General features: G+C 38.0%; 5 protein-coding genes and 1 long non-coding RNA gene across 19 annotated transcripts; 3 read left to right on the forward strand and 3 right to left on the reverse strand.

The window, feature by feature from the left end:
* Positions 1-26819: 26819 nt before the first annotated feature.
* On the forward strand, positions 26820-27962 carry LOC122031568 (probable 2-oxoglutarate-dependent dioxygenase AOP1). Its single transcript, XM_042590666.1, has 3 exons — positions 26820-27202; positions 27282-27603; positions 27687-27962. Exons 1-3 carry the CDS (start codon positions 26820-26822, stop codon positions 27960-27962), a joined length of 981 nt encoding a protein of 326 aa, XP_042446600.1.
* Positions 27963-30128: 2166 nt separating this feature from the next.
* LOC122032405 lies at positions 30129-30741 on the reverse strand. The gene is made up of 2 exons (XR_006126064.1): positions 30659-30741; positions 30129-30547 (listed from the first exon to the last, which is right to left on the reverse strand). It is a non-coding gene; the product is annotated as an uncharacterized LOC122032405 (long non-coding RNA).
* An 827-nt stretch (positions 30742-31568) lies between these two features.
* LOC122031740 (RNA-binding protein 25-like) lies at positions 31569-40750 on the forward strand. Of its 12 annotated transcripts, XM_042590844.1 has the most exons (10): positions 31600-32147; positions 32559-32636; positions 32834-32879; positions 33035-33215; positions 33380-33633; positions 33757-33909; positions 38193-38598; positions 38684-39376; positions 39465-40063; positions 40307-40750. In XM_042590844.1, exons 4-10 carry the CDS (start codon positions 33167-33169, stop codon positions 40556-40558), a joined length of 2406 nt encoding a protein of 801 aa, XP_042446778.1. In that variant the 5' UTR covers positions 31600-32147; positions 32559-32636; positions 32834-32879; positions 33035-33166; the 3' UTR covers positions 40559-40750. The 12 variants fall into 12 exon arrangements, with proteins under 12 accessions (XP_042446772.1, XP_042446773.1, XP_042446778.1 ...); XM_042590847.1 differs by lacking the exon at positions 31600-32147 and having other exon boundaries at positions 32172-32879; positions 33017-33113; positions 33179-33215; XM_042590846.1 differs by lacking the exon at positions 31600-32147 and having other exon boundaries at positions 32172-32879; positions 33035-33113; positions 33179-33215.
* Positions 40751-43054: 2304 nt separating this feature from the next.
* Positions 43055-46071, forward strand: LOC122031012 (homeobox-leucine zipper protein HOX16-like). Its single transcript, XM_042590057.1, has 4 exons — positions 43055-43659; positions 43756-43877; positions 44271-44510; positions 45466-46071. Exons 1-4 carry the CDS (start codon positions 43548-43550, stop codon positions 45871-45873), a joined length of 882 nt encoding a protein of 293 aa, XP_042445991.1. The 5' UTR covers positions 43055-43547; the 3' UTR covers positions 45874-46071.
* A 22-nt stretch (positions 46072-46093) lies between these two features.
* Positions 46094-48582, reverse strand: LOC122031013. Of its 3 annotated transcripts, XM_042590058.1 has the most exons (4): positions 48398-48582; positions 48221-48305; positions 47505-48139; positions 46094-46726 (listed from the first exon to the last, which is right to left on the reverse strand). In XM_042590058.1, the coding sequence occupies exons 3-4, from the start codon at positions 47944-47946 to the stop codon at positions 46650-46652; spliced, it is 519 nt and encodes a 172-aa protein (XP_042445992.1). In that variant the 5' UTR covers positions 47947-48139; positions 48221-48305; positions 48398-48582; the 3' UTR covers positions 46094-46649. The 3 variants fall into 3 exon arrangements, with proteins under 3 accessions (XP_042445992.1, XP_042445993.1, XP_042445994.1); XM_042590059.1 differs by lacking the exon at positions 48398-48582 and having other exon boundaries at positions 48221-48318; XM_042590060.1 differs by lacking the exon at positions 48398-48582 and having other exon boundaries at positions 46094-46712; positions 48221-48311.
* Positions 48583-49536: 954 nt separating this feature from the next.
* Positions 49537-50977, reverse strand: LOC122031569 (protein ALTERED XYLOGLUCAN 4-like). The gene is made up of 3 exons (XM_042590668.1): positions 50767-50977; positions 50411-50688; positions 49537-50301 (listed from the first exon to the last, which is right to left on the reverse strand). The coding sequence occupies exons 1-3, from the start codon at positions 50975-50977 to the stop codon at positions 49537-49539; spliced, it is 1254 nt and encodes a 417-aa protein (XP_042446602.1).
* Between the last annotated feature and the right edge of the window lie 10519 nt (positions 50978-61496).

Consider the following 61496-nt stretch of genomic DNA (forward strand, 5'->3'; position numbering starts at 1 on the left):
GGAATGTGGCCTAATTCAAATAAAGAAAGTTTTTAAATTTAAAATCTTTCTTTTAAAACTTGTAGTTTTCTACAAAGAGAAGATTTTAAAAATTCAAAAACACCCCTCCTTGTTTGTATTATTATGGTCGGCCCTTCCTATGCTTGGACACCAAGCATAGGGTCGGCCCTCTTAAGAGGAGATGTGGCCGGCCATTGCTTGGTCACCAAGCAATGGACCGGCCCCCTTCTTGGACACCAAGATGGGCCTTTCTTTGGATGGACTTGAGGGTTTAATGAGGCTACGACAGGGACCTAGAGGAGAAATTGGTTTTGGCCTTTCGATGAGCTTGAGTATCCCGCGTTCTCCCCGAACACACAACTCAAGTTCATCGATAATAACTCATTCCACTAGAGAGTTATTATCACACTACCACACCAATCCCAAATTACATTATGGGCTCCTTCTTATCATGAGTGTGTTAGTCTCCCTGTGTTTAAGATAACGAATGTCCACTAATTAAGTAAGTTACTGACAACTCACTTAATTAATATCTAGCTCCAAGAGTAGTACCACTCAACTTCATTGTCATGTCAGACTAAGTCCACCTGCAGAGTTTAACATGACAATCCTTATGAGCTCCTCTTGGGGGCATTCTCAACCTAGATAACTAGGACACAGATTTCTTCTATAATCAACAACACGCACTATAAGTAATATCATTTATCAACTTATCGGGCTTATTGACTTATCGAGTTAAATCTCACCCATTGATAAGTCAAAGAAATAAATACTAAATATATGTGTTTGTTATTATATTAGGATTAAGAGCACACACTTCCATAATAACTAAGGTATAGTTCTATTATAAAGTCAGTACAAAAAGAACTTACCTAAAATGGTCCTACTCAATACACTTTGAGTGTATCAGTGTAATTTATTAGTTAAGATAAACTAATATTTAATTACACTACGACTACTTCAACGGTTTGTTCCTTTCCATCTTAGTCGCAAGCAACTGTTTATAATTTATAAAGAACCGACAACATGATCTTCTGTGTGTGACATCACACACCATGTCGTCTACTATATAAATTAATTGAACAAATTATATTTAACAAATAAATGTAGATATTTGACCATTGTGATTCTTTATTTCTAAATAAATGTTTATACAAAAGCTAGGCTTTTAGTATACACTCTAACAATCTCCCACTTATACTAAAAGACTATGCTGCCATAAATGTTGTCATACATCTGATTCCCAACCCTTCAACATGCCCATCAAAAGCTCTTTCCTTAAGGACCTAAGTGAAAGGATCTATAGGTCATCACCTGATGCAATCTAGGCGGCAACAACTTCTCCTCGTTTATACGATTTCTCGTATTGGGTGGTACTTGCGCTCTATTGTGTTTACTTGCCTTATAGACTTATGGTTTCTTTGAGTTTGCTACTGCACCACTATTATTACAATAAATTGTAATAATTTTTGGGCAAACCAGAAAACATGTCTAAGTCCATCATGAAGTATCTGAGCCATACAGCTTCTATGACTGCCTCAGAGGCTGCCACTTACTAAATTTCTATGGTGGAGTCTAAAAAAGTACATTTGCTTATCACTCTTCCATAGTTATGACTTCACCTCCTAAAGTAAACACAAAACCCCGAGGTCGACTTACTATTGTCCCTATCCGATTGGAAGTCAAAATCCGTACAACCCACAGGGACCAAATTATCTACCTTGTAAGCTAGCATATAATCTCAAGTGCCTCTAAGGTACTTCAATATATACTTTACCGCAGTCCAATATCCTTGTCTAGGGTTACTTTGATATCTGCTAACTATGTCCTTGGCGAAACATATTTCTAATCTCGTGCATAGCATACATTAGGCTTCCGACAGCCGAAGCATAAAGAACTGCCTTCATTTCCTCTATCTCCTTTGATATATTCGGAGACATCTCTTTAGATAAAGCTACTCCATGCTAAAAAGGTAAGAAACCTTTCTTGTAGTTTTGCATGCTTAAAACGAGCAAGAATTGTTTCGATATATGAAGCTTCAGATATATTCTTTTCTTGCGATCCCTTTGATCCCAAGAATATATGCATTCTCCCAAGTCCTTCATATCGAATTGTTTAGACAACCATACCCTTACTTCTGACAACACTTTGATATTGTTTCTAACTACCAAAAATGTTATCTACATATAGTACAAAAAATACCACCATGTTTCCATCACACTTCTTGTATACACAAAACTCATTCGGTTATAAAATAAATCCATAGGTCTGGATTACTTTATTAAATCGGATGTACCAAGACCTTGAAGCTTTACTTCAGTCCATAGACTGATTGAGCTTACACACAAGATGCTCTTTGCAATAAACCCTTCTGGTTGTTTTATTTGAATGTTTTCTTCAAGACTTCCATTAAGGAAAGCTGTCTTGACATCCACTTGCTAAATCTCATAGATAAAAGAATCCAGATAGACTTAAGCATGGCTACCAGTAAAAAGTTTCTTTTTTCAACAAGCCTTGCTTTGAAAGTTTCTACCTTCCTGTCTATCCCTCTTTTCCTATTGTAGACTTATTTTCACCCAATGACTTTTACACCATTTGGTGATTTTATAAGCTCTTAGACTCTATTAGAATATATATATTCTAATTCTGTATTCTTTGCAAAGATGTTGCATCTTTATCTTGGAGTGCTTCGTCATATGTCCAGAGATCAGGTTTATGTCCACCAGGGATTGAGTCTAAAGACTCTCCCAAAACATGAATCTTTTAGATTGCCTAACAACCCTCCCACTACGACAAGGCACTTTTTACAATTGTGTATCATTTATGATACGTGTTGCAGTTTCTTGTGATATTTCATCTTGTACGGTTGGTACTAGGTTAGACATGTCCTTTAATTTCCTTAAGAACAATTTTTATTTATGGGCTTGTGGTTCATAGTATAGTCATTTTTAAAATCGGGCATTGGTGCCAACAATGACCTTCCGATTTTAAGGACTATAAATCTCTAGGATAACTCACAAACAAGTGAACTCATGTCCAACTTATCAGTGTCTCTCATGTGCTAGACCACCCAAATCCGAATATGCTTCAGACTAGGCTTATGCCCATTCTATAATTCTATGGGAGTAGAGAGTTTTGACTTAGAATGTACTATGTTTACTTCTGTTTCCAATGTATATCCTTAAAATGAATTTGGTAATTTTCTGAATAACTCATTATCGATCTAATTATTCCATAAGAGCCTTATACCTTCTTTCTACTACACCATTCTGTTGGGGTGTACCAGGTGCAGTTAGTTGGGATTGAATCTCGACTTCTGATAAGTGGCTCCTAAACTCTCCTAAGAGGTACTTGTTACTACGATTTCACCATAGTGTCTTGATACTTTTACTTTGACGTTACTCCACATCAGCCTAGTACTCTCTGAACTAATCAAAGCACTTAGACTTGTGGTACGTCAAGTAAATGTATCCTTATCTTGAATAGTTGTCTATAAAAGAGACGAAATATTCGAAACAACCTCTTGCCTGGATAGTCAAAGGTCTACACAAATCAGAATGAACCAATTCCAACATATCTTTGGCTCTATACCCCTTAGACTTAAAAGCTTCTTGGTTATTTTTCCTTCCAAGTAAGACTCGCAGGTTGGAAAGATTTCCACTACCAATGAACCCAAGAGTTCATTGGTTATTATCCTTTGAATCCTACTCAAGTTAATATAACCTAGCCTTAGATGCCAAAAATATGATTGGTTCATTTCCGAAGGTTGCTTTCTCTTATTAAAGTTAGAAGATATGTTATTAATTTCCATTTATTGCATCGTGGGAGTTATTGGATTATAAATTGTCAACCAATATATCAGAACAGATAACAAGTTTATTATAGACAGATATCTATTCTTTGATAGTTTAGAAACCGAAATCAAGTTCTTTCTAAACTTGGTATGTAAAGATAATTTTATCAAAATCCACTTTTTATTCCTATCAGAGGATAAACATCTCCCACTGTAATAACTGCTACTTTTGCAGTAATGCCCATGTAGACGGTGATTTTTCTTTCATATAGTTGTTGGGTTTCCTGGAACCCTGCAATGAATTGCAGACATGATTAGTGGCATCTGTATCTACACTCCAGGTACTGGTAGATAACACCACTAAACATGTTTCAACAACTAATGAATTAAATACACCTATATTGTTCTCAGTTCTAAGAAGACAGTCTACCTTAATGTCCAAGTCCTATTTCTAATCATTATAATTGGGACTACTAAGTCTTTTCTATAGTATAACAACTAGGGGATTGACTAACATTTAAAATCCTAAGAATCACAAAAATATTTGGTCAAGACCAACTCCTTAAAATCCTCGTGAATTTTGTATGTCACGATAGTGTGGACGTATACAAAATCAAAGAGGAGATTTTATACATTAATTTTATTATCTCGTCAACCTTACTTTATGACAAATAAAATTAATAGTTGGTCTGTCTTTGATCAAATATTTGGTCAAAACTTTGAATTTAAAATAACATTGATTCCTCAAACAATATTATTTAAATTCACCAACACCTCAAACACCGGGAATTTTGCATGCCACGATAGTGTGGACGTATACAAATTCGAACATTTGTAAGAGGAGGGTTTTACCCATTAATTATCTTGTCAATAAATCTTTATGACAAATAAAATTACCTCAAACACCATGAATTTTGTATGCCACGATAGTGTGGAGGTATACAAAACCAAACATTTGTAAGAGGAGTTTTTCCCATTAATTTTATTTTTATTGTCATCCTGACAAATAAAATTACCTCATACACCGTGAATTTTGTATGCCATGATAGTGTGGACGTATAAAAAACTCGTCATTTGTAAGAGGGGGGTTTAATTTTATTATCTTGTCAACTTATATTTTTGACAAATTAATAGTTGGTTTTCCTTTGGTCACACAAATAATAGCAATGACTCCGATGGGGAGGATACTATTAGACGTGTCTAGGTGTATACCATTACTTGACACTAAGTCTATTAATAAGATTGTGCCCCTTCTGATGGGGAAGATCACACGCTCTTAATTAATTTCCTATAGTCATCCTAAATGGAAGTTTAATCTAGTGATCCGCAAACAAACTCATCATATATGGAGGAAGGCACTCAGAGCCAACGCGCATGTTTGTTTGCATCACTTACAAACCAGTAATGGAGACCATGGAATTTATTAAAATAAATCCCTCTCCAACTTAGTTATTTAAAGTGAGGAATTTTAAACTATCCTAACATACATCACATGCATACATACACATCACAGTAAATAAAAGCAATAAATATGGAAATTATTTTTCCAACTATTATGGCATTTTCCATCACTGTCCTCCGTGTGCTCCAACCCTAGCTGCTGCCATCTTTAGCCACCGCCATTGGGTCGAGATGTTGCATCCATCTTGCTTCTTATTCCGCTGCGCCTCTGGTGCTTCAAAAGTACCACGCTTCGCAAGCATCCGATCGGCGACAAAAATAGAATTTTACATGTGTCGATCCTATATTCCACGAGGGAATATACATGAAATCTAGATCAAAAATAAAATTCTAAAATCCTAGGCCTAATACAGCTCCTGCTGTATTAGTTACATACAATCATGCACACACACAATAATGCCCTTGACATGTTCAAGGGTCCAATCACACACAACATCTATAAGCCATAATAGTTGGAGCTTACAACCAAAAAGTTATCACATCCTACTATTATACTGCCTAAATTATGTATGACATGTGCATAACCTATTTGAATTATAAACACACAAAGGCAAACCCTAGCTCTGATACCAATTGTTGGTTAGTCCTAGGAAAATCGTACCGGCTCTACTGTACAAAAATTTTGTACAAGTGTCGAACATTTCCTTAAATAACCTATTGTGTTCTTTAGAAGTTAAATTAGGAATCGCAGACGGAACTTAACATCATTGATTCCAAATTTAACTTATCTGTTCTTAATGGTTTAGATTTGAATCGCAAGCGGAACTTAACACTATTGATTCAAATCCACCTATGTTATTAATCCCATTAAATATTAATTTTCAAAATTGGCTTCCAAGACTGCATGGCGAGGCACATAGCCTTCTTGGATATGGGAGCAACCATCACCGCCTAGACAAAGCCTTTTAAGGAAAGCTAATATTTAATTTCCTTAAATAACTCTAGGTTAACCAAAAAGAACAATCAAATCACAAATTTGAAAAAGAAGAAAACACAAACTCGAAAAACTAATTCGAAAAACTAGATCTAATGCCTCTTGTGTTTGAAATTCTTACAAAAAGAAATAACTATCATGATGCGGAAAATAATTGCTAATTATACCTTCTCTTTGTATGCTAATGACCTTGAGATCTTCTATCGTATTCCTCGTCTCGCCTTGGACGTCGTGTGGGTGACGATCCTCCAAAATGAACACCACCCAAAGAGCTTTGTTCTTCCTCCTCTAAAATCTGGCCACCACCACCAATTTAGGAACCAAAGAGAGCAAGGGAAAGGGAAGGGGAGAGATCCGGCCATTATGAGAGAGCACAAGCAAGAGGCTAGAATTAGATGCCTTCTTCTTCTTCTTCTTCTTCTTCTTCTTCTTCTTCTCCTCCTTCTTGTATCCGGCCACTTAAAGGAACCACAAGCAATATGTGGCCGGCCCTAGCATGATAAAGAGCTAGGGGTCGACCCTAAGGAGGAGACTAGAGAAAAGAGAGAAAAAGAATTCATTAATCAATGAAGTCTCTCCTCCCCTTCTTTTATAATACTTGCCCAAGGCAAATAAGGAAAAACTTTTTACAAAAATTAAAATCTTCCTCATGTTTTTCCTTTTTCCTTTTTATTTTTCCTTTTTATTTTTCCTTTTCTTTCCTCTTGATTGAATCAATCACCAATCATAGATTAGATTGGATGATGATTTAATCCTATTGGTCGGCCCCTTGCATGGGCACCAAGCAAGGGTGGTCGGCCCCTATAAGGAAATATATTTTTTTTATATAAAATTTTACAAGAAGAAATCCTCTTATAAAATTTTACAAGCTCTTTTTCAATTTCCTAAAGTAGGAGTTAAAAAAGGAAAGTTTTAAAAATTAAAACCATGTTTTAAAATTTAAAACTTCTCTTATAAAATTTCCTTTTTTAACATGGTGATAGAAAATTTAAATTTTAAAACTTCTCTTCTTTTTTATTAAATCATGAGGATGGTTAAAAAAGGAAAGTTTTAAAACTTTTAAACTTTCTTTTAAAACATGTGGCCTAATTCAAATAAGAAAAGTTTTTAAATTTAAAATCTCTCTTTTAAAACTTGTAGTTTTCTACAAAGAGAATATTTTAAAAATTCAAAAACACCCCTCCTTGTTTGTATTATTGTGGCTGGCCCTTCCTATGCTTGGACACCAAGCATAGGGTCGGCCCTCTTGAGAGGAGATGTGGTCGGCCATTGCTTGGTCACCAAGCAATGGACCGGCCCCCTTCTTGGACACCAAGATGGGTCTTTCTTTGGATGGACTTGAGGGTTTAATGAGGCTACGACAAGGGACCTAGAGGAGAAATTGGTTTTGGCCTTTTGATGAGCTTGAGTATCCCGCATTCGTCTCGAGCACACAACTTAAGTTCATCGATAATAACTCATTCCACTAGAGAGTTATTATTGCACTACCGCACCAACCCCAAATTACATTATGGGCTCCTTCTTATCATGAGTGTGTTAGTCTCCCTATGTTTAAGATAACGAATGTCCACTAATTAAGTAAGTTACTGACAACTCACTTAATTAATATCTAGCTTCAAGAGTAGTACCACTCAACTTCATTGTCATGTCGGACTAAGTCCACCTGCAGAGTTTAACATGACAATCCTTATAAGCTCCTCTTGGGGACATTCTCAACCTAGATAACTAGGACACAAATTCCTTCTATACTCAACAACACACACTATAAGTAATATCATTTCCCAACTTATCGGGCTTATTGACTTATCGAGTTAAATCTCACCCATTGATAAGTCAAAGAAATAAATACTAAATATATGTATTTGTTATTATATTAGGATTAAGAGCACACACTTCCATAATAACTAAGGTCTAGTTCTTTTATAAAGTCAGTATAAAAAGAACTTACCTAAAATGGTCCTACTCAATACACTTGGAGTGTATTATTGTAATTTATTAGTTAAGATAAACTAATACTTAATTACACTACGACTACTTCAACGGTTTGTTCCTTTCCATCTTAGTCGCAAGCAACTGTTTATAATTTATAAAGAACCGACAACATGATCTTCTGTGTGTGACACCACACACCATGTCATCTACTATATAAATAAATTGAACAAATTACATTTAACAAATAAATGTAGATATTTGACCATTGTGATTCTTTATTTCTAAATAAATGTTTATACAAAAGTTAGGCTTTTAGTATACACTCTAACATGAGTCCGCCTGCCGAACCATTTTCTTTTGTCCCTTTCTGGCCATTTGCCATTTTCGACTTGTATTTATGTCAATTGTTTGTAGCGCGCAAGTGTGTTTTTGTGCTCATTCGATCGGTAATGGCTTATCTATATTCTTAGCCGATCAATCTGTCAAAGTTATCGCTCGACCATTTAATAGCGTAGATGGGTTTTAAGGTCACCGTTGATGTCGACAGGGGTTTAAGGTTGCCGCTCGACCGTTGATGATGACAGGGGTTTAAGGTTGCTGCTCGACCATCGATGAATATAGGGGTTTAAGGTTGCTGCTCGACCATCGATGAATATAGGAGTTTAAGGTCGTCGCTCGATCGTCTATGGAGACAGGGGTTTAAGGTCGCCGCTCGACCGTCGGTGGAGACAGGGGTTTAATGTCGCCACTCGACCGTCGGTGGAGACAGGGGTTTAAGGTCGCTGCTTGACCGTCGATGAAAACAGGGGTTTGAGGACACCGCTCGATCGTCGGTGAAGATAGGGGTTTAAGGTCATCGCTCGACTGTCGGTGAAGACAGGGGTTTAAGGTCGTCGCTCGACCTTCGGTGAAGATAGGAGTTTAAGGTCACCGCTCGACCATCGATGAAGATAGGGGCTTAAGGTCACCGCTCGATCGTCGGTGAAGACAGGAGTTTAAGGTCACCATTCAACCGTCGGTGAAGACAGGATTTTAAGGTTATCGCTTGACCATCGGTGAAGACAGGGGTTTAAGGTCGCCGCTCGACCATTGAAATACGTAGATAAGAGTTTATAGTCACTGCTCAACTTTTAACTTAGACGACCAGCTCAAGAGTCTGGAGTACTTCATTTTTATTCATATCCTTCCTGCATCCAAAAGGCATACATGCGCTTATACAGATATATATCTGCTCATGCACTTCACTACGGCTCCTTACGTGGTCCCCGAGTTGTTGAGCGTGCGGCTTCATCGGTTTGGAATCACCACCGGCTGACCCTCCGACGATCATGCTATTTCTCCCCTAGCAACGTTGCTCCTGTTCTCATCTTGAGCCGAAGTTCTACCCTGTTCGCAAAGTCTCGGTCGGGGCCTCGATTCCTTGGCAGTCGATGGTGTGGCTCAGTCATCCTTCCTTCCTCCTTCCTTCGCCCTGCAGATCGTCTTCAATGTCGTCGGTCGGAATGTGGTAATCGGCGGTGGTACTCACGCGATCTACTTGCCGCTAAATCATAGCAGTCCCGGGTACTGTATGTTGGCAACTAGTGGAAGGAGTAATACATCGGCCTACCTCTTGGACGAGCGGCCTCCACATGCTGTACGACCTGTGTCCTGGCCTCCTGGTGTGGCAGAGCTCCTAATCGCGGTCCCTTGGAAGGTTGATGATAGCTCGGCTGACGTCGTTCAACTTTGTTTGTTTGCTCGGTGGGTGTCTCCTTCTTTCTTGCCACCTGAGTTTCTTCCACATTGATATATTCGTTGACCTTCTTTTGTAGGTGGCTGAAGTCCCTTGGTGGTTTCCGAATGAGCGACCAGAAGAACTCTCCCTTAGTGAGCCCTTGTGTGAAGGCATTCACCAGCACATCCGAGGAGATGGCCGAGATGTCCATTGCCACCTGATTAAAGCGCTGGATATAAGCCTTCAATGCCTCCCTGGGCCCTTGCTTGAGCGAGAACAAGTTTATGCTCATCTTCTGGTAGCGACGACTGCTGGCAAAGTGATGTAGGAAGGTCACTCGAAAGTCCTTGAAACTATGGATTGAGCCGCTCGACAATCGTTTGAACCATCCTTGCGTCGATCCAGCCAACGTAGTGAGGAAGACTCGACACTTCACCCAATTAGTGTATTGGTGAAGTGTGGCCGCGTTATCAAACTTGGCCAAATGGTCATCGGGGTCTGTCGTTCCATTATATTCCTCGATCATCAGCGGGTTGTAATATTTCGGCAGAGGCTCGTCCAGAATCCCCTACGAGAACTATTGATTGACCCGTTCGGGCGATTCTCTTTTCCTTGGCACTTTCCCCTTACGTGCATTCTGAATGGTGTTGGGAATTTCGGGCCGTAAAAATCACTTTTTCGCGTTGCAGAAACCTCGATTCCCATGCCACCGAATCCGTGCGAAGTAAAATAATTTCGTAAAATTTCGAGTACGAGTTTCTAACCCCTAGATCTACACTAGATTTACATGTTAAGAAATTTACCCTCGATGTGATGCCCTTCGCAATCCCGCTCGTCCAACGGTTCGCCGGATCTTGAGATCGTCAAGTGTACGATCCTCTAGAAGTATCCACACGAACAAACTAAGTGGAGAAGACCAAACAAAGGTGTGCTAGCACCTTAGATGGTTCGGCCAAGGAGGAGGAGAGGGAGAGCAAGAAGAGAGGAAGAAGGAGGAATGATTGCCTTGAATAAAAAATCAACTCCATTCCACACCATAAGTGGTGGGCCACTATTGGAGTTGTAACCTCCATTCTCATTTAATGTGGCCATTAAAGAGGAGATTTGTAACCTCCATGAGGTGGCACACACATGTGCTAAACATGATGATGTGGCATATCATCATTAGGCCACTTAATGCCAACTCACAAATGAGGTGGCATGTAGTCAAGTCAAACTTGACTTTTCTTCTTCCTCTCAAGTCAAGTCAAACTTGACATTATAACTCCCATGGTTGATTAAATCCAACCATTTGATTCAAGCCAATTTAATATAATGGATCTAATTCATTTAATTAAATTGATTCAATGAGTCATAATCTAAATTAGACTCATTGAACACATGAATCAAATTGAGTCCAACTCAATTAGTTCAATTAGGATTACTCTTAATCCAATTTGATTCATCACATGAATCTAATCCTCTTGGTTCATCATATGAACCTAATCTCCATCTAATTGTCCTTTGTGTGTGACCCTATAGGTTCTTGTAACGTTGGCAATGCTTCTAAACCCATTTAGAAGCATAAGTAATGAGCGGTATCTAGCAACACATCATTACTACCCAAGTTACAAGAATGTTGAGATCCAACATCACCTTGTGACTACTAATTGTGACTCCTCACAAAATATGACAAGTGTCCTTCTATCCTTGACATCTAGATTGATCAATGTGAGGCATAGATCGTGTCATCCTCTAATCAATCTAAATCTTGAACTCCAAGTAGACTCACTCAATCAAATGAGCTCAACATCTCATATTGACTCATTTGGGCATGGCCATGCACTTAGTGGTCTCACTCTATCAAGAATATTGATGTCACTCCCGTCATATAGGAGGGATAGATCCCATCTACATCACTCACATCCCTCCGCATAATTTGTTATATACCCAGTAATCGCCTTTATAGTCCACCTAGTTACGGGTGACGTTTGACGAAACCAAAGTACATAACTCCTTATGTAGGGAACCATGGTGACTTCAGGTCCAAGGACTAGTAGTCATACTAATAGCCACATGAGAAAGTATATGACACTCATATAACGATCCATGATACTTTCTCATGGCGGGTCATTCAGTATACATTCTCCAATGTATACCCATGTGTCAACTTGATATCTCTATATCCATGACTTGTGAGAGCAAGCCATTGAGTTGACCTACATGCTAGCTAGTCTATTGCATTAACATTGTCCCTGAATGTTAATACTCGACTAGGAATGATTAAGAGTAGTGTTCTCTATATCATCTCACTATCGATTCAACCAATCGATTGATATAGGTAAGAACCTTCTACTCAAGGACGCTATTATACTTAGTTTATTTGGCACCAATACAAGTAAGCATAATAACCAAAACCAAATGTCTTCATATATAAGAATATGATACAATGAGTCCATACAACAATCATCAAATGATTATCTCTAGGGCTCTAACTAACAATCTCCCACTAGCACTAGTGTCAATCAGTGTAGGCTCTAAGGCCTAATGACCTAGTGTGACTATTATGCTTTCTCTGTACCAAAGCCTTGGTCAAGGGATCTGCGATGTTAGCCTCTGTGGGTACTCTGCAAATCTTCACATCTCCTCTATCAATGATCTCTTGAATGATATGGAAGCGCTGTAGTATGTGTTTGGTAAGCTGGTGTGAGAGAGGTTCCTTAGCCTATGCTATAGCTCTATTGTTGTCACAATAGAGTTCAATAGGGTCAGCGATACTAGGAACCACCCCAAGTTCAGTGATGAACTTGCGGATCCAAACTGCCTCCTTTGCTGCCTCTGATGCAGCAATGTACTCGGCCTCTGTTGTAGAATTAGCGACTGTGTCCTGCTTCGAACTCTTCCAGCTCACAGCACCACCATTTATGCAAAACACGAACCCTGACTGCGATCAATAATCATCCTGGTCGATCTGAAAGCTAGCATCACTGTAACCCTTTACAGCTAGCTCGTCATCGCCTCCATATATCAAGAAATATTCTTTAGTCCTTCTTAAGTACTTAAGAATATTCTTGACCACTATCCAGTGACTTTCACTTGGATCTGACTGGTATCTGCTCGTCATGCTCAAAGCATACGAGACATCAGGACGAGTACATAGCATGGCGTACATGATAGATCCTATGGCTGAGGCATAAGGGATTTGATCCATGCGGTCTCTCTCCTCTCTAGAAGAGGGACCTTGAGTCTTCGAAAGACTCACGCCATGTGACATCGGCAGAAATCCCTTTTTGGAGTTCTGCATGGCAAACCGAAGGAGTACCTTGTCAATATATGTACTCTGACTTAGGCCAAGCATCCTTTTAGATCTATCTCTATAGATTTGTATGCCTAGAATGCGGGATGCTTCACCTAAGTCCTTCATTGAGAAACAAATCCCTAGCCAAGTCTTGACAGACTGTAGCAAAGGGATGTCTTTCCCAATGAGTAGTATGTCATCCACATACAATATGAGGAAGACAACTATGTCCCCTACAACCTTCTTGTAGACACAAGGTTCATTTTCATTCTTGATGAAACCAAACTGTTTGATTGCATCATCGAATTGAAGATTCCAACTCCGAGAAGCTTGCTTTAGTCCATAAATGGACCTATGCAGCTTGCATACTTTGCTAGTATGCTGTGGATCTACAAAATCCTCAGGTTGTGTCATGTACACATCCTCGAGCAGGTTTCCATTCAGAAACACGGTTTTGACATCCGTCTGCCATATCTCATAGTCATGGTATGCTGCAATAGCAAGCATGATCCGAATGGACTTAAACATCGCTACTGGAGAAAAGGTTTCATCGTAGTCAATACCATGAATCTGCTTGAAACCTTTAGCTACCCCCCTTATAGATAAGTCCATCCATGTCAGTCTTTCTCTTAAAGATCCACTTACACCCAATGAGTTTTACCCCTTTAGGTGGATCAACCAAAGTCCATACTTGGTTGGTGTACATGGATTCCATTTCGGATCTCATGGCCTCTAGCCATTTCTGGGAATCTGGTCTCATCACAGCTTCCTGATAGGTGGTAGGCTCATCCTCTATGAGTACAACGTCATCATGGTCAGACAAGAGAAATGAGTATCTCTCAGGCTGACGACGTACACTATCAGACCTGCGAAGAGGTATGTTTACTTGAACTGGTTGTTGTTCCTCAACTCCTTGTGGAACAACATCATCCACAACACTTTGTGGTTCCAGTTCAACTTCCATCGAGGCTTTAGTGCTATTGTTCACATCTTGAACTTCTTTAAGATCGAACATACTCCCACTAGTCTTTCTAGAAACAAAGTCCCTTTCTAGAAAGACCTCAGTCTTTGCCACAACTACCTTGTGCTGACTGGGAATGTAGAAGTAATATCCCTTAGTTTCCTTGGGATATCCGATGAAATAGCACTTGTCGAATTTGGGTCCTAATTTGTCTGAGACTTGACGTCGTACGTAAGCCTCACAACCCCAAATCCTCATGAAAGACACCTGGGCATCTCTCCCAGTCCATATCCTATATCGTGTCTTTATCACGGCCTTGGATGGAACTCGGTTGAGTATAAAAGCTGCCGTGTCTAGAGCATAGCCCCAAAGAAATATAGGAAGATCTGTGTGACTCATCATAGACCGTACCATATCTAATAGGGTACGGTTCCTCCTTTTAAATACACCATTCCACTATGGTGTTCCAGGAGGAGTGAGTTGGGATAGAATCCTACACTCAGCTAGATAGTCACGAAACTCATGGCTAAGGTATTCTCCACCTCGATCTGATCGAAGTATCTTAATACTCTTGCCAAGCTGGTTCTATACTTCATTCTTGAATTCTTTAAACTTTTCAAAAGATTCAGACTTATGTGTCATCAAGTACACATAACCATATCTACTGAAGTCATCAGTCAATGTGATGAAGTACCTATAACCGCCTCTAGCAGTGACATTGAAAGGGCCACATACATCACTATGTATAAGTCCTAACAAATCAGTAACTCTTTCGCTGTGCCCACTAAAGGGAGTCTTGGTCATCTTGCCTAGTAGGCATGACTCGCACGTCTCATAAGATTCAAAATCAAATGAGTCCAGCAAACAATCCTTATGGAGCTGGGATAAGCGCTTATTATTTATATGACCTAAGCGACAGTGCCAGAGATAGGTTTGGTTCATGTCATTTGACTTGAACCTCTTGGTATTTATGTTATAGATAGGACTTTCAAGGTCTAAAATGTAGAGTCTGTTCATCAGAGGTGCACTACAATAGAACATATCTTTTAAATAAACAGAACAACATTTGTCCTTTATTATAAAAGAGAAATCTTTCTTGTCCAAACAAGAAACTGAAATTATGTTCTTAATTAAAGCAGGCACATAACAACATTCATCTAATTCTAATACAAGACCAGAGGACAGAGATAGATGATAAGTTCCTACAGCAACAGCAGCAACCCATGCTCCATTGCCTACTCGTAGGTCCACCTCGCCCTTCGTCAATGCTCTGCTATTTCTCAGCACCTGCACATTAGTACAAATGTGAGAAGAACATCCGGTATCTAATACCCATGATGAAGAAATAGATAGATTGACTTCTATAACATATATACCTGAAGTGGAAGTCTCACTTCGCTTCTTCTTAAGATCTTCCAGGTACACCTTGCAGTTCCTCTTCCAATGCCCAGTCTGACCGCAGTGGAAGCAGGTAGCATCCTTGGCGACCCCTCCTTTAGGCTTCAGTGCCTTGCCTTTGCCCTTGGCTTGGGACTTTCCCTTGCCTTTGGGCTTGCCCTTGCCCTTATGTTTCTGAACCATCAGAACAAAGTTGGGCTTAACCTTCTTAAGATTGAGCTCAGTAGTTCTTAACATGCTAAGCAGCTCGGGCAGTGGCTTATCAATTTCGTTCATGTTATAATTTAGAACGAATTGACTATAGATATCTGGCAAGAACTGTAAGATCAGGTCAGTGGTCAGCTCTTGGCCAAGTGGGAACCCCAACCTCTGTAGGTTCTCTATGTACCCAATCATCTTGAGTACATATGGACCTACAGGAGCCCCGTCTGACATCTTGCACTAAAATAGTGCCTTAGAGATCTCGAATCTCTCATGCCTCACTTGTCCTTGATACAGTTGACGAAGATGTTCAACCATATCGTAAGCACCCATCAACTCGTGTTGCTTCTGAAGCTCAGAGTTCATGGTCGCGAGCATTAGACATGACACATCTAATGCGTCATCTTGATGCTTCTTGTAAGCATCTTGGTCAGCTCGCGTGGTAGTGGCAGGAGGAGCCTCCGGAATGGGCTGCTCCAGAACGTATAGTTTACGTTCTTGGGTGAGAACTATTCTCAGATTCCTGTACCAGTCCAGGAAATTTTCTCCGTTGAGCTTGTCCTTATCAAGGACAAAACGCAGAGAGAAGGTGTTCGTGTTCGACATGGTAATCTACAACAGAAAAATACAGAAAATAAATATTATATTCTTTTAAACATTTAATTAGGCCTTTAACTAAATGATGCTCCCACTGAATTTTATAATTCAAGTGGGACAAGATCCACATCATACTACACCTTGAGTTAGCTTTGGCTAAATCGCCCAATACTTAGTATGATTGGTAGGTAACAATTTACCAATTACATCTCTATGCAACTCTTGTTTATAGGATCAAGATCCGTATTTATATTAAAACTCGAGTTAGCCTTGGCTAATACGCCCAAGAGTTAATATAAATGTGATTTTGACCTATCTACCAGCCATTGGAAAATGCCTATAGTTAAACTCGATCCAATTGAGTTAACTAGTTACTCAATCTAATTGAGTTGTACTCACCTATGCGTTAATAGGCGGGACCAAGATTGTCCCTCCGTACCCTACCAAGATAATATGTGTTGCTCTGCTTTGGCATATTCAACAACACATGTGATCGAGGTAGTGATAGGTATCATGGCATGGTAGGCATTTGAGTTGATGCGATTGAGATCTAATCTAATCGATAGGGTGCATCTTGTACACGATTTAGATCTAATCTAATCGTTAAGGCGCTAATTAATTACTATACTAGCATGCATCACATATAAACACACAAGTAATTAATTAAATTATTTGTGATTAGTCATGGCCTTACTACGATCTTCTCAAGCCAATGAGAAGATCGGATGGTCAACCTAGGGTCAACAGCTTCTCAAGCTCCTCTCTTTGACCACCTTGTGTTGCTCGCGCCCTCCTCGTAACTCCGTCTCGAGTGGACCTTCCACCGCTCTAATTTTGTACATTACAATTTTGAAACTCGAGTTACATTCGAGTCTAAACTAATTTACAACAAGAATAAAAGAGAGGCACGACGCGCAGGTCGCGTATACAGCACACACAACACAAATGACGGCGCGCATACCGTAATATGAATTACAACACATTTTTTTTAAATCCAATTTGGGTCTTTTGGGCCATGACTATCACAAAATAATACATAATTCTAAATTATATATTTTCTATAATTTTCTGTAATTTTTACTACAATGTTTACAATTTTTATGAGTAAAATTCCCGGCGGTTCCGTTTAGCGGATTTTCGGGCGCAATCGCGGAACGAAGTCCCTTGCGGGGTAAGGGGCAGCACCCCTACCTGCGATATAACCATCGCGAGTGTTCCTTAGTGATCCTACAGCACCTTAGCCCGCTGTCCCAAAAAGATTTGGGACGAAACCTTGCCGTTTCGGAAAAAGCTTCTCGGTAGCCGAAGCCTACAAGTGTCTAAATACTTGTTCTTCGCTTCTACGAGAAAATTACCCATAAAAACTATAAAAATAGAAAATTCACAGAATATTACAGAACTGAGATTTTTCATAAAAATACAAATTAAACTCGTACAAGACTTCACACGTGGCTCTGATACCACTGTTGGGAATTTCGGGCCGCAAAAACTGCTTTTTCGCATTGCGGAAACCCTGATTCCCATGCCACCGGATCCGTGCAAAGTAAAATAATTTCGTAAAATTTTGAGTATGAGTTTCTAACCCCTAGATCTACACTAGATTTACATGTTAATAGATTTACCCTCGATGCGATGCCCTTCACAATCCCGCTCGTCCAACTGTTCGCCGGATCTCGAGATCGTCAAGTGTATGATCCTCTAGAAGTATCCACACGAACAAACTAAGTGGAGAAGACCAAACAAAGGTGTGCTAGCACCTTAGATGGTTTGGCCAAGGAGGAGGGGAGGGAGATTAAGAAGAGAGGAAGAAGGAGGAATGAATGCCTTGAATAAAAAATCAACTCCATTCCACACCATAAGTGGTCGGCCACTATTGGAGTTGTAACCTCCATTCTCATTTAATGTGGCCATTAAAGAGGAGATTTGTAACCTTCATGAGGTGGCACACACATGTGCTAAACATGATGATGTGGCATATCATCATTAGGCCACTTAATGCCAACTCACAAATGAGGTGGCATATAGTCAAGTCAAACTTGACTTTTCTTCTTCCTCTCAAGTCAAGTCAAACTTGATATTATAACTCCCATGGTTGATCAAATCCAACCATTTGATTCAAGCCAATTTAATATAATGGATCTAATTCATTTAATTAAATTGATTCAATGAGTCATAATCTAAATTAGACTCATTGAACACATGAATTAAATTGAGTCCAACTCAATTAGTTCAATTAGGATTACTCTTAATCCAATTTGATTCATCACATGAATCTAATCCTCTTGGTTCATCATATGAACCTAATCTCCATCTAATTATCCTTTGTGTGTGACCCTATAAATCTTGTAACGTTGGCAATACTTCTAAACCCATTTAGAAACATAAGTAATGAGCGGTATCTAGCAACATATCATTACTACCCAAGTTACAAGAATGTTGAGATCCAACATCACCTTGTGACTACTAATTGTGACTCCTCACAAAATATGGCAAGTGTCCTTCTATCCTTGACATCTAGATTGATCAATGTGAGGCATAGACCGTGTCATCCTCTAATCAATCTAAATCTTGAACTCCAAGTAGACTCACTCAATCAAATGAGCTCAACATCTCATATTGACTCATTTGGGCATGGTCATGCACTTAGTGGTCTCACTCTATCAAGAATATCGATGTCACTCCCGTCATATAGGAGGGATAGATCTCATCTACATCACTCACATCCCTCCACATAATTTGTTACATACCTAGTAATCACCTTTATAGTCCACCCAGTTACGGATGACGTTTGACGAAACCAAAGTACATAACTCCTTATGTAGGGAACCATGGTGACTTTAGGTCCAAGAACTAGTAGTCATACTAATAGCCACATGAGAAAGTATATGACACTCATATAACGATCCATGATACTTTCTCATGACGGGTCATTCAGTATACATTCTCCAATGCATACCCATGTGTTAACTTGATATCTCTATATCCATGACTTGTGAGATCAAGTCATCGAGTTGACCTACATGCTAGTCTTATTGCATTAACATTGTCCCTGAATGTTAATACTAGACTAGGAATGATTAAGAGTAGTGTTCCCTATATCATCTCACTATCGATTCAACCAATCGATTGATATAGGTAAGAACCTTCTACTCAAGGACGCTATTATACTTAGTTTATTTGGCACCAATACAAGTAAACATAATAACCAAAACCAAATGCATTTATATATAAGAATATGATACAATGAGTCCATACAACAATCATCAAATGATTGGCTCTAAGGCTCTAACTAACAATTGGGCCCCTCATCCGAGGAAGATCCCCGACATATATCCGCTCGGACCTTCTCTTCTGATGGAGCCCAGATCGGTGCTTGATGGAGGAATGGGTTTGGCACATTAGGGGCCTCACCATATGTGTCAATCGGCCTTTTGTTTGGTTCCAGAGCAGAAAATTGCTCTGCTCGGTCCCCCCGATCATCCTAATGACCTGCCACGGATGCTGCAGGCTTGTGTACCTGGTGCTCAGATAATGCATGTTGCTGCTACAATATCATTGTTGCTCGGGCTTATATCAACATATCAAATTCTTCTTGCATCAATGCCACCGTCGTGAATCATCCAGCGTCTTCCATCTTCTTGTTCGGATACAGGTGACATTCCCACAGACGGCGCCAAAATGATCCTGTCCGAAACCTTGAAGCTGGAAAGTCGGGAATGGGACGGCTCTGCTGGCGAGAAGAAGACCTCGCTCCTCTCGATCCTCTGCAAAGCAAAACCAAAACCAGGGAAGGGGTCCCTAGCGTTGGCCCTCCGATGCTCAAGTCAGAAACAGGCAGGAAGAGAAAAATAGAGCAGAATAGATAATGAAAATCTTGCCAAGATATGAGACTTCCCTGTCTTTTATACCTTTCTCTGTGACCTTCCATCTTCTTCTATTTAATGACATTAATTACTTGCAGAAGGCAACTTTGTTTTAGCTGCTTAGCATTCAATGATGGAGTGTTTCCTTTTGCCTTGGCTTCATTAATGATGGAGTGTTCTATTAATTTTCTCTTCCTCTTATTTTGCTCTAGGTCATACGCCGCACAGAACGGATGTCTTGGTCGGCCCCGCCCGAGCCGACCAGACACACTTAGGGCGATCGACCAGTGTACATCCGAGCGGTAAATATATACCCGAGCGGCCAATATATATCAGATCGGCTAATGCAGCCACCCCTGCTTGGGCTAGGACGAGCCTTGCAACTCTGGCATTGACCGTCTTAACTTTGACCTACACCGTGGCAATTAACTCATGCAAGGTTGGCTGATGTGTGTAGATTGTATACACTTGTTTAGCATGTTTTGACACACATTCACATATTTTGTGCATGCTTTATCTATGCATTTTCGTACTTCCAACTTTGCTTTTAGCATATTTATTCTTTTTGTTCGGAGATCTACTTTTGTGCATTTTATGTACATAGGAGTTATATTTGGAGAAGAATTTATGATCGAGGCCAAATCTGCAAGCTAACAAAAGGAGGAAGACACCATCTTGGAGTGCCACACGACCATGTCTGGGAGAGTGACCTAGGTCGTGTGGTGATGCTCACCCATGCAGCATTGGCAGAGTAGGGCAATGTCCAGGCTATGTGATGATGCTCACCCGTGTAGCTTCTGCAGAAAAGGAAAAGGCCACGGTCGTGTGTGCATCACACGGTTGTGCCAATTTTTGAAGCCAAGAGAGTCATGGTCATGTATATCTACACGGTCGTGCAAACTTTCTAGAGCCAAAGCAGTACACAGTCGTGTAGATCTACACGGCTGTGCAACTTTCCCAGAAGCCAAACAAACCCTAGTCGTGTCTCAGACACGACCGTGCATGATTTCCAGAGCTGGAGGCAACACAGGTCATGTAGATCTACACGGTCGTGCAAGGATGGCAGTGGCAGAACATGTCACAGTCGTGTGCATCACACGACCATGTGAGATGGGCAGTGAAGAGAATGACCTAGGTCGTGTGAGCCTTACACGGTCGGGTCTCGGGGTCGTGTGGCGCCTAAAAGCCCTGATCTATATAAGGGGTTCTTTTATCATTTGAAAGGGGAGTTCTCCCTTTTGGGGGAAAACAAGATTTGGGCGATTCCCCACCTTCTTAAAGGGATTTTTTCAGCGATCTAAGGGCATATCTTCAACGAATCGACTCCAAGATCAAGGATTGGATCCGAAGACCTTTCTTTATCATAGATAAGCTTTTCTTCCCTTTCTCTTCTTGGATTTTGGGATCAAGATGCTTGTGATCTTCTTGTCTTTGGGTTTCTTTTCTTGTTCTATGGATTAGATCTCCTTGTTATAGGATGGAGGGAGTATTTGTAATATGATTTGATGTAAACTCTTGTGGATTTGCCAATTTCCTATTTCTATGATTTTGTCTTGTTTATATCTATTTGATCTTGTGTAGATTGTTGTAATTGGACTTAATTACCATACTTGATTGAATGTTTGAGTATCTTGTGGGTTTTGTAGAGGTAATTCCTCATTCGATTATCCGAGGGACATACGTGACAGACAAGCTCATGTAAGAACGATTGAGGGATAATTTTGAAGGTGAAATAAGGTCATTCAAGGGGGAATGATAGATTGTGTCCGCTAATCTTTTATACCTTGATATGGTTGAGAAGTAATGAATTTCTATGTTGATTATCCGAGGGATGCTCGTGACAGGCAAGCCCGTGTAAGGATATCATAGGAATCATTCCTAATTGATCACATTAAGATATAGATTTTTGTCCTAAGCCGGTTGTCTATTGCAAGAGAGAATCGGCAACATTCTACAAATGATGGACAATTGAGGAATAAGATTTGGTAGATCATTTACATTGAATAGCATTATAAAGAAACCAAAACTCTTAGAACATCCTTTTATCATAGCCCTTATTCTTGTTTCTATGCTTTTATTTATATGCTTTACTTTTCATAGTTGCACTTAGTTTTTATAAATCAATTGATTAGTTGTTTAGCTAATTCGTGTTGAGATATCTTTAGTGGTTATAACCAGTCCCTATGGATACGATATCTTTCTTTATTACTGACAACGTATCCGTACACTTGCGGATCGTTAACATTGGCTCGTCCTAATCTCTGCATCAAATGTAGATCTTTAAATTTTGCACGCATGAGATTTGACAGAGCATGATTTTGAGTCTCAAATCAAAAGTTATGTCCCTTTAAAGTTTAAGGAGTCATGTTAAATTGATCCTGCATCAGCAAGCTCTTTTGACAGTCTCACCTTCCTCTAGTTCATGGTGACTTTGTCAACCTCAGATCCATATCACTGATGGCTTGTCCTCTGGCAATCTCAGTCATCTTAGTTAGGATAAGTAACTTTGCTAAAATGATAATTGAAAGTGGGCATTATTTTTTTCTTATGATCAAGAATATTGATTACTTGATAAATTCGATCGTATCATGGGCCATCTCTCTATTGGTTGCTACTCGGAATATCGTACCGGTTCCACTGTATAAAAATTTTTATACAAGTGTCGAACCTTTCCTAACAACCTATTGTGTTCTTTAGAAATTAAACTCGGAATCGCAAACAGAACTTAACATTATTGATTCCAAATTTAACTTATTTGTTCTTAGAGGTTTAGACTTGGATCACAAACGATGCTTAACATTATTAATCCAAGTCCACCCATGTTACAAAGTTGATTAAATATTTATTTCTAAAATTGGTTTCCAGGACCGCATAGCGAGGCACTAGGCCTTCTTGGGTATGAGATCATCCACCACCGCCTAGACAAAGCCTTTTAAAGAAATTCAATATTTAATCTCCCTATAATAACCCTAGGGTTAACCACTAAGAAGAATCAAATCACAAGATCGAAAAAGAAAAGAAACACAAATTGAAACGTAAATTCGAAACCTAGAATCATAAGCCTTTTGTGTTTGGTATTTCAAAATTCATACAAAGAAAACTAGTATGATGCAGAATGGAATTACTAGTTATACATTTCTTTGTAAACAGCAACCTCTTGATCTCCTATCGTATTCCTCTTCTTATCTCGGACGTCGTGTGGGTGACGATCTACCGAGATGAGAACCACCACCACCTTCCTCCTTGCAAGTTTAGGCCACCAACATTCAAGCTCAAAGGGATGATAGATCAAAGCCTCCTTTCTCTCCTTCTTCTCCAAGCAAGATCTGGCCACCACAAGAGCTCCAAGAGAGGGTGTCGCCGGCCACTAAAGAAGAAGAGAAAAGGAAGACTAGGGGTTGCCACATCAAGGAAGAAAAGAGAGGAATAGAAGAGAGTTGTTTGTCTCATGAAGGCACCCCCTCCCTCTTTTTTATAATCCTTGGTCATAACAAATAAGGAAATTTAATTATAATTAAAACTTTCTTATTTTCCTTGCTATTGAATAAAAAGGAAAATTTAATTAAAATTCCTTTTTAATCTCTCTTATGGTCGGCCACCTCAAAGCTTCTAAATAAGGCAAGTTTTAAACAAAAAAATTAAAACTTCCTTATTTGTTTCCAAAAATTTTTAAAATAAAAATTTCTCTTTTAAATTCCCTTCATGGTTGGTTATAAAAGGAAACTTTTATAAATTAAAATCTCTCTTTTAAAACATGTGGATGATTTATAAAAAGGAAAGTTTTCTCCAAAATTAAAATTTTCCTTTTAACTACAAATAAGGAAAGATAACTAATCTCTCTCTTAATCTTTTGTAGAAAACTATAAAAGGAAAGATTTAAATTTTAAACTCTCTTTTAAAATCATAGCTTCCACATAAGGAAAGATTTTACAAAATAAATCACTTTTATTTTATTTTGGCCGCCCCACCTACCTTGAGCTCCAAGCAAGGGCCGACCACTAACTTGCACCCATTAGCCTTGTTTTGGCTGGCCCTAGCTTGGACTCCAAGCTAGCTTGGCCGGGCACCTTAAGGTGGGTAGGAAGTGGGTATTTGGTGGGTATAAGGCTTTATAAATAAGAGGCTACGATAAGGACCTAGAGAAGGAATTGGTTTTGGTCTCCCGATGAAATTAAGCTTCTCGTGTTCGCCTCGAACACCCAACTTAATTTCATGAATAATAATTCATACCACTAAAGAATTATTATTGAACTACCGCACCAATCCCAAATTATATTTTTGGCTCCTTCTTATCATGAGTGTGTTAGTCTCCCTGTGTTTAAGATATCGAATGTCCATTAATTAAATGAGTTACTGACAACTCACTTAATTAATATCTAGCTCCAAGAGTAGTACCACTCAACCTTATCGTCATGTCGGACTAAGTCCACCTACAAGGTTTACATGACAATTCTTATGAGCTCCTCTTGGGGGCATTATCAAACTAGATCACTAGGACACAGTTTCCTTCTATAATCAACAACACATACTATAAGTAATATTATTTCCCAACTTATCGGGTCTATTGATTTATCGAACTAAATCTCACCCATTGATAAATTAATGAAATAAATACTAAATATGTGCTTGTTATTATATCAGGATTAAGAGCACACACTTCCATAATAATAGAGGTCTTGTTCTTTTATTTAGTTAGTATAAAAAGAAACTACCTCAAATGGTACTACTCAATACACTGTAAGTGTACTAGTGTAATTATATAGTCAAGATAAACTAATACCTAATTATACTACGACCGTTCAAATAGTTTGTTCCTATCCATCTTGGTCGTGAGCTACTATTTATAATTTATAAGGAACTGATAACATGATCTTCTGTGTGCGACACCACATACCATGTTATCTTCAATATAAATTAATTGAACAACTACACTTAACATATAAATGTAAATTTTTTTTTACCAATGTGATTCTTTATTTCAAAATAAATGTTTACAAAAAACTAGGCTTTTAGTATGCACTCTAACACTCTCCTAGTTTAGACTGTGCTTGTTATGGTTTGGGTCAGCCTACATGCTGGACACAACTCTTGGGCTGGGCGCATCTGATCTATATTTTTTTTAAAAAAAATTAAAAATATATTTAAAAAATTAATTAAGGTCCTCGGTCAATTGTTGCATGCTGGACACTCTTTGTGAAGAAAAAGACAATAATACTTATCCCAAACATCCTTCCCTTATAATCTCCCATCTAGCTACGCGAGATAGATATTGGACGCTCTTTATTAAAAAAAAATAATTAATTAATAAATCAAATATTACTGAATTTTAGAGGATTTCTTCATCTCTATAAATTTTTTTAATTAATTGTTAGGATAAATCAAGAAGTACTTGTAATAGATGATCCAGAAGTCCGCATTCCATGATTATATATTTCATTTAGATAAAAGATCTTATAAATACACCTTAATTACGGATTGAACTGCGGATGTCACAATAAAATATCCTTCCGCGTAGCTCCGGGACTACTAGACACTCTTTATAAACATTACAGGTTGTCATAAGCGATTGTATTAGGAAATAATTATTATTAGGAAATACTTATTTGTTTCCTAATTATTAAAGAATAATTATTATTAGAAAATACTTATTTGTTTCCTAATTATTAGAGAATAATTATTATTATTAAGAAATACTTATTTGTTTTCTAGTATTTTATATGTTTTCCTATTTTATGTATTTTTCCTATTTTTCACTTTGTAATGGTATTTATATACCACATATTGTCATTAATAAAGGGTACGAATTCTATCGTCAACATGGTATCAGAGCGTTAAGCTTAACAATAATTTTTTTTTCTTTTCTCCACAATATCCACCAGTCGCCTTCTATAATGGCTGTCGACAGCGACGTCACTCGCTGGCTATCTCTCACAAATACTCATGATTCACCTTCCGCCTTTGTGGTTCTTAACATCAATGCTCAAGCACCGTTGAAATTCACCATCTCCAATTACTCTGCCTGGCGCTTGCAGTTCACGTCTCTTCTATTCGGATATGACTTACTGAGTTTTGTTGATGGCTCACATCCCTACCCCTCTGCGTAGATAACGCCTACAGACGTCACGCTCTCTCAGGCGAATCTTGATCATATTCTCTGGCTCCATCAGCATCAACTTCTCCTCAACGTTATTATAGGCCTCTGAACTACGAGTTATTCATATTTCTGATGAGGATTAGTTGGCTGATGCACTTACTAAGTCACTTTCTCGACCTCGATTGTTTGCTACTTGCAGCAAGATTGATGTCAGAAATTTCTGGGACACCAAATGTATTAGGAATAATTATTATTAATAAATATTTATTTGTTTCCTAATTATTAAAAAATAATTATTATTAAGAAATACTTATTTGTTTCCTAATTATTAGAGAAAATTATTAAAGAATAATTATTATTAGAAAATATTTATTTATTTCCTAATTATTAAAAAATAATTATTATTAGAAAATACTTATTTTATAATTTTCTTACTTTATATATTTTTCTTATTTTTTATTTTATAATTATATTTATATACCATATATGGTACGAATTCTGTGGTCAAGAGATTGTACCTACTCTGACCCACATCCTTTCAATGCACTATAAAATGGCAACAATCGCCGAAGCCTGATGCAAGGAAGTACAATGGCCTCTGATGGAAACCACCTCCGGATTCCGAGTGTTGACTTCCGCGGGCTGTCGCTGAGCAGCCCCGGCGGCGGGAGCTGGGACGCTGCTCGTGAGCAGGTGATGTCAGCCCTGGAGTCCTTCGGCTGCTTTGAGGCCATCTACGACGCGGTGAGCGAGGGCGCCAAGGACCAACTTTTCCGCGGTGTGTTGCCTGAGCTGTTCAAACTTCCAAGGGAGATCAAGATTAGGAACGAGTACGTGGGATTGCCATACCACGGTTACTTCTGCCAGAGCCCCCATTCGCCCATCGATAGCTTGCGTATCGAGGACTCCCCCACCCTCCACAGCGTCCAGCAGTTCACCTCCCTCATGTGGCCTGACGGGAATCCCACCTTCAGGTACCAGCCTGTCTCACCATTACTGTTATTATTTCAGTAAAAATTTCCAAAATCCTAATAGTTTTGTTTATTTACGTAGCAACGCTGTCTGGACAGCTGCTAAGCAAGTCCAGGAGTTGGAGCGGATGGTTGTGAGGATGATCTTGCAAAGTATGGGCATGGAAAAGCATTATGATTCTCTGGTGGAATCACTTATTCATGGCGTTCGGTTTACAGAGTATGGAATTCCATTCGATCAAGAATCAAAGGTCAATATGAAGGCACATGCTGATGCCAACATTCTTACTGTAATCTGCCAGTATGAAGTAGATGGCCTGGAGGTGCAGACAAGGGATGGAGAATGGATTCGGCCGGTGCCCCAGCCAAACTCCTTCACTGTCATGCTTGGGGAAGCATTTCAGGTATGTACATTTCATACCACAGAACAACAACAATTCAATCCTGATCAGACTTGTTTTTCATAATACACAAGTGAATTGTATAGGCTTGGAGCAACGGGAGGCTGCCTGCTACTCTTCATCGTGTGAGAGTTACTGGCCACCAAAAAAGATACTGTGCAATTTTCAATAGTCGGCCAAAGGATGAGATCCTGTTTCAGGCACCGAGAGAGATGATGGATGAAGAGCATCCTTTACGTTTTAGGCCTTACAAATATCCTGATTACATACTCTTCCGCTTCTTGGCTGAAGGTGGGCCAGATCTTCATGAAGATCCATTGCAAGCTTACGCCGGAGTTGAGGGGCAACTTAATGATGCTTGAATGTCATCTGCTATATAATGATTTGAAATAAACGCTTATATCTTGTGGATGCCATCTCTTTCATTTCAATCCTAATTAAAAGTCACTTTGAGCAAATACTCGTGAGGGAGAAAAATGGAGAGAAGCCATTACGTAAATATGAAATTGATGGGCTAAAGCAAGTTATCTGTTGTCGAGGAAATATAATCCACAGTTGCTAGGATAATTTACTAGTTTTATAATATCCTCATCTGTGCTTTTCTTAAAAGAAAAACAAAAAACCAAAAAAAAAAATATTTACAATATGCTGCGACGTGTACCATCTTAATTAGAGCACAAACCAAAAAGTCAACTTCAATTAGTGAATTTAGAAGGAAAAAAAACTCCTGGTTGAGGAATTATAATTCTGTGGCCTGGTCAACACGATTCCAGTGAAAGGTACAGCGTGTCCTAAGATCGCTTTGAGATTCTAGAGAAAGAGATAAATGAACGGCCATTGGTCTGGTAGGAACGTTCCAATTCTCACAGAGGAGGAATCTAGTAATAGAGATGATCCTGTATATATATGAACGCCAACGCATATGTCACCTGTGAGTGGATGTCAATAAGACTTTGTAGAAAGATCTGTTAGAGCTTGGATGGGAGAAGACTAGATGAAAAGGGTTAAAATGATGGTCAGGATTTCTTAACACAATCACTCTGATGTTTAAATAAGTTTCAAAAAGAGGACAAAGAAAGAAGAAGAATGATTTAGGATTGGGGATGCGTGTGCACGTACCTGTTTGCCCCTTCATATTCTCTCTGTGTTCCTCAATTCTCGTCTATGTTACACCATCTACTCAGAGTAAATAATTATGTTTTCTTACGATTCTCCATATGAAACGGTTACGTTGTCTGAATCTTCCATGAGCAACGGCTACCTATTTCACCTATGGAGTCGAGAACGGTACAAGTATGAAGGTGGAGATAATTCGGAGTTAAGGCGGCATAGTGTCGGGAGTGACATGGACACTGGTGGAGTCAGCTCGGATGATCTACTTGGACTATGGACCACTAGTGTGGACGTCGACGCCAACATCATGCGGGCCAACTTTCTATTTTTTTAGTTTTTTTTCCTTTGCTCCTCGAGAAAATCAGCTTTCCATCGTTGTTGGCCCCCGGGCTACAGCTCGGATAGCCAACAACATGGCTCCATCCTTGGAGGGAGGCATGAAGTCTTGAGTGGCACAGAGTCACCATATATATATATAGAGAGAGAGAGAGAGAAATGATCTCCTGCGGTGCATTTCTTGCGATTTTGGTGCGGTTACCTCCTTGATCGGTCTGGTGACCGATCAGGAGGTTCCCTGATCGGTCCAGAGACCGATCAGGAATATGTGGACTAAATCGCACCGATGTCGCAGCATAAGCACCGCAGGCTAACATTTCCGATATATATATATATATATATATATATATATATATATATATATATATATATATATATATATATATATATATATAAAAGAACAATTATCTTTAGCCACGGGGCATCCCCTTATTACTCCCGCACGAAGAGAAAAATGTAACGCTTAACAGTTGTGTTGACTAGACGATACCAATTAAGTACGCTATCTTCCTAGCTACGAAAATTCTAAAGTCTTCTAAATTAGTAATTATTATTCAAAGATATTGAAAAACTAGCCCTAAGTTGGTTAAGTGTTTCCAACCAGAAGTCTCTATACTGGAATTAATTGCCCAGGAAATCAAATTGAATTATAACATGGAAAAAAAAAAAAGTAAGACAAGTAGACCAAAACTCAATGGACCATTCAAGCACACAAGCACAAATAGCAAAATGAAAACTCAATTCTACCTTATTCAATATTATACCTTAACAGATTATCCTTATGAAATCTCGCATTTTTTTCAGGGATTAGCATGTCTTGATGCTGCAAAAACTATAATCAAGCAGATATGATATACCTATTCTTGTTTGACTATGATTCCAACAAAATATAATTATGAGTTGAGTTAAAGTAATATGGCATTAAGTCATTGCTGCCTCCATTACTAGTAGCAACTTTAAGGCAGCATAGCTTCACATGTTCTTTCAGCTACTGAAGTAGTTATTTAACTATGACAGATTTAGCTTCCAAGACCGGCAATCTTACAGTAGAAACTCCTCAACCGATGCTAGCTAGAACGGCCTCAACCCAACATCACTTTTGAAAACTATTTCATGTGAAATTTTACAGAAACAAAAACTTGTAAAAACACAGAGCCACCATATCAATTGGTCCTCTCATGAAATCAGTCCTCGTGGTGGATGGAAGTAATAACAATATACATGGGACGCTATCTATGTATTAATTATTATACTAATAGTACTTTGTCAAAAGATGAAGGTTTTGTTGTTGTTGTTAACCATGGAATCTGCCATCTTGAGGTTCTTGGCTATCAGCTTCTGAGCTCTCTTGCTTCTGATCTCCACCCTCATGCTGTCTGTCTTGTCCATTTTGCCGTAGATTGGCTTCTTATTCCCCTTCAGTGACTTGATTTTTGATTTGAGGCTGCCCACAAGCCTCTCTAATTGCTGGCTCATCATCACCATCTTCTCCCTCTACCTTGTGCCAAAATTAAGATTCAAACATAATCAAATACTTAATAATTAATCAAGCACAGAAAAAAATACTCAGAAATATGTAAATGAAGCAGAGAGAGAGAGAGAGAGAGACCTGAAGCAAGGAGCAAGAAGAGATGAGAAAGGAGATGATGAAGGCCAGAGCTTAGCGTTGCTTGGTGGCTGTTATATACAAATGTGTGGCTTGTGATGATACCGCCCTCATTTTCCAGCACATTAAAATGACCATGACACTTTTATTTTGTGGTTATTAGTGTAAAATAGAGACCTTGAGATGGATTTTGTTTTTTTACTTCTGCTTTTTAAAATAAAGACAAAATGTGTGTTTGGAGAAACAAAATTTTAATTAGCTTGTTGGAGTTTGAATATTAGCTGATTTATTTGTTTTCCCTTTGGTTCGTTCAAGGTGACAATTCGAATCTCATTAAAAAAAATTAATAATTACAGTCAACCTCATTGATTATTTTTAAAGTGATCGATCAGATCTATGAAAATTTTCTATTGATCATCAGGATAAATCGAGAAGCGCACGCGATGATCAACTCAGAAGTCCAGTATCCTTTAATTACGTCCCCTATTTAGAAGAAAAATTTCTACAAATAGATTATAGTTAGGGTTTGAATCTCAGATATTTGAATGACAACCTGAATGTCCTATCACGATATCATACCCTTGGGGATATTCAAATCTCATTCAAAATATTATAGGTAGGGACTTTGAAAATTTTGTAACATGTGCCATCCGTTAACATCTATCTATATTTCCCGGTTTATATCCATGATAATGGAAAATTTTAGATTGAGGGATGGTAAGAGTTGGTCCTGAATGTCCTACTGGCGTTGAAGATTCAAAATCCGGTGGACGATTAGGGAGGATGGAATATGACAATTTTGGACGTTGAAATAGGTAACAGCACTGATTAAAAATAGCTTCACTGAACCGTCTCCTATCCCCGGTCCGGTCCGAACAAAAGCAATTGGCTTTTCTTCTGCAGGGTTCGGGTTAAGCATCCTACGTCCCTCCTCCACCAAATCGTTCGCGTTCTACTGCCTTCTCGACACTGATCCTCATGGCGGTGGTCTCCCCTTCTTCTTCCCAAACCCTAGACTCAAACTCCGACGCCGGCAACCAACCGTCCTCTGCCTCGTTCGATTCGGCTCCTGTCTCTCTTCCCCCAGCCGCTTCGATTCCTGCTCCTGCTGACGCCTCCAACACTCCGAACTCAATCCCTAATCAGGCGCCGTTAGCTCCGCCTCCTCCAGCTGTCCCATCCTTCGTGCCTTCCTTCCGGCCCCTTGGGGCTCCTCCTGTTCCTCAGTATTCTGGGGCTAATAGCCCCATGGCGCAGAACCCTGCTTTCCTCGCGTCGATGGGACAGCCCCCCAGCATCCATCCGCCTGGCGTCTCCACCTCTGCCTCGGCCATGCCTCCTGGAGCGCCTCCGGGCGCGGTTCTGCCTCTGCGGTCTGGTATTCCCTACCAAGTTGCTCCTGGTCAGCCTTCAGCCCCGATGCCGTATGCACAAGTTGGAAATGGTTATATGGCTGTACCTCCTCAGGGTCCGATGGCGATGCCTCCTCCGGGTAGGTTTTCTTATCGTCTCGGTGCACATCTTTTTATTTTTATTTTTGTAAGATGGATTGCTGTATTCAGTTATGACCTAGCGTTGCTTATGTTACGTTTGAATTGCCTATACTTGCCCGTTGGTAGTGTTCCTCTTATTTCGTACAACTTAAAATTTTAGCACTTCAAATTATTCTGCGCATTGTTGGAGGGGGGTGATTTCTGGTCTTAAATTTCGCTTGATCTCCAATATCATTTTCTGTTGTGTGAATGATATAAATTGTTAGGTGATATGGTAATGTTAATTGATTATTGCGTTTAGTAAGGTCATTAATTTAGACAAGTATATTGGAGATGGAAAAGAAGAGAACCTATAGGTAGGTTAGAATTGGATTCATTTAATAGCAATGATCTGATATTTTCTCCTACAGCCCAATCCAATGATTAAAGGTGAAATGATCGTCAGGCTTCCTCTTCCAGTTCTTAGAAGATGACTTCCAGTTACGTTGGTATGCTTAAATTTGTCTAATTATGTTGGATTCATACCACCAGTTTGTGTATTAAGTATTGCTGCCAAGTTGGTAATTAGGTCAGATACAGAAACAACAAATTTTGGTCAGTGATTGTGCTTTTTTATGTTACATACAATCACTTTGTTGGATGAATCTCCCTTGCGCTTGTCATGGATTTCTAAATCTGACATCAGTGGATCATGTTATCATCTGGGTGCTGGTTGCATCATTTTTACTAAGGTACTATGATCTTCTTCATGTTTTTAGTGTTGTTGCCATTCTTGAGATTTTTTGGGTGCTCAAGTGCTATTCTTTTTTCTCAAACAATCTAGTTTTCATTGTTCTTAAGTAGGATAAGTTGTAGTGATAAATTTTAGTGCTTTCAAATTGAATAGCACATTGACTTGATCCTGAGCTCAGCCAATTTAATTCATGGTGTAACTTCTGAAGTTTATATGGGAGAATATGGATAAGGTAACCTCAATTCCACATCTCAGTTTTCATGAAACAATTTCTGTTTTATTCGAATGTTCCCCCAGGTTTTCCACACAGCTGCTGGTATTTGCTATCTTTGTGGTGAGATCCCTTTTATGTTTTCATTGTGTGGAAAAAAACTTTAATTGCTATTGATAATTTTACTTGGATTATAAGATAGCATGCTATGAGTTTTGATTAACTTTGTTCACAAGTTAAGGGTACTATTTGACATGTTGGCATAGATATTGTTTGTTATTCTACAGGAATGCCCCGCTATCCAGCTCCTTACCCGATGATTCGCCCTATATTTCCTCCACGTCCATTTCCCCCGACTGGTGTGATTCCACCGATGCCTAGGCCTCCAATTCCAGGTATCTGGGGGCTGCCACCGGTAGCCACTCCTATTGTCAGGCCTATTGTTCCAGTTTCTACACCAATGGAGAAGCCACAAACTACTGTTTATGTTGGCAAGATTGCAACCACAGTAGAAAATGAATTTCTCCTTTCAATTCTCACAGTAAGTTTTCTGAACATATATTTTTTTTCAACTTATAGACTACAGGATTATTTATTTATATTTGAATTTTGAAAGTCAGTTTGTTATGCCTCTTTTAAAAATTTGCTGTCTTTTTTTTTCAAGCTTTGTGGACCTGTAAAGAGTTGGAAAAGGGCACAAGATCCTTCTGATGGTACACTTAAGGCCTTTGGATTTTGTGAATTTGAATCTGCAGAAGGAGTTCTTCGTTCTTTACGCTTACTGAGCAAGTTGAATATAGATGGGCAAGAATTGATGGTACGATCTGCTGGATATAAGTTTTCTTTTGTCATAAGTACGTTGGAATGTCTCAAGTTCTTTTATCCTCATTCAAATTATGCTATATGTATATTTACTCCCCAAAATATTTAATACATTTATTAGGATTTAACTTGTGTTGCAACTATTATTCTTATTTCCCCATCACTTTTGCTCATGGTTTAAAATCTCGACCCGTACTGAGGTTTCAGTCCCGATCGAAACGATACAGTTTCGGTAACTTATTGTGCTATGCCGACATAGTTTGGTATTTTTTAAATATAAAATATATTAACTAAAAATAAAAAATATAATCAAAAAATATATATAGAATTGATATGTTGTGGACCGTTTCTTACAAATTCGTGTGCGCCCCAGGTGCCTCCAATGCATTGGAGGCGCCTTGGGCAAAATTTTTTTTAAATAGCGTTGAGGCGCTTGGATCAAATCCAGGCGTCTCAATTCATTTTTTTTAATTTTTTAATCTTTTCTGAATCTTAAAACCCTAAATACCGTAAGTACCTAATTCTTTTTTAGTTATATATTTTTAAGCTTGAACACTATAACTAAATCCCTAAACCTCAAAGGTAAAATCTAATTGGCTTAATCCTAGAGCTAAAAAAATTAAAATATTATTAGGCATCGTAAATATATACTCCATGAGCTCCTAATTTTTTTTTAGTTTGAACACTATAACCCAATCCCTAAGCCTTAAAGACAATCTAATTGGCTTAACCCGGGAGCTAAAAAAAATAAACAAAAAAATATTACATCCAGGCGCCTCAACATCATAAAAAATAAAAAAAAATAACGAAGGTGCCTCGAGTTTGGTCCGAACGAGTCCGTAGCGGAAGGTCCACAGCGTAACAAATTTGTATATATATATATAATGGGGTAATTTTATTAGGATTTTAAGCCTATCTAAATTATCCCAATCATATAACTAGGAGTGGATTAAAATTATTAACTTCAGTTATGTAATTAAACCTAAGTTAAAACCTTTGCCCTCATTGTTTTGCCCACTTGTTCCGTGACACGTCGCCGGCATTTTGACGCTTCACCGGGCTAGCATGATGCCTCCAGACACGTCGCCAGGATAGTGTGACGCGTCCAGATGCATTGTCGGGCCCGCACGTCCGTCGTGGGGCCTCGGTGCACCTGGCATCGGAGGCATGTGATAGAAACTAGATGTGAACCTAGGTTATGGGGGAAACATGATGATCATCTGGATCATGGGGGAAACAAGCTCAAAACATGGATTGTATAGTCCAGGAGGGCTAAAACACAAAAGGAGCTGACCGGCATTAATATATAGTAGGCCGTTTATATTGGAGAGTTAGTTATATCTTTGTGGCAGTTATGTTTTCATGTTTTAGAATATGTGTGTGTGGGTTATAAGTTGGTGGGAAGTTAGTGGGGAAGGGATCTAAGAATTATTATTGTCTTTGGCCGGTGGAAGAGTTTCTCTATCAGATTTGAGTGTTCTTGTTGTACTGTTTGTGTTAACCCTAATAATTCTATGCGTTTCTTTATTCTGGTTTTGAGACTCTAACATTGGTCTAACCTACTGGATGTAAGAGGGGTTGTATGCTTAGAAGGAATGCCAAAATTTCAAATGGGGTCAATGTTTTGGAAGAGAGGATGGCGACGCAAGAAGGAAGTATGGAAGAAATCAGAGGTATTATGCAAGTATTGATGTTTGAAGTATAACAACATGGTTCTCTTTTACAAGAGATTAGCAAGCAATTAGGAACAAGGGTTGAAGCAACACCATTGAAGGGAGCATCCATTTCTGCTGATCGATCATCTCAATCTGAGCCTCGAGAACATTAAAGTGATCAATTGGAGGAATACATGATGTCTGCTAAGAAAGTAGAATTACTAATGTTTGATGGTTGGAATCCAGTGGCGTGGATTATTAGGGCTGAAATTTATTTTAAAGTCTAGAATACTTCTGATGAAGTTAAGGTCAAATTGACACATCTAAGTATGGAAGGCCCCACCATTCATTGGTTTAATCTTAAGGAGATTGAAGTTAATCTAACTTGGGAAAAACTTAAATGCGTTCTCATTGCTCGTTATGGAAGGTGTAGACATGAAAATCCTTTTGAAGAATTGGCAACATTAAAACAAATTGGGAATGTGGAAGAATTTATTGAACCCCGTTGAGTTGGTTTCTTCACAAGTTCCATGTCTTGATAAGAGTAGTATATTGGCTATTTCATAAGTGAATTACAACTTCATATCCGAAGAAGAGTTCAAACGCTAAATCCATTGTCTAGAGGGCAATTAATGTGCATGGCAAAGGATGTTGAAGAGGAATTGTTAGAGGATGGGGAGATTTCACAAAAAACTCTGGGGAAGGAGAAGTTATGGAGCAATTTCGACGAGGGCGGGACAGTTTTTGACCATATGTAGGGCCTAATTCAATTCAAAAGAAATTGGGTTAGTCTTTTCAAATGGGCATAACAACATCAGGATGGGGTTTCAATAAGATTCATGACTCTAAGGAAGCTAGTAACGCAGGTTCTGCATCAAATAGAAATCCTTCTTTATTCCTAGCCTCTACAGCACGAAAAGGAGAAGGAGATAAGAGAGGGTTTCATACTATTTCTTACCCAGAATTAATGGAACGAAGGGCAAAGGGATTATGTTTCAAATGTGATGAAAAATTCCACCCACTTCACCAATGTGCTGAGAAACAATTGAAGTTATTTGTGTTAGAAGAAAATGAAAGATTAAGGCGGCATTTGGTTAAATGACTGGAATGACTATGAGTTTAATAATAAGGTGGAATGAGAATGGAAATGGAAATGAAACCCACCTAGTTATATGGGTTTGGTTGATTCCCATAAATCTGGAAATCATTCCCAAATTGTCATTCCTAAATCCATAATCCAAACACTATCTAAATTCATATGGCGGTGAGATAGTGGGTCTTGAGGTAGAGAATTTAGAAGATGAGGAGTTGGAGTGTAAATTTATGGGGATTATTGGGTACGAATTCAGAGAGTACAAATGACAATAGAACCATGAAGTTAGAAGGCAAATTAATAGGGATTGATATTGTGGTGCTTATAGATAGTGGAGCCGGCCATAATTTTATTTCTCAACTAACTTTAGCTCTCATATTGAAGGTGCAAGAGATATGGAAATTGGGAATTAAACTTGGTGATGCGCATAAAGTGTTTACTAAAGGGAAGTGTCCTGAGTTATGCATTCGCTTGGGAACTTTTGAGTTGAAAACAGAGGCATATGTATTAGAATTGGGAGGTGTAGATATAGTCTTGGGAGTTTTTTGGTTGAAAACATAGGGGAAAGTTGTAATGTATTGGAATGAGATGACCATGTTCCATCATGAAGATCTTTTAGTCACCCTACAAGGTAAGTTGGAGGCAGCTAAGAAGAGTAAACAAACAAACAAAGGGGGGCAACGTGCCAGTGCCTGTGCCAGCTAAGATTCTGGTTTTGGGACTCTAACAGCGTGCCTGTGCTGGTGCTTGTCTGCCGGCGGAACGAAATCTTTCGCTCGAATGAAACATAATGCGATTTTAAATGATGCTTTTGCTATGTGAATTTCCAAGAAAAATAATGATTGTTGAACTTGAAAGAGTTGTACACCTGTGGTACTTTCCTTTTGTTTTGATTTCATTGATTATCAGTTGCTTTTAGGCATAGATTTCTGGGAGTTCAGTTCTGAAATTAAGAAAATGTTGCTTATCTGATACTTTGCATTTCTATAACCTATGATCTGTTTCTTAAGGAGTTGCTATTGACCACAGTTGTTTGATCTTATGGATCAAAGGGAAGTCAGTTTGGTGGACATATTTTCCTTCCAACTAGGAGGAAGATGCTTTTTCTACAAATCTTATATTCTTCTGCATTCTATACTTAATACTTTCCCTCTAAGCCCTTCCAACTAAACAACTACAGAGAAGCAAACTGGCATGAACAATGTCACGGCTTCATATTAATCTCTGAACCGGAATATTGTTTTCTGTTTTTTTCTCTCTCTCTTAAATGTTCTAGATACATGATACATTTTGAAATTATGTTTTAAATTTATTGATCTTTGAGTATGAAATTTCTAATTTCTAATTCTTTAAGCTGACTTTAGGAATTTAAAACGACCAGGGTATCTTTTTCTTATTTAGATGCTCTCAAATTCTAATCAATATTGAATGAAGCATTTGTGTTTGTGCTTATCAGTCTCCGTATATTTTTTTCCCTGCTCAAATAGTGCAATTCGTGGTTTCATTTAATGCTTTCTCATACCTGTTCAGTTGAACATTAACCAAGCTACTAGGGAATATCTTGAGCGTTATGTTGAAAATAAAGCTGAAACAGAGAAGCAGGAAGTAGCACAAACTGGAGATCCTGCAAATGAAAGGGATAGTAAAGAAAGTACTGAAAAGCAAGGACAGTCTGCAAATCCAATGGAAGAAGGAACCAAAAAAGATTCTGAAGATAAAGAAAACCAAGTGGGAAACAAGAGTTTTGGTCTAGTCACAGATGAAGATCGTGAGTTTGATGCAGTTGCTCTAGAAAAGCTTACAGGAATGTTAGAAGAGAGATTAAAGAGCAAACCGTTGCCTCCACCTATGCTGGTTGATGGAACTGTTAAATCTACTTCTGACACACCTTCCAAATCGAAGGATGGGGATTCTGATATCGATATAATGAAAGGTGGTATGATAAGTTCCCAAACTACATAACTTTTGATGCTTTCTATCTTATTGTTCCGGCTAATGTTGACTGAAGAACTTTCATGCAGATGCTGCTGAAGAAAAAAACGACGATGACAATATGAGTGAAAACAAACCAGCAACTGAAAGTGACAAGCCTGAGACTCCTGATAGATCAAAGCGGCATGATAGTAGGAGCCAAGAACGAGATAGGGAACGTGACCTGAAACGGGAAAAAGAAAGGGAGCTTGAGAGAGTTGAGCGGGAACGAGAAAGAGAGAAAGTTAGGAGGGAAAGGGAAAGGGAAAGGGAATTAAGGGAAGTAGAACGGTTGTACAAGGACCGGCTTAAAGAATGGGAAGCTAGAGAACGAGAGAAAGAATACCAGCGACAATATGAAAAGGAACGGGAGAAAGAAAGAGAGCGGGAACGGTGGAAAGAGATAGTGCGGCAGGAAGATGAAAGTAGTGGTGATGATGGTGATGACTCAAGAAAAAGAAGGCGTAGAACTAGTTTACTTGAGGAAAAGAGAAGAAAAAGGCAGCATGAAAAGGAAGAGGATTTTGAAGACAGATTGAAAGAAAAGGAAGAAATTGCTGAAGCCAAGAGGAGGGCGACAGAGGAACAACCTAAACTTGTGACAAAGCAACTAAAACTCGAGTCAAAGTCACTTGATCAGGTTACTCCGGAGGATGAAACTGCTATGCAAGATGAGAATTTTGAACGAAAGCATATTGAGTCCAGTCATGCTAATGATGTTTCTAGAAATGGTCTTAATGATGGTAAACTTTTACTTCCTTTGTTTACTATGGATTCATTTTAAGCGTAAGCATGCTATTTATAACAAATGTTTTATTTTTACTACCACAGTTGATGCCATTTCTGGAAACAGCAGTGGTGATGATCTGAATATGATGGCGCCAATTGCAGTTTCAGACAAAAAGCAGAACAATAATGCTCCAGCTCGGAAGCTTGGATTTGGGTTAATTGGCTCAGGAAAACGTACTACTGTCCCTTCAGTTTTCCATGAAGAGGATGATGAGGATTTGGATGAGAAAAAAATGAGACCTCTTGTGCCAATTGATTATTCAACTGAAGAATTACAGGCTGTCCAGGCAAATGCATCTGGATCACAATCAAATTTGGCGGCTGCTGCTGAATTTGCCAAGCGCATATCTGGTGCCAACCCAAAAGATGCGAAGGCTGATACAGATAGGGAAAGGAGCAGACGTTCTAGTGGCAAACAGAATTTGAGAGATCGAGATTGGAATGATGATGAGAGTAGCCGTTCAAAAGATGAAAGTAGGGAGAAGATGCATAATAGGAATATTGATCGGGAAAGAGGCAGAGAAGATAAACCAAAAACTGGAAATAAGAAATTATTGGATGCCAAGCAGTTGATTGATATGATTCCAAAAACAAAAGAAGAACTGTTTGTCTATGAAATTAATTGGGATGTTTATGACAAGGTAATGCTTTCTTTTATGAATTTTAAAATATGATAGTGTTATGGATTCAAATGTTTTTTTTAGTATTGAATGCCATAGGGTAGTGTACTAAGCTGTTGAATTTGTTTGAATGCTATTCTGCTAAATGAGATATAGTTCCCTGAAGATTCATAAAAAGGGTTACATTTTTGCTGGCATAAAGTTACCCTTTTTTCTTCTACTATGCTCTCTGCTATTGATAAATGTATACTTTGCCCTTTGCAGCATCACTTGCATGAGAGGATGAGACCTTGGATCTCAAAGAAGATAACTGAGTTCCTTGGAGAAGAGGAGGCCACTTTGGTGGACTATATTGTTTCCTGTATTAAAGATCACGTGCAAGCATCCACAATGCTAGAAATGCTTCAGTCTATATTAGATGATGAGGCAGAAATGTTTGTCCTCAAAACGTGGAGGATGCTGATTTTTGAAATTAAGAAAGTTGAAACAGGCTTATCAATGAAATCAAAGTCCTAGGCTCCATTTTTTTAAAAAGAATTTCTCTCGTCTTATCATGCTTTCAAATTTCCTTTTTGTGCCAAAGGTCAGTGACTGTATTAGGACAATATTTTGAGAGACCTTGTTATTTGGTATGAATTAATTGTAGCCAGTCAAGCATGATGATTATGGGTTGATTTAAAATGAGGTTTCCTTTTTTTTTTCTTTCTATTTATTGTTAATTTTTATTTATATTTGTGGCAAGTGAGATTTAATATGTTTTGATTGTCTTGTACTTCATTATACAGTTATGTTATGCTACAATAAAATCAGCCATACTATCCATCAGGTATCAGCGTGTCTTTTAAATAACCAACTCAGCTTTTGTATGCCGTTGATGTGCCCTTTTTTCTGAATAACTACGCCTAGTTGTACGTTATTTCAATTCTGTTTTGCGAAGCATATTTCATTGAAGAAGACTAAAATCACAATATGCACCGTAAAAATGCATAGGCGGTAATAATGCTCTTCATGGTTGAATTTGATTCTATGATCAAATGAAACCTCGATCGATTTAGTTACAAAAAATAAAGTGTTAGTTTGTTATGAAATTGAAAAAAAATGTAAAATCACAAATTCCCCAACTTACGAATACAAAGTTAATAACTGGTATTCCAAGTCCAACATTTTAAATGCTAAGCCTTGGCTATGATGCAGTCCTCCAATGATGCGATCTAAGTCATTATAAATGATTTCTCATTAATTTTGATGATCTAGAAAATTTTTATGAGCTCATTTTAAAATTAATCGGTTCTAAAAGTCGGTTAGCTAAATTATGTAAAAAAAATCCTTTAAATGCTGAGCAATCTTCTCCGATTAGACATATTCGCCGTCCACTTCTTGAAGGTAATCCACCTGAATCCAACTATTCAAAAACGTCGTCATCATCAATACTCGACAGCAACATGAATAAGAAATTAATCGCTAGAACTGTACTTGCTGTCTTGTTATTACAAGTTGCTATATATCCACAAAGCAACTTCTATTGTTGCAGCTTAATCATGTAAACTCTTTGTCCTGGAATAAACGAGGAAGAAATCCTCGAAATCGTATCTCTTCTCTCCACCCTTAAAGTTCCCCTCATGGTAAAGGTAAACCACCTATATTGAATGCTGCAGAAAGTTGGAGGCACGGATTAAGACCTTCATGGCCAATGGCGAGCCAGTAGACTTTTCTTTCATTTGGTTTAATCCAACTCAGAAACCATCTGACTTTTTTTATTTTTCCTTACAAAAGGACAAAAACAACCCAAAAACGTGATACGGGCATCTAAAAGTCAAATGCTCTAGCAATCTAGCTACTACCTTCTCCAAATTGGACGACAGGAAGCACGGATCCTTCCTAGCTCATTCATGATCTCTCCATGAATGCGCTCAGCAGCAGCAGTAGTAAACAGGAGGAATTTCACAATCCTCTCCTGGAACTATATACAGCATCATATCAGAAAGTTTGTTTACATAAACCTTGGAGTAGATATGAATCGATTCGATCAGATTCCAAATATCTAAAAACATTTAGACATTTTGATTATTTCATCATTGTGTTTGATGCAAACATCTAAGCAACTTTAGTTGGAGGAGAAGGGGCAGAGGATGTCAACAACTGTAAGATATTGGCTATACTGTCTTATTTAATCATAGTTCAACTTACAACTAATTATATAATTGTTTCTATTTTTGTATCGGTCTATTCACATCTGTAACTTTCTTAATTTTCTTTTCTCTATCTTTATTCAATAGTATTGTGCCTAGATCCAAGGCTAAAGTTTACTCAAAGAACTCTATCTATCTTTCTCCAAATCACACATCTCTTTTTATATATCTAAAATACCCATAACTTCATGGAATAATAATAGTTTCATTTTAAACGGTTATATTTATATCAGATTTTAAAGAGAAAAAAAAATTCAATCTTATTTTATATTTTTCAAATAGTGAGAAACCATTTTTTTTACATTATACTACTACTACTCATCTAAGAAGCAAGAATATGTGATAATTTAAATTAATAAGACATGGTCAATTATCAAGGATGTGATGTCCAAAAGTTGTCCACGTCTTGCCACATGCCAAGTGGAATTATAAATTAACTTTATTTAATAAATAAAGTCCTTTATTTCTTAAATGCTTTTTAATATTTAATAAGATATTTTGCAAAGCACCCTCATTTTAATTTTCACTTAATTAATTGATTGGATTATTTTTAAAATGCCCTTTAATATTTAGTAGTTTTTATAAAATGATTTTAATTTTTTATTAATGTCATTATCAACCTCTTTCCAACGGCACCGTCATCCACCGTTATGGGATTACCAACTATCGGCGGCGTGATGACATCTGGCCTTTATCAGGCTTTAACCTCCGTAGTCCGGATAACGCCGTACTCTCTCTCTCTCTCTCTCTCACCCGAAACAAGCCAAGGGGCAATCCCGTCAGAGCACTGCGACTTTCTTTATAAAATCCGACCCCTTGGGCCTTCGATGCCCCCAACTTTACGAAATGAAGGTGTGGCTTTACTGAAATACCCATTTCATTGGAATCTCCGGCTTGCCGGCGGATTTCCTCACTCCTCCCGCCGAGCATCTGCGTCCGATTCTCTTTCTTCTCCCCGATCTGAGGCGTTCTCCGGCGAGCCTCCGCCGGAAGGAAGTGGTGGCGGAGAATCTTTTTCTTCTCGTTCTTCCTCTCCTTGCCCTAGTCTGTTTCAAATTGTAGCTGCATGATGGGATTTTCTCTCACCCCGATGAAATCTTCGAGTCGTCTTCTGTGGAGTACCAGTTTCTTCCGCCACAAGACCGTCTCCGTCGTCGCTTTATTCTTCTTATAGACTGATAAACCTAACCACTTCGATCGATCGCCGGATCAAGAAACGAGGGAGAATAGTACATACCTTTAGCTAGCAGCGAGTGAACGGGAAGGGATACCTTCTCTGGGATCTAGATCTGGACGTCGATCGTAAGATTCGAGTGATGGGGATGGATTCCGGATGTCTGATCTTCGATTCCTCTTGCTTTTCCGCTTCCTCATCTTCTCCGGGCGGCCGCTTGATACTCTTGGGCAGCGCGAACTCGGGCTCTGGGGGTAATAACTTCTACCTCTCCTTTGATGAATTGGCTTTAGATTTGGGTTCCGATGCAACTGACGAGTGTTTCTTTTTTTGTTGGTCGGCTGTGGTAGGGATAGCGGAGGAGGGCAGAGCAAGCAAGCGCCGCCCGTTCTTCACGTCGCCGGATGAGATTTACGAGGAGTACTATGAGGTGCTTCCGCCGGAGAAGAAGCGCCGCCTCACCTCGGAGCAAGTAAACAATTCTGCTTTTTCTAAATTACTCCATCGATAAGCGGGATTCGTAAAAAGGGTGGATAAACGTATTGGTTATTAGAACAATTGATCAACCCGTCTATTCGAAGAAAGAAACAAAAATAATTGAGACGAAATCATTGCCCATGAGACAAAACGAATTCTTAAATTGAGATAACAGTCATACTTCATGAACCAATCTGAATTTTGCTGAAAAATTATGTTTTTTTTTAATGAGATTGGGGAAGTTCGTTTGGGCGTTTGACTTCTGTACATAGTAGTGATAAACGATGGGGATAAAGTAGTTTTACTTCAATTATACATAAGAATTTGCAATTTTTTATTTGATAAACATATATATAAATCAAGTTGATGTAGTTTTGGAGTGAAATAGATACAAATGTTGGAGCGGAGCTTCGAGGAGGAGGACAAGCTAGAGCCGGAACGCAAGAGCGAGCTGGCTAAGAAATTGGGGTTGCCACCGAGGCAGGTGGCTGTGTGGTTCCAGAACCGCCGTGCCCGGTGGAAGAACCAACAGGTGGAGCGTGACTTCGACCGTCTCAAGGCTTCCTATGACGCACTCCTCCTTGACCACGATGCCCTTCTGGAGGACAACAGCCGCTTGCGTTCACAGGTGAACCACCTCCCTCTCTTCCTACATCAGTTTCATTTCCGTATCTAAATATTTTATTGATCAAGCTATTCCAATTTGCTGACTTGGTAAACTGTCAAATTGTCAATACTTCTCGTATTTAAAAAAATAATGAAATACCAGGTCAACTGTTCACCCGAGCATGATTCATTAAATTGTGTTAGCTTCACTATTTATCATAGCTGTTTAGTCGTGCAACCGTGTCACTAATCACTGTAGAACGTAGAATTAACGTTTATATGATGCAGAGTCTGTAGCCTCGTCCATATGATCACAGTCTCTAGTCCCTTTCATAATAAGAAAACGGGGTTTTCATAGAGACACTGAAATTTCCCTTATTTTGTCAACCTAATTAGCCATTGCGTTTTGTATTTTCAATTGAGAATAAACTCTTACATACATTAGGTCAACTGTTTGGTTGTTTTGACCACATATTAATTAGAAATTTACTTGGTTGGATTAATTCAACAGTTGAATTGAGAACTGAAAGCCAATAGGGTTAAAATCATACTAAGAAACCTATCGTAATACTAGAATGCATAAAATTTTTGAAGTTAAAATGATTTGTAGGAACAATTTGATATGTTTGATTGTCATCTGAATCAATAGGTCTTGGATGAAATAGGAAGATAGGAGAATCATCAGCATTTTACGCCCTCTATTGTTCCATTTCAATTTTGCGTTTCATGGAAAATAATTATAAGAAAATATTCTATGTTTTTGTTCAATAATTTCCTTTTTTTACTTTTTATACTTTTGTCTGGCGATCACCAGTTATGGTCTCTTTGCAAAAAAAAAGTTAAGCTCTTTATTAAATTGAATCCTGTTGGCTAGAGGAACGAAACGTCAGGCAGTTGAGGATGATGGTTTTAGCTTGAACTGCCAATTGAGATAATCTGGCCTTTGACTTTATCCACCCAGTAGTTTCGTCTTACAGGTCAACTTATTGTTAGAAAAGCTGCAAGCAAATGAACAGGGTGCAGTCTCTGGAGTCACTAGTCTCACTCCGGATGACCAGGCAGCATCTAGTGGTAAGATAATCGCCCTGAACCTGAGCATCCAGCAGAAGGTGGACGATCTATTGAGCACAGGCAGCGGCGGAAATAATGCGATGGATGAAGTAGATACTCATCACTTGGTGGCGGACAGCCGGCAGCCTTTAATCCTCCCTGAGAGCTACCACTGCATGGGACTGCGTGAGACAGGTCTACATTCTGATCAGGACGACGTGAGCGACGGGGGCTGCAACTACTATCCCGGCAGTGCCGTGACAGAGTACCAGAAGCAGGAGGAAGCCCAGCTGGAGAATTGGTTGGATTGTGTGGAAAGAATTCTCCTCCCTTGAGAAGCTCCAACGATCAAGTTGACGTTTAGCAGTCGAAAGCATGATATATATAGCTTGGTTTCCACCTGCTGTTGCTTCATCTTCTTCATTAGTATTCATTATGTCTGTGAGTGGATGATGTTGTTGGACGTGTGTAGTAAGTCCTATGTATGTTGGATTGCTTGGGAATCAAACTGTTTACTTTCTCTGTTGATTGTATTTGTCGGGGAAAATAAAATTGTTTACAACAAAATCTGCAAACTGCATATATAGGAATAAGAATCCTGTCATCGATTACAATTTACAATAGTTTTGGAACTTGGCCTTCCCTAAAGCACAATGTTTACAACAAAATCTCCTCAGGATAGAGTCATATTTACATTGGTATTTATATTATTCACAACCACATGCACATTCGGAATGGTGGGAATTCCAAACCGGATACGGAAAATAAGGTGATATTCACAGCAAAAAGAATGAAATGATCCATAACAACCATTCCCTGCAACGAGGATTTGAACCTTGGGAAGGTCACAAAGCCATATTAACTTCTCCAATTGCTTTGCTTTCGACATGATACACCGAACAATGTTATCCTGTAACACTACAATTTCTGACTTAAACCGCAGCTCCGGAGAATGAACTTCTTTCCTTCAAAGATACTACCAAGCAAATGTTATCCGGCGAGAGCTTATGCACAAGACAACCCCATTAATGCTTCACGATTCTATTACTTTCACATTAAACGTCGTCATTTGCATTTTTTTTTCTCACACCTCATCAGGCCAAGCTATCAATTAGTACTTACAGTCAGGTGCTTCAAAGAGAAGAAAGCCATTCCTCCATACGCTTGTTGCCATCTGCATCAATACAACTAGAAGCAGGTCAGTAAGTAGCGCATAGAATATTCAAGAGATTGTCTTGTATATATCAATGCATCCTAAAAGAAGGAAACGAAGTTGCTGCTGTAAAGCAAATTTCGATAACTAGTAAGAGAAGTAAAATTTAAGTACTCTAAGCAACAAGAAAATAACATAACCAAACCATAACTGAGAAAACAGTGTTGGTCAAGCATACAAATGATATTATTAAACGTAGAACAAGTGAACCAAACAATAGCATTTCCGAGAGTACAGACATGCATATCAATTTATGAACATGCTACTCTATATGGTACATATGCAACAATCACAATTATATGTAAAGAATATACTCACATTCCTTTGTCTAATTAAAAGAAAAATCTTATATGACTATATGAAATTACCTATCATATCAATGAATTGGGATTCCTACAACTTGATGGTGAGGATGATGAAAATCATGATGTCTACGCATTAATGAAATTCTCTAGTATTTTCTTAGCATATTATATCAAGCCCTAACCAAAAACAAGCCAAGAGTTGCATGTTTGGCATTGAGAACTAACAAAATTTAGGAAAACTAGAATGATGTGGCCAACATAACATGGTAAAAATGAAAGTTGAATCCATCAAACATAATGTACTAGAAAACTAAAATGTAATTTAGGTTAAGATGGATGAAACAAAATTGCATGGAAGAGGGGATGGTATCTCAAACAGGCAAACTACTTCAAGCAACATGACGAAAGAATCATATATACCAAAGAAGATGCAACTATTTTTTTTCACCTGAAAGATGATCATCCATATGGCTGAGGGTACCCAGGACATGAGTTATAGAGTTTTTTGCCTGCTCATTGCGGCCGCGCCCATAACACCGCACCAAGACCGCAAAACTGTTCTGAGCTTCAGAGTCGCTCTCAAATTCGGGTCCATGAGGTTCCAACCAACCAATAGACCAGTCAGAATCATCAGACTCAGACCCTGACATGCATCCACCATCTGAGGGAACAAGAACAGTGTCATACTCCTTGTCTATCCGCCTTTCTTCGTGGCTTTGCAACCTTTTCTTATTTCTTCTCCAATTCGGCATTGCCCTGTGTCCTGGTGGAAACTTCAAGTAATCCGACTCCTTGAATCCTGAAGGAAAATCACGAGGGATGAGTGCCGAATTGGGAGATTCATCATCTTTCTCGCCCCAAATCCATAAAGAGAAACGTGGGAAACCCATAGTAGTTATCTGCTAGCGTGAAAACCCTGACTTGGCTGAATCACAGTACTACTAATCCCGTTCTCAAAACGATCTCACACTGAGAAATGGCTTAGAGGAGAATGCCCCACGAATCTCCCGAAACAATTTCAAATCGTCAAACCCACTAACCAAGAGCATAACTTTGCTGAAACAGATCAAACTCCTCCTATTACTGACAAAGTAAATTGTACTTCAGCAAATAATCGTGCTTCATAGAAATGAATGCCGACAATACCAATCAGAAGAAATATACCTGTGAATCGCAATAAACCTTTCACCAAAGGCCTCGAAATCAAATCGCTAGGAGAGAAACAACAAGAAATTAAATATCTTTCACGCTGAACTCCTACAAATCCGCAAGAGAAGCGTCAAGGATGAGAAATCCAAATAAAAAAGAAAAAAGAAGAAGAAGAAGAAGAAAAACTCCTGCCTGATGTTTTAGAATCTAAAATTCAAAAGGGGTTTCACAGCTGACGCATTGAACGCATCCGGCCGGCGGCCTCCAGAATATCGGCAACCGAGATTGAAGATGGTGCGAAGAGAGAGAGAGAGAGAGAGAGAGAGAGAGACGGCGAGACCCAGCGGGTGAGATGGGATAGGTTTATAGCTCTCCGGACGCATATTGAAACATGCGGTCGATCTACTAATTAATTACGCGGGCTGTCATCAGACCGGCCACGCGTCATGCGGTGATCGCGAGGCCATCTCTCGGGTGGACCAGATCTCCGGTACGAATGGCGCACACAAACTCCTATGCGACGGCGGCCCTCAACCATCGGTTTTCTTGATAGACGGCGGATCCAGCATCATTCCACCGGAGACACGAGTTCCTATGGGTGCCACGGCAAGTAACTGGGCGGCCAACCGCTTCCCGTCAATCATTGCAGATCTTTGCGGTGCACGGAACTGCCACGTGTGACCCGCAGCTCATGCCAATCCAAAATCAACACGCCTTTGACTTACCCAATGTCCTTTCTTTAACCATGATAATGGAGTAAACGATAAAAATTGACAGGTGTCTGTCTACACGATTACGTGATCAGATTTACTTTATTTCATCATCTGTATTATCCTTAATTTTAATCATTAGCCTGGTTTCTTTATTTTTTTCTCTCTTTCTAAATATCCAAATCAGTAACTTGTGGTAATAAATGTTATTTTAAAAGATTGTGTTTGCTTACAAGTAATGGAATCTCAATCGTATCTAAGTTTTTTTTTTTTTATGTTATCACCTCATCAATGACATATGTTCTGATTCTGAAAAAGCCAAAGAAAATTGATACGAAATGAATCAAATTTTCATTTAATTCAATTTACTGTCTAACTTCTCTGTGGTGATCTAACTGAAGGAAACACTTCTAGATTAACTAATCAATTAAGAAAAGTTTGAACATTTAAGTTTGCAGGTTCATATTTCTTTGTTTGGCTCTCTTCTTCCCCAGTTGAGTATCTCAATTTGAAAAATCTTTCTAATTAATTTCTCGATCCTTTCATTTCATAATCCTCGGGATCCGTCTCATGTTTCAAACTATTAAAAAAAAAACAAAGATTTGAGCTATCTGCTACATTTTAAACATCTGAGAATCCTTTTCTTAACAATGCCAATAACATCTCATTCCAGGTATCGATAGGACCCGGCAAGCACCAGTGCAAGCAGTCATTAAACCCTCTGTTCCAGTCGTTGTTCCAGTGCGACCCCGGGTGCCCATCTGCCCTCAGCAACATGGCTTTTGTCACGTCTAGAACTCCAAACCATTTCGTCTTCTCCATTCTGAACCTCTCCACCTCCTCCACCTGAGCATTCCTGACCTCCCAGTCCGTGCCACTCAACCTGACCGCCGTCTCGTTCAATGGCCTGGTCCTGTTGCAATATCCTCCAGTGTTCCATGCCCCGTGCTCAAAGTGTGCAGGTGCAAATGTCCTCACCAAAGTCACCAGCCCTTCGCACTCCTCGCACCTGTCGATGGACTGGAGAGCCGTCCTGAAGGCCCTTCGAATCGCGTAGGTGAAGTCGTAGTTGGTCAGGTTCGCCTGGCCGCAGTAGACACACCCTATGATTTTGCCGTTTTCGTACAGGTAAAGGTTTCTGAAGAACCAGTGCCCACTGGAGATGATCAGGTAGTTCACCAATGGAAGCTTTGCCGTCCAGTTAGTGTCAACCCTGTCCAGGTGCAGATCAAAATCCCCTGTTCCCGTTCCATTGACCACTCTCTCTTGTTCTTGCACTAAAAATCTCGTCCACAAGAGCATGAGGGTGAAATCGTAGGACTGGAAGTACCAATTCGTGATCTGGTTTTCTTCTTTGTCACCTTTTAGATTCAGTGGGTACTCGACCTGTTTATCAGAACAGAATTATTAGTCAGATAATAATTTCAAGGGCGAGATAAATCTCTGTAATCTAATTAATGCGGGCAGGCATTGATACAATGATACCGATACTCGCCTGAGACAAGAGGCAGACGAGTGAGTCCTTCTGGTTCCGGCCGACGGAGTCGCTAGCAAACGCCATCGTCTTTCCTCTCACCGCCTCCAGGAACGCCACCGGGTCGAACCGCCGGAGATCACATTCCGCCGGCTTCCACCGCCAATTCACAAAGTCCTGATCCTTCCCGTACTTATCGCAGTTCTGCGACTCCGGCAGTATCCGGCACGACCGGTTAGTGTAAGCCGGACCGCCATGATCCCTCAGCCACTTCCCCTCGAACAAATCGCAATCGTCGTCTGAAGATCAAGGAATAAAGCTCAAGATTACCGGATCCTGCAATTGTGCATATAAAAAACACAAAGCCATGCACGTACTGATGACGGTTTGGTCGCCGGCGGACGGGTGCCACAGTTTGAAGCTTCCGTTGTAGATGACCGTCAAGGGATTGGAGGAGAAGAGGGAGGAAAGGAAGAGGAGGACGGAGAAAGAGACGATTAAGCTCAGGAACGACCTGGTCTTCATCGATCCCATGCCTGATTCCTCGTGGAAGGCTCTTTTGCCCTGTTCATATGGCGCAGGACGCATTGAAATATCACCGGGCAAGGCAGAGGGTTAAGGTTTGTATGTTAAGGAAGATCGATCGTTTAGGTTGGAGAATTCTTTGTTTACAATTTTGTCTCGCACAGATTAAATTTAGGAAATCAAATATAACTTCCTGCAAATTTCATTGTTTTATTTTGTTTTAATTGGTATCTAAAATTGAAACCCGTATTTAATGGTGATAAATTTGGACAGGAAACTTCTCGTCCTTTAAAAGAAAAAGGAAGCAGCAAATTGATGTCCTAACAAATTACAATGATCATTTAAATATTTCCTTATTGCCTTTTTTTAGATTAGGGTTGCAAACTTATTACAATAGATATAGCAAAGAAAGATCAGTCATTACTATAAAGTATCAAAATCATAACATATAATAATCATCAAAATATTTTGACCAAAACTTAAGTTGATGACCTGAAAAATTAAACTTTAAGGATGTAATAACAATCATATGTTACAAGTTTAAGATGTGGTGGTGCCAAAAAAGCTCAAAACTGACCAAAAAATCTATGAAAAGATTAGTAAGAATACAATGGTTTTCATATGATAGTATTTTAAATTCATTTAAGCCATCAAGATATATTTTAATTACCAAAACAACTTAATTAGAGCTTAAAATAATGAAATACTAAATAGGAACATTATTAGAAGACTAATAAAAAAGTAATGATTTTGAATTAGTCATTAAGATATTTTGACCAAAATATATTAATGACTAAAAGGGCTCAAAATAATAGAAAAAATTAAAATACTATTAGAAAACTTTTAAAGATATAATGGTACCTATATATGACATGATTTTAAGTTTTTTTTTTTATCATTGCCAAATACCTTTATAGTTAAAAAAGACTCAAAATCATAGATAAATACTAGAAACACTATCAATAGTTTTTTTAAGCCATCAGAAATACACGCAAAGAATACAGAATCATGTAGAAAGATAAGAAATACGTTTGTTTAAGAGACTAGGAGAAATACAATGATAACATAGTTTTGAGCCCCTTTAACTATTAAGACATTTTAGTTAAAAACAAATTGATGCATTAAGGTATTTGGGCCAAAACACCTTAACAACTAAAAAAAATAAAAAATCATTGATTAAAAAAAAGACTATGAACGAATAGAGATGGAATGTTGCCCGTATTATATTAATTGAAGGTCTTTTTAGTCATTAAGATGTTTTTGATTAGGGTGCGAAAGTTGAGGGAGGCTGAGGGGTTCCAACAAAAATGTACGTAGATTAAGATGCAAGACACCTTGATGGGTCTCATGCTTCGACTTTTTCATGTGGTTAGGGCGATGACTAGTTTGACATGCATGCATGTGGTTCAAGAGAAGGGTTAAGGAAGAGGTATATATAAATTCTGGCCAGTTAGAAATTTTTATCTCTCAATTAAAATATATACATGTAATATATATATATATATATATATAATATTACTAAAATACCCATATATACATATGCATGTATATATTCTGATTGGTCAGATTCTGACCATTTAGCACATTACCCATATATATTTTAGTCACTGTACTTTGGTAAATATGAAACTATGATTGTGTTTTGATTAATACATAATGTTAGCATATAATTAATAAACTCGTCAAAAGTTAATATATGATTTCTAGAATTTATAAAACTCTTCAGCAATAATTCACTGTTCTCTATTGATATGGATGTTATTAGAGACCTCCACGTGTACCAAGAAGATAATGGCCTGATTGAAGTGGGGTCAAAAAAGATAGGTCAAAGTCAAGATAGGTTAAAGTAAATTCAACTCCATTGATCCGAGCGGCTCCCCTCCTCGGTCGGCTCAACTTCCTCTATCGAAGTGTCCCATTCAGTTAGCTCAATTCCACCGATCCGAGTGCCCTGCTCGGTTGGCTTAACTATCCCAACCGACGATCCTCTTAGCCCCACTAATTTGATACCCCTCTCAATCCGACACCCCTTTGCGTAACAGGCCATCCCTGTCCAACTATCACAGTATTATGTGGGTTGGCCTAACAAGTGGGTTGGTGTAGTACATGGAATAGCGCATGAGTTGTCAGAATATATGGGGCAGTATGATTATAGAAATGTGATCCCACAAGATCTTCTATAAATATAGAACGTAAGTGACATAACAGTATGATATGACAATGATATGATGCGACATTTTTCCTCTTCTAATATGATGTATAATTAATGAGGAAAAAAGTATTGTTCCTTTCCAACATTATTATAAAAAGAGTCTACTTTTACAGACCAAGGTACGCACACATAACCATTCACAAGCCACCAATATATTTTTAATGTTCATCTTCTCCGCCTCCCTAGCCCCGGTCCTAACATTCAGGAGGCCCGAGGCGAAACAATCAAAATAGGTCCTCAATTTTTTCTTTAATAAAGTAAAAATTATTTACAATGACTTCTTCTAGTTTTTCTAGACACAAAATCATCTATAATATTATTAATTTCAAGATTTTCTAAAATATCTTTTTTAAATAGATAAAATTGCTAATTCATTCAATCTCTCTTGTGACATTGTTGATCTCATGTATGTTTTTAACAATTTTAATTTTGAGAAACTCCTTTCAGCCGATTCTACGGTAACAGTCATAGTTAACAATATTCTATAAGCAATTGCAACATTTGGATAACAATCTATATTTTTTACAAAATTAAGAATATCAATTGTAGACATTATCTCGTTTGGTAAAGTCACTTGTAATATTTTTAATTCTGTAAACAAATCATCTAACTCAACATCTAATGAATTGTCATGTGTAAAAGTAGATGTTAAATTAACACAACATTTTCTCAACTCATCATTATCTAATGATTTTAATGTTTTCGAATCAAACAAAAGACCAAATATATTTTCAAATGTTTTCATTTCATCAAATCTACCTTTCAAAGAAGAAATTGGCATGTCTACAATAATCACAAAATAATTAATTCTAAAAGATTCTTCAGGTGATAGTGAAATTTCATCATCTTCTTTCTCATCAAATTATTTTTTTCTAAAAATACGACGTTTCATTGAAAATATTGGCTCTATATTCATATCAAATGCAAGACTTTTAGCAATAGTCAAATTTTTTGCAAAACCATCATTCCTATATTTTTCAAAATATGATATTACACCATCTAATTGTTTCATAGCAGAATCAATGCACATAGACTTTGATTGTAACTTCTTACTTATCATGTTTATAGCAAATAAAATGTCATACCAAATAACCATACCAAGTAAAAATTCAAAACTTTCAATTGAGTTAACTATACTTTCAGCTTCACTCTTAGACTCTACATCATCACAAATGTTATATAACTCTAATAAAGCACTTCGCACTTCAAGAGCTAGAAATCTAATAGCTTGAACACTTTTAATACGACTTTCCCAACACGTGTTTGAAAAAGATTTGACAGTTAATCCTTTCACATTATCAAGTAAAACTTTCTATCTTTTAGGAGAACTTGAAAACATTGTATATATGCGTTGGACTACCCCAAAAAAAGAAACAGCTTTAGCACAAGAATGCGTCATATCACTAAGAGTCAAATCAAGACTATGACAAGCACATGACATGTATAACACTCTTGGATTTATTTCAAGTAACCTTTTTGAACTCCTTGGTGTTTTCCTTTCATATTAGAGCCATTATTGTAACCTTGACCTCTAATATTTTCAATACTAAGATCAAGTGATTTTAACACATTTTTTAATTCATTAAAAAGTCCAAAACCAGATGTATCATTAACTTTTAGAAACTCTAAAAAATACTCTTCTATTTTCACATTGCTAGATGACATATTAACACATCGTACTATAAAAGTCATTTATTCTTAATGACTTATATCTGGAGTACAATCAAGAATTATTGAAAAATATTTTACCTCCTTAATTTTCTTAATGATAATACTTCTAACATTATCAGCTAAAAGAGAAATCAACTCATTCTGAATTTTATGACCAAGATAATGATGATGAATTTTATGATTTTGAATGCGTCTAATATGATCTTGCATCACAACATCAAATTCAGCAATCATTTCAATTAACCCTAAAAAGTTTCCATTACTTTCTTGATATAGTTGCTCATTAGATCCCCAAAAAGCCAAACAACGTTTAGAAAGACATTTTACAATTGCTAATATTCTTGTAAGAACTTGTATCCAACACTCTCTTTCTTTAGAGATTTCTCGTTGTAGATCTTTATCAATTATTTCATTTTATCTAATCTCATTTTCAATTCTTTCCAAGAGTTCATATTAGTTATATGTTCAATAGAATTTTCATGTTCTTTAAGTCGTTCACTGATATGTTTCCAATCTCTAAACCCATCATTTTCTAAAGAACTTCTATTGTTTTCAGATTTAAATAACTTACAACAAAAACAATAAACTTTATCTACATGTTTACTGTATACTAATCACTTTCGATCTATTACCTCTCCATTACTTAACCTTTTAAAATAATGACTACTTGAAAAATGTCTAGAGGAGTGATCAAAAGGAAATATGAGGTTCATTTCTCTTATATGCCCTTTTTCAACTAAAATATCATGTGCATTATTATCAAGATTATCCCAATTCCTTGAATCATATATATCAAGTGGAGGAATAAATTATTTATCAATATTGGTATTCTCATTATCTACTATAACATTTTCATGCTCTCTTAAATTATCTCTATCCTCATCAACATCATGAATTTCATTAGACTCATCATTAACTTCATGAATTTCATTAGACTCCTTGTTAACATCATATATTTCTTTAAACTCATCTATATAGTCCCTATTTAAATTTTCTATATTTTCATTAGAACTTGATCTTTTAACAAAGAATTTATTAAGAGCACCTCTTTGTGATTCACTTAATTGTTCTAGTCTTTTTTTGTTTTTCTTTTTTCACATCTAGAAATATGTTTTTTAGGCAACATATTATAAATTTATAATGCACAAAACCACAACAATTGCAAAACTATAATTTAAATCAACTCAATATAAAAGAAATAATTGGAATAATTGCACTTGGATTAAGAAGATCAGAAGATGAGTAGATCTGTAGTCTGTAGATGACAATCGTCAACCGTCACAACTCGCAAATCGCAACGCAAGCCAGGTTCAGACTTCAAAAACCTTGTTGTCGCTGCAGGAGGTGCTCTACACGGCAGAAGTTGAACGCTCCTTGGCCCTTGCAACGCTGCGTGTAGGAGGTGTTGTCGTGTAGAGCAGAGACAAAGCCGCAAAGGCGCAACCTCGGCGTCGCGGAGTCACAGGTAGAGGAGAGCAAACAAAAATGAAAAAGGAAGAAGAGCGGTGTAATTATAAAAAAAAATCCAAGAGAGAAATAGAGAGAATATGAGAAAGGAGCAACAAGTTTGCAACAAGTTAGCAATTTGATTTTGCTATGAAAGAAAGCATAGCTATGCAGAGGTGTCGGCGGAAGGTACATAAAAGAAGTGCACTGTGCATAGCTATGTTGGAGTGTATACTAAAATCCTAGCTTTTGTAAACATTTATTTTTGAAATAAAAAAATCACATTGGTCAATATCTACATTTATTTGTTAAATGTAATTGTTTAATTAATTTATATTGTAGATAACATGGAGTGTGGTGTCACACTCAGAAGATCATGTTGTCGGTTCTCAATAAATTATAAATAGTTGCTCGCGACTAAGATGGAAAGGAACAAACCATCAAAATAGTCGTAGTGTAATTAAGTATTAGTTTATCTTGATTAATAAATTACACTGGTACACTCTAAGTGTATTGAGTAGAACCATTTTAGGTAAGTTCTTTTTGTACTGACTTAATAAAAGAACTAGACCTTAGTTATTATGGAAGTGTGTGCTCTTAATCCTAATATAATAACAAGCACATATATTTAATATTTATTTCTTTGACTTATCAAAGGGTGAGGTTTAGCTCGATAAATCAATATACCCGATAAGTTGGGAAATGATATTACTTATAGTGTGTGTTGTTGATTATAAAAGGAATCTGTGTCCTAGTTATCTAGGTTGAGAATGTCCCCAAGAGGAGCTCATAAGGATTGTCATGTTAAACCCTGCAGGTAGACTTAGTCCGACATGACAATGAAGTTGAGTGTACTACTCTTGGATCTAGATATTAATTAAGTGAGTTGTCAGTAACTTACTTAATTAGTGGACATTTGTTATCTTAAACACAGGGAGACTAACACACTCATGATAAGAAGGAGCCCATAATGTAATTTGGGATTTGTGCGGTAGTACGATAATAACTCTCTAGTAGAATAAGTTATTATCGATGAACTTGAGTTGTGTGTTCGGGGCGAGCACGGGATACTCAAGCTCATCGGAAGGCCAAAATCAATTTCTCCTCTAGGTCCCTGTCGTAGCCTTATTATAGCCTCAAGTCCATCCAAATGTAAGGCTCTTCTTGGTGTCCAAGAAGTGGGCCGATCCAATGCTTGGTGACCAAGCAAGGGCCAGCCACATCCTCTTCTATAGGGGCCGACCCTTTGCTTGGTGACCAAGCATGAAGGGGCTGACCACAATAATTCAAAAAGCGAGGGTTGTTTTGAATTTTTAAAATCTTCTCTTTGTAGAAAACTATAAGTTTTAAAAGAGATATTTTAATTTTAAAAACTTTCCTTATTTGAATTAGGCCACATATTTTAATAGAGAGTTTTAAAAGTTTTAAAACTTTTCTTTTTTAACCATCCTCATGGTTTAAGAAAAAAAAGGAAGATAAGTTTTAAAATTTAAATTTTCTATCATCATGTTAAAAAAGAAAATTTTATAAGAGAAGTTTTAAATTTTAAAACATGGTTTTAATTTTTAGAACTTTCCTTTTTTAACTCCTACTTTAGGAAAGAGAGCTTGTAAATTTTATAAGAGGATTTCTTCTTGTAAAAATTTAAAAAATATATTTTCCATTTTTCTCTTGATGAGGTGGCCGACCACCTTGCTTGGTGCCCAAGCAAGGGGCTGGCAATAATTAAAATAAAAAATCATCACAAAATTAAAATTGGTGATTGATTCAATCAAGAGGAAAGAAAAGGAAAAATAAAAAGGAAAAAGGAAAAACTAGAGGATGATTTTATTTTTTGTAAAAAGTTTTTCCTTATTTGCCTTGGGCAAGTAATATAAAAGAAGGGGTGAGGAGGCCTCATGAGATACAATTCTTATTCTCTTACTTGGAGAACCTCAAGTGGCCGACCCTCTCCCTCTCCCTTCTTTTTTCCCTTTTGCTCTCTTCTCCTTGGTGGTGGTGGTGGCCGGATTTTAGAAGAAGAGGAAGAAGCTTTTGGGTGGTGCTCATCTTGGAGGATCGTCGCCCACACGACGTCCAAAGTGAGGCGAGGAATACGACAGAAGATCTTGAGGTCATTAGCTTACAAAGAGAAGGTATAACTAGTAGTTTTCTTCTGCATCATACTAGTTATTTTCTTTGTAAGAATTCTAAATACAAGAGGCAATTAGATCTAGTTTATCGAATTTATTTTTTGAGTTTGTGTTTTCTTCTTTTTCGAATTTGTGATTCGATTGTTCTTTTTGGTTAACCTAGAGTTATTTAAGAAAATTAAATATTAGCTTTCTTTAAAAGGCTTTGACTAGGCGGTGATGGTTGCTCCCATATGCAAGAAGGTCATGTGCCTCGCCATGAAGTCCTGGAAGCCAATTTTGGAAATTAATATTTAATGGAATTAATAACATAGGTGGATTTGAATCAATAGTGTTAAGTTCCGTTTGCGACTCAAATCTAAACCATTAAGAACAGATAAGTTAAATTTGGAATCAATGATGTTAAGTTCCATCTGCGATTCCTAATTTAAATTCTAAAGAACACAATAGGTTATTTAAGGAAAGGTTCGACACTTGTACAAAAATTTTTGTACAGTGGAACCGGTACATTTTCCTAGGACTAACCAACAGGTGTCACTGCAGGAGGTGCTCTACACGGCAGAAGTTGCACGCTCCTTGGCCCTTGCAACGCTGCGTGCAGGAGGTGTTGTCGTGTAGAGCAGAGACAAAAGCCACAAAGGCGCAACCTCGCCGTCGTGGAGTCGCAAGTAGAGAGCAAACAAAAATAAAAAAGGAAGAAGAGCGGTGTAATTATAAAAAAAAATCTAAGAGAGAAATAGAGAGAATATGAGAAAGGAGCAACAAGTTTGCAACAAGTTAGCAATTTGATTTTGCTATGAAAGAAAGCATAGCTATGCAGACGTGTCGGCGGAAGGTTTGCAAGGAGTGCACTGTGCAGATGAAGAAAAGTTAACCTAATTTCTAAAAAATAATATCATAACATATAAACAAGTTTTAAAAATTTTGGGCCCCTCCCAACCTTTGGACCCTGGGCAGTCGCCCAGGACTGCCCGACCGACTGCCCGACCTTTGGGCCGAGGCTGCACCTCCCCAATCAAACACTGACTTGAAGGTCAAAGTAGATGAGCCAGGACACATTCAGCCTTCATTCTAACTCTCTCTTTCCCTCTCAAGCATGGCAGGTGCCTCAATTGATCTGGCTCCCTCCTTCCTTCTCCTTGAAGATTGAGCAGAGCCGACCCTTATTGTTTAAAGGCCCTGCGAAATTATAAATTATGCCCCAATTTTATCTAACGAGCACTACTTTTCTTTAATTAAAAAAATCATATATGAAAAAAGAACCATAGAATGAGGGGGTCAAACCTGATCTTATACTACAATTTACAAGGACTCCACATACTAACATGTATTCCAAACAAAAATCATTCTCTCCATACTTACATTCCAAGAACACAATATAAAATAAACTTTATTTACATATTTTCTAACAAAAATACTCTAACAAATCCAAGAGATTTCAACCTCTTCCTTGAAATACAACCACCAACAATGAACGCTCAGCAAAAGCCTTCAAACTCAGAAAACGAAATCCCAAACATGTAGAATACACCAAAATCTCCAAACTTTCAGAACACAATAGAACTTTCAGAACCACCACCACACCACCAATATATAACCACCACATCACCAATACATAACGTAGGAAATCAACCAACTCTCCCAAAAAATCAGCTTACACATTAAAGCTTCATCAACAAATTTAGTCAGCAGCTCAAAACCCAACAACACCATAAATCAATATCAATTTCTGATCAAAATAAAACACAGCCACAGGGTATGTTTTCCGAACTCCCAGTTACAAAGAAACCCTTTAGAAATCCACCAAATAAAATTTTGCTCAATGAATCTGCCACATATACAACCCTTTAAAAAATATACATTGCTCCACCTTCTTTAGAAACCATAACATTAGACTCCAACAACAATAGTATCTAACAATCAAAACATATAAAATACTAACCCATATCAGAACAAAACCAACCAAATACATAAACCCCTACACTATCAGAACATCACATTTTCTGATAAGAGGGAAGTGCTAGACATGAAAAACCAACCTTTACAAATTTCCAACAACTAATACAAAAAACCACTATAAACATAGCACATCATACCAACATTCCTGCACAACAGATCATAAACCATCAACATCACAACTTCAATCCAACCCCTTCTAGGCACATTCTGTAAATAAGCTTCTCCTCCTTGCAAGATACCCACTGCAACATCCATACTCCAGCCGGGCAACCGCCAAAAGAAGAGCTACCCAATCTGACGTGAATAAAACCTCTTTGTATCAGAGCATATCAAGAATACTCCAATAAAAAGAATGCTCCTTGAAACAAAATTTCCACCACAGAAAATGCTCCACCATTTCCCTCTGAAAGCCACAATAAACAAAAAAGTATTAATTTATCAAACTATCAAGTGATCTAATCATCAAAAGAAAAAGAGTATGAGTAGCACCAATTAGCATAAGTACTGGAGTTGTTATGACTTATGATCACTTTAAGAGCATAAATACAATGTCACATGTACTCGTAAGTTACAAAATGTTTACCTACAAGTGCGAATGAGAGTGAATGCAAATGATATAATTAAATTATCTGTTGTAATACACCTGCAAAAAAACACAAAGGTAACTCATTTAAAGTGTATTCGTGATGCACTTTTACAGGCAAAATCATCAATAATAACATCATATTCAATGTTTTCCAAAATATTCTTTTCAATGCATAAAATTGTTAATCCATTTAGTCTATCTTGATTCATTGTGGTCTATAAATAAGATTTTATTAATTTTAATTTTGAAAAACTTCTTTCGACAGATGTCACTGTCACGGGTATTGTCAATAATATCCTATAAGCAATCATCACATTTGGAAACATATCCATTGCTTTTAAAAAATCTAATATTTGAATGGAAGATCATTTTTTATTTGTTTCATAAGATTCACTTGGTAATATTACTTGCAAAACTTGTAGTTCTGACAACATATATTTTGTATCAATATCAGAAGTGTCACCATTTCTTAAAGTATTTTCAAGATTAACACAAGAACTCATCAATTCGTCATCATCTAATGAAATTAATTTTACAACATCATACAAGAACTCAAATATAGATTCAAAATATTAC

The sequence above is a fragment of the Zingiber officinale genome, chromosome 11A, assembly GCF_018446385.1.
Source record: "Zingiber officinale cultivar Zhangliang chromosome 11A, Zo_v1.1, whole genome shotgun sequence".
Classification (NCBI taxonomy): Eukaryota; Viridiplantae; Streptophyta; class Magnoliopsida; order Zingiberales; family Zingiberaceae; genus Zingiber; species Zingiber officinale.

Excerpts from the sequence above, each read along its gene's own strand:
- LOC122031013 (XM_042590058.1), bottom strand. The coding sequence starts at position 47,946 with ATGGGTTTCCCACGTTTCTCTTTATGGATTTGGGGCGAGAAAGATGAT. Across the intron at positions 46,727-47,504 it reads TATGGATGATCATCTTTCAG|TTGTATTGATGCAGATGGCA; the intron begins GTGAAAAAAAAT and ends ACCTGCTTCTAG.
- LOC122031568 (XM_042590666.1), top strand. The coding sequence starts at position 26,820 with ATGGCCTCTGATGGAAACCACCTCCGGATTCCGAGTGTTGACTTCCGC. Across the intron at positions 27,203-27,281 it reads GACGGGAATCCCACCTTCAG|CAACGCTGTCTGGACAGCTG; the intron begins GTACCAGCCTGT and ends TTATTTACGTAG. Across the intron at positions 27,604-27,686 it reads TGCTTGGGGAAGCATTTCAG|GCTTGGAGCAACGGGAGGCT; the intron begins GTATGTACATTT and ends TGAATTGTATAG.
- LOC122031740 (XM_042590838.1), top strand. The coding sequence starts at position 31,634 with ATGGCGGTGGTCTCCCCTTCTTCTTCCCAAACCCTAGACTCAAACTCC. Across the intron at positions 33,910-38,192 it reads TAGATGGGCAAGAATTGATG|TTGAACATTAACCAAGCTAC; the intron begins GTACGATCTGCT and ends ATACCTGTTCAG. Across the intron at positions 38,599-38,683 it reads TATCGATATAATGAAAGGTG|ATGCTGCTGAAGAAAAAAAC; the intron begins GTATGATAAGTT and ends ACTTTCATGCAG.
- LOC122031569 (XM_042590668.1), bottom strand. The coding sequence starts at position 50,977 with ATGCGTCCTGCGCCATATGAACAGGGCAAAAGAGCCTTCCACGAGGAA. Across the intron at positions 50,689-50,766 it reads CGGCGACCAAACCGTCATCA|ACGACGATTGCGATTTGTTC; the intron begins GTACGTGCATGG and ends CTTGATCTTCAG. Across the intron at positions 50,302-50,410 it reads TCGTCTGCCTCTTGTCTCAG|GTCGAGTACCCACTGAATCT; the intron begins GCGAGTATCGGT and ends TCTGATAAACAG.
- LOC122031012 (XM_042590057.1), top strand. The coding sequence starts at position 43,548 with ATGGGGATGGATTCCGGATGTCTGATCTTCGATTCCTCTTGCTTTTCC. Across the intron at positions 43,878-44,270 it reads GCCGCCTCACCTCGGAGCAA|ATACAAATGTTGGAGCGGAG; the intron begins GTAAACAATTCT and ends GGAGTGAAATAG. Across the intron at positions 44,511-45,465 it reads ACAGCCGCTTGCGTTCACAG|GTCAACTTATTGTTAGAAAA; the intron begins GTGAACCACCTC and ends TTCGTCTTACAG.